The sequence below is a fragment of the Azolla caroliniana genome, unplaced genomic scaffold (assembly GCF_043228905.1).
Source record: "Azolla caroliniana isolate FFs.n. ecotype wild unplaced genomic scaffold, voAzoCaro1.0.p SCAF_2, whole genome shotgun sequence".
Lineage (NCBI taxonomy): Eukaryota > Viridiplantae > Streptophyta > Polypodiopsida > Salviniales > Salviniaceae > Azolla > Azolla caroliniana.
In genome coordinates, this window is record NW_028230437.1 from 13,886,665 (window position 1) to 13,958,753 (window position 72,089).

The window sequence follows — 72,089 nt, forward strand, 5'->3', positions numbered from 1 at the left end:
GCTTGAGACATAATGGCTAAGTCGGTCATGCCATAAGTTCGGGTCGGTCTTTTCAGCTACATTCAAGACCCCGTTTTGATTGATTGCCATCATTGGGCACAAGTTGTTGTACTTGTGCCTGCTTCCAATCTTCAAGTTTCCACGGTTGATCATCCATGTTGACTCATTGAGAGTCGTTCGGTACCCATCTTCGGCTAACATGCCGATGGACATCAGACTCCTTTTCAGATCAGGTATATGCCGGACTTGGTGCAAGTTGATCATGTTGTCATTTGGCAATCGGATGGGAACCTCTCCGGTCCCTACGATTCAACACTCCTGCCCGTTGCCTACTCGGACTGTGTCTCTAGCATCGATTGAATAGTTCAAAAACCATTTGTTGTTTGGGATCACGTGGAACGTTGCACCGGAGTCCAGTTGCCATGTGTGTGCATCTTGTGCACTGTAGAGGACTTATCTGATCATTGAATCCTCTAAGGAGAGAATTTCTCCTCATCAAGTGTCAGCAATGTTGATTTGGCTGCCGATTGGAGAGTGGTCCGAATCGGGCCGTCCTCGATTCTGCTATGGTGTCGACCGACTTGGTTCGACTATGGTGTCGATCGATTCTGTCGGCTTGTTCTCTTCATCGACTCAATCGGTCGACCGACTCAGTCGAGTGGCGGGCTTCTGCCGATTCTTCGATGGTGAGTCCCATCGATTTTCACCGAATGTCCTCAGTGAGGACTTGGCCGATCGTCTCATCCAAGTTTAGGATTGGTCGACTATTGGCGTACGTCGTGTGGAATACCTCCCAACTCACTGGCAAGCTCCATAGGAGGGCAAGAGCTTTGACTTCTTCTTCAAAGTTGATCCCTTGTGAGGAGAGTTCTGAGAACACTCGATTGAAGGTGTTGATGTGGGAGGTAGTCAAATCGGTTTCTCTCATCGTCATGTTGAATAGTTGTTTGATCAAAATCAGTTTTGAAGATGAGGACTTTTTCTCGTACACGTCTTGTAGCTTCTCCCACAATGAGAATGTTGTCGTCTCTTTTGCCATGCTGAAGTAGACATTTTCGGCCAGATGCATTTGGATGGTGGAGCATGCGATTTCGTGTGTAGATCTCCACTCTTCGGTTGTCATCGAGGCTGTCATCGACTCCTGTTCAGGATGTTGAAGCCATGTTCTTCTTTGTAAGTGAGATTTTACTGACCTGGTCTTTTTCCTTTCAGCTTTTTCTACTGCTTGTTGTTGCCGAATTGCAAGTCGCTCTGATACCAGTTGTTGATCGAATATGTGTGGAAACGTATGTGTGTGTATATGAGGACCTTTCGTATGTGTTCAGCAAACTACAAAGAATAGAGGCAAGAAGATATAACAGAAGATAGACACGATTTAAGCTTTAATGGAAGCTGTATTATTGCATTTGTTCTCTCTTTCTCTAAGATCGCTATACACGATGATCAAGAAGTTCTTCTTTTACAATGTTAGGCTATTGCTTATATACTAAGCCCTAACTCTTTTGGACGAGTTCACATTAGGATACAAATTGGAAGGAGTTGGCCTTTTATGCCAACAATTGGTATCCAACTCTTGCTCAATGTGTTTGGATGGAGATGAATTGGGTTCATACCATGATGACGATTCGTCAAAGAAAACATCCCAACTCACATCAATCTTTTGGGTAGTTGCTCGATTGAGTATCCCATGAGAATGCATTTTTCCAATTTCAAATCGAGCTTTTGCCTTTTCTCATCGGCAATCTACACGAATGTAATAAAAAACTTGAAGTTGAACTGAACCAAACCAAACCTTTGAGCCGTTAAGCCGTGGTTCAATTCAAACCGTTGTCAATTGTTATTCATCTCTATTGACTTTCATGTATAGTTTCTCCTTGTCTCTATAAGGCCTCCCTTTCAACTTTCTTTGTACTAGACCATCTATTGCTTTCCTTATGTTTTTTTTGTTTGACTAGAGATTTTGACACCCTTGGATGATAGTATTTCCAATAGAAACCAATTATTAATCTTATGATGCCTTTCATTTAATTTTCTTATAGCTTGCTTTAACATATTAATAATAGCTTCTCTAGTTTGTCTGACACGACATTTTTTTGAAGTTCAAGAAATTTCGTTTGTCATGAATCACAATACTTTCAACTATTTGATGGTTCCCATTCGAAATAGACAAAGCTTCTTGCCAAGATCTTACCAACTCCTTACCACATACAGAGTGTTGAACCTAATAGGAGTGCACTCAATTAGAAATTGTTACCATGATGCCTTAATATTAGTTCCTCTATGCACCAATGCTTTCGCAATAAAATGTTGCATTATAAATAACCATGGCTGCTTTTCTCAACACATCCCACAATAATAATAATAATAATAAATATTCATACTCAACATTGGTGAACGCCCTAGTTCATTGGGAGTAGTTGAAAATTGCCACATTGCTTGTATTGCCATCTTTGTTTTTGGAAGTTATTAGAGACATGTACTAAAGTAAGCATTAGATAAGGATAGATCTAGGTAGATAGAAAGAAAGGAGAGAGAGAAAGAAGGGTGCCGATCCACCCGACCACCCCCGAACGAAGGGATCGAGACAAACTTGAGCCTCGATCGGCGTCCCATACCACCATCGTAGCGTCAAGTCGTACCTGGTGCTGGCGCGCTTGCTACAAGAGTTGACCCACCACAAGACAGATCTCGACGTAGTCAACAAGATAGTCAAATGAGGGTAGCTAGGCCTCTTATTTATAGTGATACCCAAGGCCCCCGAACCAGTTCACACTTGGCCTAATGGGTTGTCTCAATCCCGAGGATTTAAAAGTAATCCTCCCCTTCTTTACACTCTCGTTTAACCCTCACACTTATCCACGTGTATAGAATACTACGGTAAATTCTCACCACGGGATATTATATGGTTATGCTCGTAACATACTCCCCCTCTTTAAAACATTGCACTCTTGTAATGGAAAGTTAGGGAAGTTAGTTCTGAAAGTATTCTCGCGTTCCCATGTGGCATCTTTTATTGATTTATCCATCCATTTTATTTTAAATTCTGGGATTTCTTTAGAACGTAATTTTTTTGTTTTAACATCGAGAATTCTTTCTGGTACATGTGGTTTAGAAGATACATCTTCAGAAGTAACCAGAGTTTCAGTTGTAACTGTATTGTCACCAAAACCTAGAAGTTCTTTTAGACAACTCACATGAAAAACTAGATTAATTCCAACACCATCGGGAAGAGCGAGACGATAGGCTGATGACCCAATGCGTTTGAGGACTGTAAAAGGTCCACAAAACCGTGGGGCTAACGTAGCGCACTTATCCGTAGACAATGTCTTAGAATTGTGAGGTACATGTAAAAATACCTTCTGTCCAGGGTTGAATACACGAGGTTGGCTATGATGGTCTGCATAAAAACACGCTCTATCTTGAGCTATTTTTATATTATCTCGTGCAATATGCAACATATCTTGCATATCCTGAAGAAAGTTTTGCGTACTTCGCAACTCATCATGATGTATATTAACATCAATCGGGGCTCATGGCTGAAAACCATACATCAACATAAAAGGATTATATCTCGTCGACGTATGCTTGGAGCTGTTATAAGAAAACTCCAAAATTGGGAGATAACGTTCCCATTTTGTCGGTTTTATACCAACATATGCTCGAAGCATGTCCTCAATAATTTGATTTACTCGTTCTGTTTGTCCATCGGATTCAGGATGATCCGTGGAGCTCATGCTCAACGTAGTTTCTAACTTCTTGAAGACTTGCGTCCAAAAGTCACTAGTAAACTTTGGATCTCAATCACTCACGATATCCATCGGCAACCCATAAAAACGAAATAACTCGTCCACGAATTGGTAAGCCAATTTAGGAGTTGTTACCGTGGTTTTAGTAGCAATAAATCTGGCCATTTTAGTTAGTCGATCAACCACAACCCAGATGGCATCATGGCCTTTTTGGGTGCAAGGAAGGCTAACAATAAAATCCATGGATATACTTTCCCACTTATTGTTGGGAATATCCAAGGGATGTAAAAGTCTTGCGGCTTTAAGTCGCTCGACTTTGTTAACCTGACATTGGTGACATTTAGTCACATAGTTATGTATGTCAGGGCGCATCTTAGGCCAATAAAATTGAGTGAAGATGAGAACGAGTGTACGATGTATTCCAGGGTGCCCTGCTGAGGGTGCATCATGGCATTCAAAAAGAATTCTCTTTTTGACCTCAGGTAAATCTGGAACACAAACCTTCCCATTATGGTAGAGCAGACCGTTAGCAATGTGGAAGTATTCCTTCGAGGATGTGGTGGTGTCTATTCTAGACTCAACTCTTGCCCAGTATTTTACAAAGTAATTGTCATCAGGATACTTTCCTCGAAGTTGATCATAAAGATCTGATGATATTTCAGTGAAGCTAAGCATGTTAACTTCACGGATGCGACTTAGTGCATCAGCGATAGTATTCATGGAACCTTTACGATATCATATGGAAAAATCAAAGTCCTAGATGAGATCAACCCATCGTGCCTTACGATCTTTCAGGGCTTGTTGGTCACAAAAATATTTCAAGGACTCGTGATCCGTAGTTACCACAAAGAGATTTCCATAAAGATAATGGCGCCATGTTTTGAGCGCATGTATAACTGCAAATAATTCCTTTTCTTGAACAGTATACCGACATTGAGCAGAATCAAGTTTCTTACTCTCGAATGCTATTGGTTTACCATCTTGATATAAGACAGCACCTATAGCATAATCGCTTGCATCGATTTCAACCTCAAAAGGTTTTGAAGGATCGGGTAAAAGAAGTGAAGGAGCCTTGCATACCAGGTCCTTGAGTTCCTTAAAGGCGAGGTCTAGTGTAGCATTCCACACAATAGGTTTTGTAGAATTACGCGTTTGACCTTTTAAAAGATCAGTAAACGGCGTCGTCAATTAGGAGTAATTACGAAGGGATTTTCGCAAAAACCCGACAAAACCAAGGAATGATCGAACTTCTCGAATATTTCGAAGAGTGGGCCAATTCAGGAGTTTCTCGATGCGAGAAGGATCAATTTCAACTCCTCGTTCGGTTATGAGATGTCCAAGATAAGTAATTGATTTCTTGAAGAACTCACATTTTGAGATCTTCGCATAAAACTGTTTGTCATGCAATGTTTGTAAAACAAAGCGGACATGTTTCGCATGTTCTTGTAATGTACAGCTATAAACTAAAATATCATCCAAGAAATAACGATGAATTTTCCAAGTTGTTCTCGGAAAATGTCATTCATTTCTTGTTGAAATGTAGCCAGAGCATTGGTCAAACCAAAAGGCATAACCAGAAACTCATAATGTCCATAGTGCGTACGAAATGCCGTTTTAGGAACATCGTCCTCACTTATACGAATTTGATGGTAGCTAGTACGGAGATCAAATTTCGTAAAATACCGAGTTCCCTGGAGATGGTCAATTAGATTGTCAACCCGGGGCAATGGATACAAATTCTTGATCGTCACTTTATTCAAGCGTCGGTAATTAATACACATACGCCATGTGCCCTCTTTCTTTTTAACCAAGAGAACTGATACACCCCATGGAGATTTACTATAACGTATATAACCCATTCGTAAATAGTCCTTGAGTTGCTTAGATACCTCATCCTCTTCGGATCGACTTAAGCGATAAGGAGGTATACTTATTGGTGCAACACCAGGTACAATATCTATACGATGGTCTATATTACGTTTAGGAGGTAAGCCATCTGGTAGTTCACTCGGAAAAACATCACGAAAATCATTTAAGATTTCATCAAGTTGTTGTTGTTCAAAATATGTTAATTGAACCGAGACATTATCGATATTGTAAACGTGAATGTCCGAATCAAGTACACAATAAAATAGAGTAGAACAAGACAACTCGGATATTGATGAACACGAGGAGACAATCGAGAGGGATTGTTTTTTTAGACATTGAATAAAATGAGTACAATCGTTCAGTACAAATGTAATTGAATGATGAACCCAATCAATAGATAAAGAAGAGCTTTTATTATAGAACCAGGGATAACCCAGTATTACATCGGTGGTACAAAGATTCATTACATGGAAGTCTACTTCCTCTATGTAAGTGTCAATAGAAATTCCTAATGAATGAATCGCCCCGTTGATGTACTGTACTCTTCCATCAGCCAAGTGCACCGTGTAGGTGTGATCACTTACAGTGGGTTGGATTCCCCATATCTGAACCAAACGATCATTCACAAAATTGTGTGAGCTTCCCGAATCAAATAAAAATTGTACGGGAGATCCATTGATATACCCGTTTGCACATAGTAAATCATTGGAACCCAATACATAGTGAGGGAAAGAACATTGACAATTACTTAAATGATGTGTATAGACCTGAAGGACATTAGGAATCTGACCTTTATGGTCTGTAGTTTTAGCTTTGTTGTCGTGCTCTTTCTGTTGGAGCTTTCGACATTGCTCTTTTGTATGACCCTTCTTTTTGCAGAATACGCAAAAAGGATGTTGTCGCTTACAGTCGCGATCCATGAATTCGTTGGGTGACTTGCGTTTCTCAGCGAATTGCGACTGCTTAGTCCCGGGCGCTTCGTTGGGTTTATTGTGGTCTTTCTTCGAAGTGCGTTGATAGCGAAGAACTATTTCAACGGCCTCTTCGAAGGATTTTGGATCCTTATCGTGCACTATCCAGTGATAGTCCGAATTGGGGATGCCACTGACAAAACAAGTTATTAACCAATTTTCCCCTTCTAGACTCGACTTTTGGATTTGGGTTCTAGCATGGTGGACATAATCTTCTAGCGAGGAAAATTTCCGACTAGAGAGGTTCATTAAAGCTTGTCCTGCTTCGGTTTGAGAGGGAGGTTGCAGAAATTGGCCCTTGAAAACTATGACAAAATCTGTCCAGGTGTCGGGCAATTTCCCCAACGTACGGAGCCCATGCCACCAGGCGGCGGCCTTACCCCCTAGTTCTCGGCCGACATATGCAATCTTCGTACTATCTGGCGTGGGATAGATCTCAAAATGAGACTCCCATCGGCCCAGCCACGTGTAGATTGCTTCTTCGGTTCTTTCCTTTTTGTCTCCCGTAAATGGATTAACGACAAAAGATGGTTCACCCTGTCACTCATCAGGTCTATTAGTGTCACGTTGTAGACTAATGACACGTGCCTTGAGGGCACTTTGAAATTGCCGAAGTTCGGTCATCTGTTGAGCGGTGAAACTAAGGTATTGGGTTATTTGCGAAAAATACATCTCAATGGACATTTGTCCAGGAGGATTCCCTTGAGTCCCTTCCGCTTGAGCGGATGACATCAGGTCGTTATTTTGAGCCATTAAATGAATATTTCTGGAAAAGAAATAGGATAAGGTCAGAGAGATAGTCATAACATCATGTCGTGATGTAATCATATCATGGGCAAACATTAATCGATATCATGATCTCACGTCAATACCCCTCTAGACGTATGAGATGAGGTTCAAGATCAAGTTACTATGGTAACACAAAGGTGTTTTAAAAACCATGGGGGTGACAAATAAATGTCTTTCCCTTATCTCTATATCGATTTTTTCATGGTGGCTCCCCGAGGCTCAACCATGTATGTTCGCATCATGAATAGTTTATACACGAAAAAAATGTTAACAATAAAATATGTTTCTGTGCCCACATATGTGGTTTCGGCTGACCTCAAGTCTAAACATGTGTTATAATCATATGTATCAACGATGTTGTATGGTCTTGGTCATATTTGAACTTGAGACCTCGAGAACATATACATTAAACACTTGAGCCAACCAAGTAGGTTGCTCTTCTTGAATGTTTAATGTTTCATGCGTATAAGATATATGCGAGGCATTTGCCCATATATGTTTTTTTAAAAGAAACATATATGTCAAGAGTCCTTATTTTGCCCTCATTTATTACAACTATGTTGGTACGTTACCTAACCTCAAGTCTCGTAATTACGATGGCATACGCCAAAGTGCAACCTTATGGTCAAGCCAAATGAGCCCTCTTTTCGTAGTAGGCCCACGTGGCCCATCACATGGTCATGTCATTACGAATGCCTCTCGTAAGAATGATCTCATGGTGGCATCATATCCATGTAATGAGGGAGGGATGTTAGATACGTGTGTCATAAGAGCGACCTCACATGAAGTGGGTCAAACCCTACGTACTCAACATCATTATGGCTATTGGTGTTTCTTTACGTAACGAAATATCGAAGTCACCAATGGGGATTTCAACAATAAAAAATTGTTGAAAAAAGGGATGGTGACAACACGATTCTCACAAAAATGTGAGGACGGCCACCAAGAACCTTTCCCTGAAAAGGAAAACATTCGATTTAAAATCACGTAATAACTTATATACACATATGTATATTATCACATATACACAATCAACTACGTATACACGTGACCACATATGCCTATATTAAAGAAATCGTTATATTTAATAGCCAAAAATGACATAATCGAGATGCGTAATCGAGGCATATACCTCTACGCACACGAGACATCCAATAATAAGGTTCAACCAAAAATGACGTAATCGAGATACGTAATCGAGGCATATACCTCTACGCACACGAGACATCCAATAATAAGGGTTTAACGTAATACACAATTGAGGTATTGACCTCTTATGCATACGAGACCAAATGCATATCATTTACAACAAAATTGAGGTGTTGACCTCATACGCAAACGTAACATATGTTCGTGAACGTAATACGTAATTGAGGTATTAACCTCGTACGCATACGACACTCATCACATATTATTTATATGTCAAATGAGGTATTGACCTCGTGCACATATGTAAGCGTTTTAGATAACCAATTAAATACCACTACAACATCATTTGATTAATGAAAATAATCTACATATTAACCATACACATGATTAGATGGGGGAAGAAAAAATTGACCAAAAATATCAAGAAAGATTACCGAAGTTCCTTGTTTATCCTTTTGCATGAAGGCCAACCGCACAACGATCGATCGCCATTCATCGAGAAGATAAGACCAACAAAAGCAACATTAGTACAAAGGCTCGGATACCAAATATTAGAGACATGTACTGAAGTAAGCATTAGATAAGGATAGATCTAGGTAGATAGAAAGAAAGGAGAGAGAGAAAGAAGGGTGCCGATCCACCCGACCACCCCCGAGCGAAGGGATCGAGACGAACTTGAGCCTCGATCGACGTCCCATACCACCATCGTAGCGTCAAGTCGTACCTGGTGCTGGCGCGCTCGCTACAAGAGTTGACCCACCACAAGACAGAGTCTCGACGTAGTCAACAAGATAGTCAAATGAGGGTAGCTAGGCCTCTTATTTATAGCGATACCCAAGGCCCCCAGGCAAGTTCACACTTGGCCTAATGGGTTGTCTCAATCCCGAGGATTTAAAAGTAATCCTCCCCTTCTTTACACTCTCGTTTAACCCTCACACTTATCCACATGTATAGAATACTACGGTAAATTCTCACTACGGGATATTATATGATCATGCTCGTAACAAAAGTAATAGTAAAAAAAATAGAAGTCTACGTTCCAAAGTGTGTAACAAAACTTTGATTGAGACATCTAATACATAGAATTGTCCTTCAAATCTCCCAATCTACTCCATTAATTGAGATTACTACATCAACTTCAAAGGATATCCCAAATGTTGGACGCTATTAATCACTAATCTTTGCCATACCAAACTTTGCAACTTGATTTCAATACAAGATACCAAATGAGACTTGCTCCCATTTATTTGTAACCTCATAGCCCGGTTTCGGTTCGGTTTCAGTTTGGGGGGTGAACAGTTTGGTTTGGTTCGATTTCAACTATTAAACACCGTGGTTAAAACAATTTAAATGGTTTAATGGTTTTTATTTTTTATTTTTTTATAATGTTTTTAAACAATCTTTTCCTTTTTAAGCCTAAATTTGATCAAATTTAGGAAAATCTTTAAATTTTTGAAAATTTTAAATTTTAAATAATGAAAAAAAAATTACAATTTTAAATTTTAAATTTGAATTTTAATCTAAGTTGAAAACCGAAACCAAACCACAAAACCACAATTTTACAATTTCGATTCAAACAGTTTCATAGTTCGGTTCAAGTTTCAAAAATTTTAAACGGTTCAGTTTTGACACTCTCAGACCCAACCCGATTGCTAGAAATGAAGCAAAAAGGGAAACCAATTGGACCACATTTTTATGGAAAATCAAGGACATTAATCTTCAAGTTCTATGCAGTCTAGAAAGCTATAACAAACATCACCACCTGATTTTGCTTGCATTAGCTAAAATATAGATATACTAAAATATTACTATACTTCACATGCAAACTGTTGCTTTAACACTGCTACATCTGTTGTATTTACATAGGGAAAACATACAGTTGCCTGGGCCATACAATTTGAACCTTTGAAACTATGCTAAAGTTGATGTTCTCAATTTACAACTGTTTGGTCTCAAAACACTTCTGAAGTAGACTTTACATTGGCATGCTTTGTGGAAATTCTGAAGAGGAAGAAACTGACTTCACCATAGTCTGTGAAAGGTATCACGAGAGGAATACTGATTGTCCAGATGTGAGATAGCTGCAAGTTTCTCTTAGAACGGAGTTTGGCAGAGAGGGCATGTAGACTTGTGTGAAGTGGAGAACCACTTGTACAAGCATGCTGCATGAAATTTGTGTTTGCATGTTTTACACGCTAACCGTGGTAGACTATGATTTGCTGTGTGAATGATGCTGTAACATATTGGACATTCTTCTACACCCTCAAACTCTCGATCAACATTTTGCTTCCATATCTGTATTGCCTCTGCAACTGCACCATTCTAGAAACAAAAACAAGACAAGAAGTATAAATTATTGGTAAAGACACAACCAGTCCGCAAGAAAAGCCTAGATTCTTCTCTCCTACTCTTGATGATCCAGTAGAAGCATCTCATTGACACAAGACATCAAGCTTTTAGTCATACATTAGCTGGTGGAATGAATCTCTATATTCGGTGCATCATTCAAGTCTATCCAATATTCATAGAGGTAAACATTTATACTGTCTAGGTAAATTCTGGAGAATCAAACACTTAAAACTACCTGATTCCTCAAAAATGCAGCCATTGAAAGCATCCACTTCCGGAGTCTCGTCTCACTGATCCCAAGCCGCCTTGTACAATCTATATCTACAGCTCGAAGGGGATAGCACTTTGGCAACCGTATTAGCATATCCATACCTGCTTCTTCCTTCTTATACACAACAGTCACTTCACCAATATTTTGGTTTGCCTTAATTGTCAAGGTTTCATCTCCCAAAGTAGATTTATAAACCTGTAATATTCCACATGTTAGAATGCTTGAAGTGATCTTTACTAAATCAGTTATTCCAGATGTTAGAATGCTTGAAGTGATCTTTACTAAACCAGTTATCTATATGTAGAAGGAGAAATGAAATGTCATATTAACTTCTTCAAAAGACTACATTACATCATGAATCTTATGAAACTAATCTTAATGCTTCTTTGGCATAATTGGATTGCTTTTCTTTTTGCGAAGCAAAATGGAATAGCCCAGCATATACAGACATTAAGAGGTCTACTTGGTAGTGATATAGTATTCATATAACGCATATCTAACTGGTAGTTGATCTACTGGAGAGTCCACGCCACTAGCACATGAGAATGAGTGTGAAAGATGTTGTCTAAAAATCTGACATGGTCTCACTACACTAAGGGACTGCAACAGAAAAAAAGGAACTCAGAAATATGAGCAGGAAAAGAAGATCACTGAAGAGAGTTAGGAATTGGGGTGAGGTGTCATTGCTGAGCCAAACTCCAATAAAGCTGTCGTGGCAGATGCAGGGGTTGAACCATTTCATGAATTCATCATCTCTTTGCAACATTGAGCTTCATTTCTATATTCCAGAGCAAAGTTGCATGTAGTAAGGATTGGCCATGTTATGGTCGGTATTTGAAGAGATTACATACCATTTACTAGTAATTTATTACCCGTTGGCATCATTGAAGGCAAATCTTATTCTGAGAGGAACACAACCTACAAAATTAGTTTACAGGTGGAACTCTCAAACTGGGGCGCTTGTGAGGAAAGGAAGGGACTTTCTCCACTTTAAAGTGCAGATAAATCAGAATCATGTGAAGCACAAATTTCAATGGAAAAAACCATGACGAGGGGAGTCATATGAAAATATGAAACGATTTAAACCTTCAACGGGCCCACGCAGGAACAACTCCAATGTATTACTTGATATCCCATTCACTAGGGGGGACATCCGACATGTTTCTTAAAGCATGCAATGCATTCATACACATTTCATGTTTTTCCACTCATGACAAACATTTTCGTTACAGAATGTTAAAACCCTTAATATATGAATATTTACCTGAGAGAACTCCTCATCCAATAATTGTGGACTACAATATTTTGTCGTAAACAGTTCTATCAAATTAGCACGAGACCGATCTCGCAATCCTGTAAACCATACTCTCACACATGCTGGTAAGACTTGTAGTACTAAACCATACAATCCAGAAGCAAGGACGGACATAGTTCCTTCATTTAAAGGCCACAGGCCCTCGACAGCAAACGAGACAGAGCCTACAGCACAAGCTCTTCTTGCAGCCTCCCCTAGCCTATCTATTTCACCTTGCCAAATGGTAGATTCTCTTCTCCGCAATGAGCCTATTTCTGACTTTAGTTGAATGTGCTGAAACACAAGATCAAGAAGAGTGAAAGTGATAGATGTATCTTGCAAGTATTGCACTAGTCTTTCTCCGCCAGATGATGACACTGATATGAATCGGAGATACTTGAGAAATATTGCCCAAGCCAGATAATATTTCACCTGAAGCATAATGTAATAGTATATCTTTCAATGAGACATGATGTAAAGACATTACACACATGACATAAATTCATAAATTTTAACTAACTTTTAATTTCAATTTCAATTTCTGTGTATTACACCCAAACGTAGAAGAGTGTGTGTGCATGTGTGTGTTTTGCTTACAGCATGGATACATCAATGAATGTACAAACATTACCCGAAGTGGTGATGTAAGTGAGCTGTTAACAATGGTTGTAGCGGGCGTCTCCAAAACTACAGCAAGCTCATGCCTTAACTTCGCGATTTGTTCAGATTTCCTCTCCTTCATCTCAACGTTTAATGCTTCATCATCTAGTTGCTGTTGTGACGGTGAGAAATCCTCAGAAGTGATCGCAGATTTTTGGAAATCGGAACTTGTTAACAAGCTATACACAGCATGTTGCAGTGCCCCTAATGGACACCACGAAAATAATAAAGCATAAAGAGCTCTCACAGAATCTTTCCCCACAGTCCAAACGTTCAAGTTAACTGCAGCTTCCCTCTTCTCTACATCAGACATGCTCAGAACTATCTCAGAAAGATTCTCCCAAAACTGAAAATGGGAAGCCCTTGACATTGCAATAACCTCACTCAATTGTTCTCCACCAGAAGAATCCTTTACGATAGATTCAGTCATCCCACTTGAAAATAAAATACGTAGAATATATTTGAGAGCTCTATCCTTGGCTTTTGCCCAATCATTTGATTCTAGATGCCTCACAGATATACATGAATCAGCTGAAGTTGGCAGTTCAAGTGCACGTACTAGAGAGAATATGAAAATGGCAGTCCAACTTAGATCACTTCTGCTACCAGGTCGTGTAACTTCTGTTTTCAACTTTCTATGAATATTAGAGATAAATGACTCCTTCTCTGGTTCATTTATTTCTTTCTGAAGAGAATCAGTCACAAGTTGCATAAAGTTTTCTGCTTCATAAAGTGCAGCCTCTAGCCATGTACGAATGTGACTAATCACAACAGCCCAATCATGAGGCTTAAATTCTTTCCAGCAATATGCCACAGTTGCAGCCAACAACTTAGCCAGGATTTCTTGATGTACATGCCTAACATCTTTCCTCCCTTCATATTCTTGATGTTGTTGTTTAGCTACATGAGCAACAAAACCTGCCACAGACCCATCCGAAGCTTCTTTGTGCAGTAAGTTCATTAATAACTTCCTCTCTTCTGACGAGATTACAGTGGCAGAGGCTGTCATGAGAGATACAGAACCTCCAGCAGAATGAAGTGGAAAGCACGCAACTATTGTCCATAAGGAATGCTGCAGATCTGCAAAAGATTTGGTTCTTCATCAGGATTACATCAATAGAGCTACTAAAAAGGAAATTGATTATAGGAAGAAGTATCAACCTCTAATAGATTCAGTGCATCCACCAAGAGGTGGGGAAGAAATTGCTGCATGCATCAGTTTGCAGGTAAACTCTTTGAAGGGGGTATAATTCACCACTGCTGATGACTTCTGCTGCTTACGCAAAACAGGAGCAACAATTGACAATATGAAAGGAAGAACATTTTTCTGGTTATATATCAGGGAATCTTCCAAGAAGCCTTTGTCAATTACAAGCATTTTGAAAAACTTTTGTGCATATTCAACTTTCCCACTCATCAGTATATCTCGTAGAATAGCTAGCAAAGCTCGTAAAAAGGGATCTTGAATGTCATTCATATCTCCATTCAATCCCATCCAAAACTTGTTGTTGAATTCCAATGTATACTTTCCTGTCATTGCTGACATGAATAATGAATCTATAACACCATTCAATATATTTTCTTTGAATGTGGAATCTGCGCAAGAAACCAGAAAAGGTATCACAGTATTAAGAGCCCCCCCACCAGGCCAACACCAGCTACACAAAAGCTCATTCAGCAACCAGATTTTATATTGTACTGACTCAGACGTGAATTGTTCAGCTTGAATGGATGGAGGAATAGGACAGACAACTAGTTGTTCCCAGCCGATAAGCGAACCCAATTTATCAACAAAGGCTACGATTCTGATGTGTTTAGGTTCCTGCACATCACAAATTTGACCAATATTTTGAAGATGATATTTCAATTACAGAAGAACCACATGTGATCCCCAGAACTATATATATAATTCTAAAAGAAATTTATATTGATGAAGAATGGATTTTGCAACAAGATTAATGCATTAAACACAATGAAGGAGACAATGTGAATAGCTATATTAACATCTTCTGAAAGTCCAGAATGTCCTAAAAGATCGACCAAGATTACATTGTGAAATTGTTTCTCAACATTGAAGATGACAAACCAAAACAGATATCGCTAAAAACAGGGTATGAAGGAATCTAGATACCAACAATGAAAGAAAGCAATATTAACATCTTTTAAGAGGCCAAACAAAAGATTACATCTTAACATGTTTTCTCGTCTTTGAGAACAACCAACCAAAACAAGTGTAACTAAATAAAAATAAAGAATTCTGTTGTCTAGACATAGATTATCAAGTCACGCATATTATAATTTTCCTTTTTCACCAATTTGCAGCATGAGTTGATCCAGAATGGAGAGATCTCTGAAGCAAGGGAAACACCTGCAATGGCAGAAGATGATGTTGGGGATAAAGGCCCCAAGGACTCTCCTGTTTTAGTATATCTTGACCTTTCCATGTGACATACTTTTACTATATCTTTGGTCCCAATTTGAAGGGTTAATAGGCATTTACATTTTTTTATAACTTTTGGTCATTGGCCATGTGCCAAAATAATAACCAGTCCCAAACCTCTCATAATAAGATAAGGACTTTTAGCGGCTAGGGTTCTTATGAAGGAACCATACTCAAGAGGTTATCTTGATTAGATTCCACCAACCACATTAAATGTGGCAGTCACTTGTATAGAAAAACCCCTTGGCCCATTGTGTTAAGTTGATGATCTTTAGTTGATTAATATAGTTTTCTCTTCTATTTATTTTATTTTGATTTGTTCTCAAAGACGAGAAAACACTCAAGCTGTAACCTCTTATTTGGTCTTATAGGCCACTTTGGCCTCTTAAAAGACGTTAATAAATCTTTCTTTCTTTCTTCTTTGTTCCCTAAACGAAGCTACCCAAGGTTAGCACTTCTGTCATCAAGACAAATGGCTGAAAATAGAGACATTCATTATTGGCATGCTGAAATGCAGCAATGGTTTGAGGCACATGGCATGATTATAAATGCACTACCCCCATTCCAATATAGCTTGGAGTCTCCCCATCTAAATATGACCAAAGTGGAAAAAAATAGATCCGAGTGTGTACATGTGTATAGGCCTATTTATAAAGGCCAAAAGTCACTAACCACTTTTTCGTTATTTTTGGGCCAAGTTCAGTGTGAACTTGGCCAACCCTAAATGGGTCATATAAAACATAAGTTAAAAACTTTTGGATCTCACTTCAAAGGTGAGCTCCTCCAACTACTGCTCTCTCTCTATCTTTTCTACCATAGCTCCACTATTGCATCTAAAGGGCCTATACTAGAGTGAATCTTGAGTATTCCTTAGCCCGATTGACATCATTCCTAACCCTTACAACTGGTATCAGAGCGAGGTTTAGGGTTTCTGAACTTCTGCACAGTTGCTGTACAGCAAAGAACAGGTGTTCAGACCTCTTTACTGTGAGCTATGGCGTCATCCTCCTCAAAAGTGAAGAATCTTTTTGCGATTCGACAATTTGAGGGAACAGGTTTCGACTTGTGGAAGGAAAGAATAAATGGAATTCTTTTTTTGAAGGATTGTGAGAGGGCGTTGGAGGCAGAAAACCAGAGAACATGTCAAAAGATGCATGGCAGATTTTAAACAAAAAGGCTGTCATATATATTAAGATGGTTGTTTTTAATGAGATCTTGGTAGATCTCAAAGGGTTGGTATCTGCTTTTAAAATATGGGCAAAGTTGAAGGCTACATATGAAAACAGTACACCTAATGTGAAAGCTTGTTGGCATGCAATTGGATGAGTCCAAGAGTGCAGCTGAACACTTGTCCTTGTTTACAGGTACCTTATCACAGCTGTAGGACTTTAGGAATGGCTCCTTTGATATTAATGTTCAAAGCCATTTTCCTGCTAATGACACTACCTGACTCATGGGAGACATTGGTAGTCTCATTGTCTAATAGCCCCAACTTAACCTTTGATGGTGTTAGGGGCTCCATACTCAATGAAGAGATCGGTAGAAAAGCAAGTGGAGAAGGTGGCAGCTCAGCCGACATGGTTAGAGGTAGGAAAATAAAGAGAAGTAACTATGCACATAGGAACAAAAGCAAAACCCAAGAGAAGGGAAATAGCAGCAAAGTTAAAAGCAATGACGTAACATGCTATCAGTGTGGCAGGAAAGGCCACAAGAAACCTAATTGCCGCTATTACAAAGCAGAACTTGAAAGAAAAAAGAATTCTAGAGATAAGAGAAAGGACAAGACTAATGCACATGACAGCCAAAAGGACGAAGAGAAGGCCAATTTGACCACTAATGTAGTCATAGAGAAGTTGTCAGATGTTGAGGACATTGTATGTGCTACTTTTTCAGCTAATGATACTTACGCATATGATGCCTCTCTAAATATTTATTCAGAGGACATGTGTATCACTAAGAATGATCTTATTGATGCTTTGCTGACTGTCAATGATGCATTGGCCCAAACATGGATAGTTGACTCTGGTGCTTCATTTCATGTGAGTCCTATCAAAGAGTGTTTTTCTACTTTTACTACAGGCAGCCGTGGCCATGTATACCTTGGAAACAGTCATGCATGTTCCATTGAGGGTATTGGCACTGTGCGTTTTTCTACAAATGGCACTAATGAGCTGGTTTTGCATAATGTGCACTATGTACCAGGGATCAAGAAGAGTTTGTTTTCTGTGGGGCAAATGGATATGCATGGTTATAGCATTCTCTTTGAGAGAGGATCATGGAAAATGACAAAAGGTTCAAGGCTGATTGTGAAAGGCACAAAGAAGGGAACTCTTTATTGCTTACATGGAAATGCTATATCGGGCAAATTTATTGCTTTGGCTGAAGTTCACTCCCATATGGAGTTGTGGTATAAGAGACTTGGCCATATGAGCCAAAAGGGTCTCACTAGGCTTTGTAATCTAAAGAAGCTTAATTTTTGTAATGAATGCCAATATGGAAAGCAAGTGAAGCGTTCCTTTTACTTTGGTGTGTCTTGTAAGTCTTGTGTACTTGATCTTGTTCATTCTTATGTGTGTAGCATCCCCACCAAATCTATGGGGGGTGCAATGTATTTTATCTCATTTGTTGATGATTTCTCTAGAAAAATTTGGGTTCAATTGCTTAAATCTAAGGATGAAGCCTTAGCTGCATTTAAGCATTTTTATGCATTTGTGACCACCCAAACAGACAAAAAACCGAGATGTTGTTTTCAATGAGGCAAGGCTACTTCAAAACAATTGTGCCTCAAAAGATGACCATAAAAGGGTTAGATTTCACCATGACCAGCCACCTGTTAGACCCAGTTTTGACCATCAGGATTCACCACAAAGGACTGAAAATATTGATCATCCAGTGGTTTTGGAGCCAGAAGATGTTGGACACCAAGATGAGGATCCTGAGAGGAATATGCAGCCAAATAATAATGCTGAAAATGGCGCTAAAAATATTGGACAGCAGCCTAACAATGATGATTTAGACATGCCACCTGATGTTGATCCATTACCTGACAATATGGATCATTGGGTGAGACATTCTACTCGTATAAGACGAAATATGAGTAGATTTGACCCCTCGTTGCACAACATAATGTTGACCGATGAGGGAGAACCTCTTACATATAAAGCAGCAAAGGCATGTGAGCACAGCAATAAGTGGGAGCTTGCTATGCAGGAAGAGATTAAGGCTTTGCATTCAAATAATACTTGGGACTTGATTGAACTGCCCAAAGGAGGAAAGCTACTCCTAACAAATGGGTATATAAAATCAAGACCGTTGATGACAAACCCAAGTATAAAGCAAGGCTGGTTGCAAAAGGATATGCTCAAACTAAGGGCATAGATTTTCAGGAAGTGTTTCCTCCTGTGGTAAAAATGACCACTTTGCGAGTGCTATTTGCTATAGTGGCTGCACTTGATTTGGAATTAGACCAAATGGATGTACATACAACTTTTTGCATGGTGACATTGACGAAGAGCTTTACATGAAACAGCCTGAGGGCTTTGTTATTCCTGGAAAGGAACATTTGGTATGTAAGCTCAATTGAAGCTTGTATGGGCTGAAACAAGCTTCTAGACAATGGTACAAAAAGTTTGACGCTTTTATGCTCAAACATGGGTACAAAAGAAGCCATGCTGATCACTGTTTGAATACTAAAAGAGATGAAAGTGGCAGCCCAATCATTCTTGTACTATATGTAGATGATATGTTCATTGCTGCCAAGGAAAGGAGCATTGTTGATGTCCTTAAAATGCAGCTGAAATCTGCATTTTCAATGAAAGACCTTGGGAAGCTGAACATGTACTTGGAGTAAGAATTAGGAGACAACAGGAGCAGCACATTGTATTTATCTCAAGAAAAATACATTGACAAGGTGCTGGACAGATTTTGTATGGCTGACGCAAAGCCTCTTGGAGTGTCATTACAGCCATATGATAAAGTCTCTAAGGAAGATTGTCCTAGGACACAAGAAGCAATCAATGACATGCATGGTGTACCTTATGCTTCAGCTTGTGGTTCACTTATGTATGGTAAGGTTGCTACTAAACCTGATATTGCCTATGCAGTGGGAGTTATAAGCCGATTCATGGCTAATCTGGGCAAGGCACATTGGAATGCAGTAAAGTCCATTATGAGGTTCTTAAAAGGGACTAAAAATAAATGCCTCTGTTATGGAAAAGACCCATTAGAGCTGAAGGGTTTCTGTGACTCTGACATGGCAGGTGATGTGGATACACAGAATCCACAAGTGGCTATGTATTCATACAGGTGGTGCTGTATGATGGTGTAGTAGGCTGCAAAAGGTTGTTGCTTTCTCCACTACCGAGGCAGAATATATCTCAGCCACTGAGGCTTCCAAGGAAGCAATATGGTTAGCACATCTATGCTGTGAGTTTGGTTTGCCTGAAAAGGCACTCATTCTTGGTTGTGATAGCCAGAGTGCCATCTGTTTGGCAAAGAATGCTATGTTTCATACACGCACAAAACATATTGATGTGCGATATCATTTCATTCGAGAAGTCCTCGAGGATGGCCTTACCACATTGATAAAGGTCCACACATCACAGAACCCTACGGATGTACTGACCAAGTGCTTACCCAAAGCACAACATCAGATATGTATACAAATGGTGGGAATCACGTGTGGGAGGTTGTTGGGGTAAAGGCCCTAAATGACCCCCTTATAGTGTGTACATGTGTATAGGCCTATTTATAAAGGCCAAAAGTCACTAACCACTTTTTATAAATGGTGGGAGTCACGTTTGGGAGGTTGTTGGGGTAAAGGCCCTAAATGACCCCCTTATAGTGTGTACATGTGTATAGGCCTATTTATAAAGGCCAAAAGTCACTAACCACTTTTTCGTTATTTTTGGGCCAAGTTCAATGTGCACTTGGCCAACCCTAAATGGGTCATATAAAACATAAGTTAAAAACTTTTGGATCTCACTTCAAAGGTGAGCTCCTCCAACTACTGCTCTCTCTCTATCTTTTCTACCATAGCTCCACTATTGCATCTAAAGGGCCTATACTAGGGTGAATCCTGAGTATTCCTTAGCCCGATTGACATCATTCCTAACTCTTACATTATAGTCCTTCAACAACTTTAGCCGTGTCTCTTGAGTTCTAGCAAGAAAGTCCTAGGCACCTGTTGGTCCTCATATTCCATTACCTTGCATAGCGGGCCAAAGCCTTCTTTAAAGAGGCAATGGTATCTCCCTCTTATTTCATAAAAGACACTACAATGACAAACATGGTGTTCTTCAGATTCCACTCCTTGATGACACAATTGGCAAATTCTTTCTTCTAGAGGTATTCGTCCTCCAACTGATGTGATGAAGTTCGCAGCTGCCCTATCACACTACGCAGCGCATAGGATAGATGTATGTCCATGTAAGGATAGAGAGTGGGGGATAGTGGGTATCGTTGTTTCGCTATAATTGTGCTAGCCACAACATCCAACAACCCATTGGAAGATCACACTTTTCCTCACACACATTCATACAATGCTTGATATTGCATGTGTCAATGATTCTGAATCAAAAGTGTAGGACAGACAAATGAAGTGAATATTACTGACTATATACAAATTGGAGAATGCAACGTAAAACAGTTTAAGAATCAAGTTTTGGGAGAGTTTTATGCTTCAGAAATGGCTAGGCCATAATTATAATTTGGTGGGGCAATATATGTAATTTTGGGATTAATCTTTATAGAGAAGATAAAGCATGCCTAAAAGAGGAATAGTGACGAGCATGAAAAATCAACAAGAAGAGAAAATAAAAAAAAGCAATGTTCAGAGTGGAGGACATTTTTAACTCTTCTTGCATTTTTTTGGAGGCGAGACTGTGTGGTAGGTTTTTTCTCATTAAACATTTTCCATGCTCTTTTACTTTCTTGTCCTCGGAACAACTGATACATGTTACAATAATTAAATTACTATTGTATATACATGTGATTAAATGATTTTACTTACATTGGCACATAAATATTACCTGAATTGTGGTGATGCTTCTTGGCAGTTTGGTAAATACAAGCCATGAACTTGCCGGTTCTAACAGCATATCCAGAAAGATGTTCTTTGCTTCACCGACAATGCAAAGTTCATCCATCATGTATAAAACCCACTCTCCACAAGTAGATGCCATTTGTGAAATGTCTGACGTCCCTTCAGAGACTTCATACCGTATACATTGAACCAACAAATTTTGAACATGCATTCGTATAGGAGGTTTAAAGTTTCTGAAATTCTTGAATAATAAAGAGATTTCAGTTATCATGGTTCGAATCTCATCACCACAAGCAGCAGCTTGAAGACAGGAATTATCTTGACATGATAAATTTTCATCATCAGTGTTTAAATTTACATCCATAAACTTCTCCAGATCAGCATCTGCAGTTTCACTTTCAGCCTCACTTTGCACCTCTTGCTCCTTACTTGAGAAAAACGAGTAAGCCCAAAGTATACAAAAGAATGAGGCAACAATCTTGGATGCTATCTCAAGATTGTCGATAAATTCCAGCGAGAAGATACTTCCACAAATCACTCGGGCAGAAATACATGCCAATGTTATAGATGTCTGATTGTCAGCATCAAGAAGCAATAACTCAACTTCTGGCTTCAGTATGCTGGATGCAGAATGCCGCACCCAATCATTCCCTGAGATCACAAATAACTTAAGCATCCTTTGCAAAAGAAACCTCAGGACATTTTCAGTTGTAGCTTTTGAAACCATTGGGTGTGAACGCTTCCTTTTGAAACCTCCAAGTACATTCCTGAAGAAAGTGAGAAAAACTGCAGATAAAAAACTATCCTTTTCAAGAACAAGGCACAAATCATAAATTGTATTCAATTAAAAACTCCTGAGCTACCGTCCTTATGAATGAATATAACATGTCCAAAAGTTGATGACATTCATAACACGCTTCTCTACTAGAATGAAATTGATACAGCACCTATTACTGCCCAAAGCTCACGTTAACTTCAAAGTGAAAGTGGAATACATCAAAGCATAGATCAAAGAAAATACAATTTTCTTACACAATCTCCATGAATCATTCGATGTTTCCACAATTATTTTTCAGTAACTTAAATTTACAATGACTCAAAAGTGTGCAATAACTATCCTATTATTTTATTTTCATACCACATGGATATTAGGACTATGATTTTGTTATGCACTAGACTGTACTATTACCTGGGATTTTGGGTCATGGTGTAATATCATTCACTATTCTTTTACTATTTAACAAGGGGGGTTATATATTAAGAAGATTGATAAGAGTATTATTCAAGCAAAGATGCATAACTTTGTATAGCATTATTCTTTATTGTGCTAAGGGTTGGGGAACGAGCATGGAAAGCATCCTTAAACAAGAGCAGTCAAGAATCTTAGCGTTTCCTGTAGCATACATCTAGATTGGCTAAGCATATGCATTTTGAACTTAGATAGACAGAAATGTCTGCCTGCTTTCAAAAGATTTCCAACATGGGCCAATCCAAGATGGGAGGAAATCATATTCTTCATGGGTGATAATGGGCTTGATCTATCAATCGCAAGGATTTCAGATCTACTGTACCCCCTTTCAGATGTTATGATTGAGAGCCTATTTGTGTGGCCCATGATTGACTTGTAGCATGGCAGATGTAATGGTACCAAAGAATCTTATGCCGGTTCTCTGCTGATGAGGTTTACAGCCAGTGTTTTCATTCAACAATATATCTCTCTGTATCTTGATTTCAAGTGAGAACTGCCCCAAGTATCATTCTTTATTCATATTTCATCCCCTTGCAGGGAAAATAAGGAAACGATGTGCCTTGCTGAAGAGAATGCAAGGAAATGTTTGCCGTGTATATATAGGTTGTGGGATGGATGACTACTATCAAAAGAAATGAAAAGAGATACTAATGTCTCTTAAGCGACAGAAATGGCTTACACAATCATTGGATATTCAAACTCTATTACCTTGCAGAGAATAAGAAAAAGATTTACATTACTGAAGAAAGAAAGAAAGAAAGATATATTAACGTTTTTTAAGAGGCCAAAATGACCAATAAGACCAAACAAGAGATTACATCTTAAGTGTTGTCTCGTCTTTGAGAACAACAAATCAAAATAAAATAAATATTACTCAGTAAATATAAAAATAAATAAGATAAAAAGAGACGAGGGAATCTGGTTTTTGGCACATGTGAGATTCTCAAGTTAGATGTATTGTAACTTTTGCCTTCGAAAGATCTCTAGCATAGGTGGATCCAGAATGGAAAGGTCTCCGAAGCAAGGGAAGCACCTGCGATGGCGGGAGATAATGGCTTTTATCTATCGATGACAAGGGTGTTGAGGTCGCGGTCCATGGGGCCGGGGCCGGGGCCTACGTGCATGACAAATTGCTATTGCCCGATCAATTGTAAACCCTTTGTTATGTCCTGGTTGGGAGCCCATTTGTGTATCCCATGATTGACTTGTAGCATTAGTAGGAGTGATAAGGCTAAAGAAAGTTGTGAAGAAAGAGAAAATAAGAAATTTTGTGGATGGACTGAGAACCACTATCCTACGAAAGAAGAAAACCATCTTAATGTCTCTTAGGAGACCAAAACGGCTTACATGATAAATGAGGCATTGCATCTGCAAATGTTTTCTCATTCTGGAGAACAAGCATATGCCGTGTAAAATGCAAAAGATGGGTGTAGAGAGTACGTACCTTTACAAATGCAAAGAGAAAGAAAGAAAAGGCCAAAATTACACATCAGAGCAAAGAACTTCTATGAACATATATAACTAGCATAATTTCATCTCATCTTAAATGTGATATATAGATTATAAACAAATTAAAACTAAAATTGGGTGTTCTATGCCCCTCATTGGAAATGAAAAGGGTTACAATTTCATGGCCAGGGTAACTTTAGTGCAAGTTCAATCTAATGTGTGTTATGTTGCGAGAGACTGTGGTGAAGCTCACTTCACGAGGTGAAATTGGTGGAATTTAGGCACCGATGACTAGGTTTCGCGATAAGCAGCTCATTCGAGAGAACAACATGCAAATCAGACATTCAAAGGCTAAAATGTGGCCACTCAAATACATGGGTCATATTGGTAAATTCAAAAAAAGATTGGTCTAAACAGGAAGGAAGAACATTTTCATAATTATGAATTAATATAGACCTATATATTTAAGGCCATATGTGCAATTTTAAGTAAGGTTCAAGAAACTTGAATATGGCCCTTTTTATAGTTATTAAAAGAAGTTTCCAGAAACTTCTCAAAACTTCTAGAGAAGCCTCGAAGCATCTCAACCACCCTAATGAGGGTAGTGAGTAGCCTATAAAAACCACTGAGGGTACGAGGGCAGAAATCAACGAACAAAAAACGAAAGAAGCAATCAATCGGAAATCAATGAACGAAGAACAAAGCAATCAATTGGAAATTAACGAACGAAGAATGAAGGAAGCAATCAATCACGGAATAAAGTGAAGAAGAACAAGAAGAAATAGTGATGATCAAAGAGAATAAGAGGGAGAAAAGAAAGAGCTGCCCACGACAAGGAAAAATGGAGGGTGACAAAGAGGCAAGAGAAAGAGGAATAGCCTATAACAAGAGCTTTGACTGTCAAGCGATGAGAGAGAGTTTGAATCTCTCTCTCGACACAAATATGAGAGGTATAGATTAAGTGATCTTACATTCTCGAAATGATTAAAGTGTTACCATTTAATTGGTGTAAATTGATATATTCCAGTCATAAAAGTCTTCAGTTTCACTTCATCCTCTTTGGCACTGCTTCCGCATAATCCCACACTCTTTTCCCCAACCATCTCATTTACTTCTACAGTCTCCCCTGAATAAAATCCTGGCGATTCAACAACACGACCATGACCTAGACGACAATGGACATATGAAGAAATGGTTATGTCCCTAAGTTGGCTCGTCTATTGTACCATGGAAGGTGAATCACATTGCTTCTCAATGATTTTCTCATGGTAGTGGCAAAATTCAAGTAAAAAGAAATCCAGGCATCTGTGTTCTTCGAAGGCCATGATTTTTTGTAAGGGTTCAACCCCTTCCTTAAAGAGGTAGTGACATATTCATCTGATTTTTCATTGATTAAGAGGCAATGACATATTCATGCCCCTTTATTTCAACCTCTAATGAATTTAGCTAGCAGAGGCAGTCATTTGGTTCCAGCCCTTCATGTGTCTATCACAGTTGGTATGATACTTATGGACCTGTCCCATTATGCTGCATTAAATATGTGAGAGGAGAGTAGGGAACGAGAGAAATTACATTTTAAACCTGTGTTACAACCCATTGATCCTTCATCACTGGAAAGGGTGTATACATTAGGGCACTTCAAGGCCTACCCTCTAAGAATAACCCTTACATGAGGTGGTAAGTGGAAAACGTGTATACATCAGGTCTCTTCAGGGCCTATCCTCTACAGAATAACACCTACATGAGATGGCAAAAGGAAATAATGCCAACATCATCAAAGTCATGTAACTTTAAACTCATAGTGTGATGCAAACCTCAAAAACAATAGAGATGAAGGATTGGACAGAGAAAGACTGCTTGACACTGCCAATGCTGCTCCATCTAGCTTTGACAGGTCCCATTTAATAGATGATGTCTTATTTTCACTGAAAACATCTTCTTCATTCAAATCATAGAATTTTAGTCGAAATTTCTCAGTAAGTGTTGCTAAAACGGCCAGCTTTCCATCATTTGTCCTCTCAACTGCATCCAATGCATCTTCCAATTTAGTTGCGTAAGAAAGCACCAAACTCCATATATCATGTAACTGTTCATCTTCAAAAAAGGACAGCAGAAGATCAATTTTGGCTGCATAAGATTTACTAGAAGCATCCAAGCACCAAGGAATCATCTCGTCTTTCAAAAATAAAGACATAGAGATAATATTCCAATTCTCTGCCTCGGACCCACTCTGTTTTTCACCAGATGATCCATAGCATTCATCAGTGTGAGAGAGCTTCTTTACAGGAAAAGCAAATGGCCCATATATAGAAACAATTTTCGCTAAAAGCTGTATAGCATCAATATACTCCTGCAACAGTTCATTTTACTTATAATCAGCCAATGAGTGAGTGCATAGCATATAAACATGATCCTCAATAAAAAAAATAGTTTGCACAATCCATACCATGGACTTCACCAATGGAAACAGCCTGTCGACTAAAGGCCTCACCGCATGAGTGATCAGCCACCGTTTTTTAACATCAATTGAGGATGATAATTTGCCAAGATGAGATAAAAACTCGGATATTCTCTTAATACACCCACGAACTTCACCATGTTTTTGCTGTCCAGCTTCAGTATTGACAGCATCCAAACAGGTAACCAGAAACGGCTCCCAGAATGCTTTCACGAGATCAATATTCTGATCATTAAGAGCTGCCAGGACCGCCGTTATACATGCTTTAAGATTCTCCAGAAATTCGTACGAAAATTTCTGACCCATAATTTCTTTAGCCGGAGTTGCATGAGCTTTCTTCACATGATTATTACCTTTGCCTTTGGTGGTTCCGGACTCTAATGTAAATTCACCAAGAACATAATTTTTCCATAGTATTCCTAACAGAACATTATGAACCATGAAGTACTGTAGGGTCTCTGATGAGATGCCTTCATTAACTGCATACCTACAAAAAGGACATCACATCAAAAACAGTTGAGTCTTATCACATATCCCTGTAATTTGACCAGCTCAAAGAATCCAGAGTTACAGTGCACCATTTGCAGCAAATTATAAGCATTTTGGGGTCTGGGGCTTGAGAGTGAAGGAGAAAAAGAGAGAGAGAGAGAGAGAGAGAGAGAGAGAGAGAGAGAGAGAGAGAGAACCTCTCCGAGTTCTTGATGGTCCAGCTAAAACATTCTTGTATAGTTTTTAAGAAAATAATTTCATCCTCCACCCCCATATTACCACCTTTATATCCAGCCCACAAACTCAGAAACAATTCGCTGAAGAATTCAGTGGCAGGCTTGACACTATTTGCAGAAATGAAGGAAAGAAGAGGTAGAATGCAGGGATATGATACTTTTGCAGATCCATGTGTCATGTGACGTAAGAATGCCCAAAACCTTGGCAGTACAAACTTATGAACACTTGTTGTGTCCCAAACCTCAGGATATTCTTTACTAACAAGAAGAATCATATCCCACAAGGCTATATAGCAGGAAGGATCTTTTTCTGAGAAAGATCCAAGGACAATACCAGCAACAGTTGTCAAGTCATTCTCTCTAAACACAGCAGGGAGGTTCTGGGCAAAAGCTCGAAGAGTTTGATAAGTGGCACAGCGAATCTGAGAACTCTTTGACTTTGCGTAATCCTGAAAATATTTATGGTTCACATAAATCCTTCTTGCAAGATGATCAACCTCTAATAATTTTTCAGCATTCTTTTTCTGTGCCATGGGTTCAGTATCGATTGAGGGAATTGAGCTTTTCTTAGCTAAAATGACATCAAGAAATGTAGACAATGCCAGGAGAGCAGAAGAAATAACCTGTGAAATCGAAAACAAAAAGCTCAAAATGGTTTAAATACTGCATTCAGCTTAGCAGAGCGCATAACCATATGTATGTTGAAGTAGAAGTTTCTTAATTGTCAAACGTACCTCATACAGTACACATCCTACGATAGAATAAACTGGAAACAGATTCTTCCTATAATAAACTGAGCTTACTTGTTCATAGATCTTAGTTGACTCTTCAATGGGTGTTGATTTATCTGATATGGTTTGTGGTGAAAACTTAAGCAAGGTGTCAATGTGCATGAGGACTTCATTGGCACAGAACATTAATGCATCCAGTCTTCTTGCTGGCTCCTGGAAAGCAATCTGCAAAACAAATGCAACAGTATATCAACACCAACTGTTTACAAGATTAGAAAAAATAAGAACAAACGGTTCAGTTGAACAATTTCCAGTTGGTTCTAATGATCATTGATTAGCATCTACTTCCAACTATGACATGAACTAAGTCTCCTATAGACGTGGTTTAGAGCTATCATGAAATTAGAGTCATATTATTATTAGAGAACAATGAAACGAACTCCTAAAATAAAGCTATATTACATGCAGATTCCTCATAGGGGGGTCTTTTCTAAAAACCTTACTTGGAAAGACTGTTGTGCAGCTGCAGAGACCTCCCTTACTGGATCAAATTGGGATACCCACCATGCACCCATCACAGAGCGCAAATGAGGAGCAAGCCCCCTACTGTAAAATCAGAAACAGAACTATCATGAACATTCAGAAAGAATACGATGATACTTATGATATTGGAGGGATTCACGATCAACTACCATTTTAGAAACGATTATCAAAAAGAAATTACAATATAGGAAATCGAAGTTCTATTATGCATGTAAAATAATCTCAAGCACATTGAGTTAATAAATTTGAAATACAAAAATCACGTCACTGTGATTTCAGAGAAAGAAGCTACAAATCAAGCTCAAATGTAACTTGAAAAGATGTTTTTATTATTTTTCTTTTTACATTTTTGGAAAAGTATGTTTCAGCTCCTAAGAGTCCATTTAGAATGAGATGCAAGTTTTGTTCAATTATCCTCATTTGAATAAATTGAATGACTTGAATCAGAATATCTTTTTTTAGATCCACATGTCTTTGGATTCAAGTTAATCCTTCAAAAACTTTGATAAAGCAAAAAAAATTAACCATAAGGAAATCATTAGTATAAATCTCAAAGACATAAAACTCTGAAACTTGAATAAGGTTCTTCAAATGTATACCGGCATAGATTATTGTCATTATCATTATTTCCCACAATATCAAGTACATTCTTTAGGAAAATTCTCTTCTGGGCTAGATTTTGATGCTAAAATATATAATTAGTAAATTAGAGTGTATATGGGAGTATAAAAATGTAGCTATGTGGAGCATAGATAGTAGTTTAACCTTCACCTCAATATAAATGACTCGAAATGCAAAATGTCATGCCAAGGAATGCATTATGTGATTGCTCACAGAACTTTGCCTCCTAGAATAAAGAACTATAGTAAAGGTTACAATACATACCTTTATAAGACCAGAATAGCCTGGACTAAGAAATTAAGTGTCTGAGTTTAAGCAAAAAAGATATAACTAGACGCATATAATTGTTAAACTACACTAAGTAGCCCCGAAAGATGCCATTAGGGACACTTTTAGTGACATACAAATAATTCAAATAAAGTGCAATCGCTGCTCCAAGCAGTGATGAAGACAGGCAGAGCCCCTTCTCATTCGGTTTTTTCTTAGACATGTGGATGTTTCGGATTTTGTGATGACCTACGGATGAGCATATCTTCCTAACACCAACCCATTATCACAAAGAACCACATCACCTTCCTCATTCCACTGGCCTTTCAGCATTGGATCACCCGTGATGGATACCTTAAGTGGGACACAATTCCAATCTAATTATCTGTTTGGTACCTGTTATTCATGGTTACATATATAAATGCTTGTTTTAGGAACCTAGAGTAGGAAACATTCTTACATATTGATGACTTTACATAAGAAGTGCAACCTTTGTTGGATCACATAGGCTATTTTGGTGAGCATATTCAAAAAGAAATAAAGAAAACACTCACAGTATAGAGGTAGCCAGAAAGTAGAAAGGAGCACCAATACGTAAGCTGGAAGTGATGACTACAATATTGAATAAGATGCAACAAGCAAAGTCGGTGCACTGTATGTACAAGTTTTTGGATGAGCTTAGAAAGGAAGCCCACAACAAGATGTTGGGAATCATGAAATAAGGATATGGGCATCAAATATTCCAACATGATCTCTTCTGTCTTTCATAGATAAGATATCTACTTGCATAGCGATATTACGTGGTTTAGAGGCATGCTTAACGAGGATAGCCAAACCAATATTACTATATCCTGGGGCCACTGTGTTGATCTCCAATTCTCCAAAGGGACTGCAGAGACTTCTCATTTGGTATGGACAAAGATTTTGTCGTAAACCTTGATAAAATGAAAGTGTTGGTGCTTTAAATCACTTGAGCATGGAAAATTGGGAGAGAACAAAAAGTAGCATACAAAATCCTTCACTAGATATCCTTCACATATCTAGGAGTAACACTGACACAGCCTTGGTTCTCCCTAGGGAAGCTACTTGTGCTTTACTAGCACATGGATATGGAACCATCAATGCCCTTAAATGATGATGTGCACATATACACACTTACACTTATCACAATCTACATTGTGGTTGTTCAGTACACTTCTGACATCAACCCTTCACAAATAACAATCACAACTATCTTTAGCCTCATCACTCCTACTAATGCTACAAGTCAATCATGGGATACACAAATGGGCTCCCAACCAGGACATAACAAAGGGGTTTCAACTGATCAGACAATAGCAATTTGTCGTGCACGTACGCCCCGGCCCCATGGACCATGACCTCAACACCCTTGTCATCGACAGATAGAGGCCATTATCTCCCGCCATCGCAGGTGCTTCCCTCACTTCGGAGACCTTTCCATTCTGGATCGATCTATGCTAGAGATCTTTCAAAGTCAAAAGTTACAATATATCTAACTTGAAAATCTCACATGTGCCAAAAACCAGATTCCCTCGTTTCTTTTTATCTTATTTACTTTTATATTTACAGAGTCTATTTTGATTTGTTGTTCTCAAGTACGAGACAATACTTAAGATGTAATTATTGTTGGCCTGTGGAAATGCAAGAATAGTTTCATTCAAGTTGCACTAGTGTAAATGCACTACCTCCATTTCAATATAAATAGGATTGTCCACACCCAAACATAAACAAAGTGGAAAAGAATAGAGAGATCCGAACTGATATTATCAAATTGGATAATGAGTATGAGCCCCACAACATCTCTTGGTAGGAAGATGGCCCACAATAAGACCTTTTTACACTTCACAAATGGACCTAACTTCAATGCACTTATACATAGCATACTTATACAAAGTTAAACATTTCAACTATGCATTCAAATGCTACAAAAACATGTACTTTATTAATGCCATTTTTGAAAACGACTAGGATGTAGTTGTTTTGACAATTTTCAAGCATAATAGAACAAAAAACCTCAAAATTATACCGACCATCAATAGTCAATAAAAGTTCATACCCAATTGACATTACAATTGCAGACATTGCATTGTGTGTACCCTCTCTAACTTGCTGGCTATTATCTTGAACTAGTTTCTTGTATTCAAAAATCTGATAGAAATGACAGAAGTACAACATTAATAGCTAGTGAGAGAGGAAGGTAGACGAAAAGATATAGAGCAAGATTTGCCATATGATATACAGAATAAAATATGAAATGATGAAGTGGCATGCAAGTAGCTACCCAGTTTGGAAGCATCTGAGATAGTTCAGTAGCTGATTGTTCCTTAAACATTGCAGTTAGGGCTTTGAGGGCTTTCACCTGTTCATCAAGGAGATATATGAAATGAGGTAGATCGTGAAACTAACCACATTATCTAGACACATAAAACTCCAAAGAAAGTATAATTAAAGTTCTTACCCTCGTGGTTGAATCCTTTTTAGACAACCTACGCAGATGTAATGCTGTTTCACCATAGACATCCTGCAATAAATTAAATGGCTATATAATGAGCTTTCAATGTCCATGCTAAACCTTGTCTTCATCAATGTATATTCCAATTAGTGTCAACTACTAATTCAATTACACAAGTATCTTCGTATCTTTAAATATAAACTTCATACCTACAGTCAGATTATTAACATATGAATTCTTCCTTCCACTTTCAATCTGACTTCTTTCAACAATTTCACATGCCTCTGCAAATTCATGTTTTGGTCAATACATTTTCATCACTTCAGAGATCTTTCTAAGGCAGGAGTTTCAGTCACGATGTTATAGGGTCAGGCAAAAGGAACATAATTATTTGTTATGTCCTGGTCGGGAGCCCATTTGTGTAGCCCTTGATTGATTTGTAGCATTAGTAGGAGTAATGGGGCTAAGAAAGTTATTGATGAGATATAGACCATAGATCGACGAAAAAGATAGACCGAGAATATACAAAACAGAAAACACCAAAATACACAGTACACACATTTTACGTGGAAACCCTAATCCAGGGGAAAACCACGGGGCAACAGATCTTCCACTATAGACAAAGATACAAAAAGACAAACAAATCTCTACACAGACAGAGTTATCACCACATAGGGCTTAGGCAGCAAGTTCACCTAACTATACCTCTCTCTTGTCTCTTCCTTACACTTTGTACATACAATCAGCTACTCACACTCAAACATATATTTTTTATAGTTTGCCCTAACATCCTCATATTTATAGGAGTATATTATTATTATAATATCTTAATAATAGCAGTTAATCGGCCGACTGGTCGACTCGTTTGTCTGACCCACAAGTCGATAGTCTAGTCAATTCGACTGCCGATTTCTTCCTTGACTGTTGGCTACTCTCATAGGAGGGATAGGAGGGACAAATTCCTAACAAATTCCCCCTTCACTCCTATGGGTAGAGTCGGCTAGTCCTGTCTTCTATCGACAAACTCTGAGTCTGTCCATAGGTTGTGATTTCGTAAGCATGTCGGATCCATTTTCATCAATATGGACCTTCACAAGGGTAAACTCTCCCTCATCCACCTTCTCTCATAACCAGTGATACCTTCTCCTTGCTTGGTCCAAGAGTGATACACGGCATTCTTGGCTAGATGCATGGCACTCTAACTATCACAATGGAGCAAGAATTCTCCTTGCTTCATTCCCAGTTCACTGAGAAAACTCCTCATCCATATCAGCTCCTTACCAGCCTCTACAGTAGCCATATATTCTACCTCTGTGGTCAACAAAGCCACAGACTTCTACAGTCTTCACTGCCGCAACACCGCTCCCCCTGCATAGGTCATCACATAACCTGATGTGGATCGGCTTGAGTCAACGTCCCCCGACATGTCTGAATCGGTAAAACCTTCAAGAATAGGTTTTCCAAAACCATACCCAAGGCACACCCTTGAGGTGACTTTCAAGTACCTAAGTATCCACTTTATTGCTGTCCAGTGTTCTCGACCCGGATTACTCATATATCGGCTCACCGTTCCGACTGCAAATGCTATGTCTGGTCTCGTACAGACTATAGCATACATTAAATTGTTGATGGCCGAGGCATATGATACTCTCCTCATCTTGGCCTTGTCCTTTTCGCTTTTCGGACATTGCCTAGCATTCAACTTGCCATTAGTCGGTAACGCAAACCCGACTGGTTTTGCTTCCGATATGTTGAATCTTTCCAAGATCTTTGTCACATACTTCTGTTGTGACAACCATAGCACGTTCTTAGTTCGGTCATGAACTATGTGCATCCCCAATATTTGCTTGACCGGTCCAAGATCTTTCATGGCAAACGACTTGCCTCGGGCTCTCTTCAAGCTCGCTATCTTCTTGGTGTCTTATCCGACCACTCACATGACGTCAACAGATAGCAAGAGAATGAAGAAGTCGCCTTCATCATACCTTTTGACAAACACACAATGATCAACTTGTGTTTTATGGAACCCATGTTCCAGCATGAAGAATTAGAGTGGAGCTTGTTTCAGAGCATACAAGCTTTTCCTTAGTCGACACACACAATGTCCTCACCACCTTCTTGTCGAGTAAGTCCTATAGCCTATAGCCTCCTCTGTCATGCCTTTCGGCTCCGGATCGTTGCGTGAGTCGGGTGGGAACCACTGAGGTTTTGGACTAGGAGAAAGAAGAATATGAGATAAGGTTAGTAATCAATAGGTAAAAAGAGAGGTAAGTTATGAATCTCGTGAATCCCACGAGTTTAGTATCTTTAATCAATATTTAGATAGTAAGACACAATTTAGATGACAATTCGTGAATCCCACGAATATATTATATTGGTCGATCCTTACAAAATAATCAACCACCAAATACATCTTTCTCTCTTCCTTATATAGTGATGGAAGAGGCTAAGCATAGCATCATGTTTTCCCTAAAGTGTTCATGCACGCTAAGTGTGCATGAGTTGCCTTCTCTCAACCATGCTTTCCATTTCCTAAATATAGTGTTCATGCACGCCAAGCATGCATGAGTAACTTTTCTTTTGTTTGCTTGTTTCTTCTAGATAAAGTTGTCACCCACTCTAAAAGTGCATGATCTGCCTTCTTGTAAAGTAGGCGTAAATATAAGTCATATATCACTTATGATAAGTTATTACAATAGTAAAGTTTGGGTTTATTTACATTGAGGTACAGGGCTCGAATCCTGCCCTATGCATGTAACAATCTTTTCTTCTATTTACAAATTTGTCTCTTCATCCAGTGAGAGACTCTTACTGGTCTTCTTTATCCGGCTCTTGCCGGTTCTGCTTGATCCGGTTCTTACCGGGTCTCCTTACCGGATCCTCCTCGCCGGTTCCTCCTTCATCCAATTCTCACCGGTTCTCCTTACCGGGTCCTCCTTACCGGTTCCTCCTTCATCCAATTCTCACCGGTTCTCCTAACGGGTCCTCCTTGTCCCATCTAGAGGAACCAAAATGCAATTTTCACGTAGTGTGCGAATTACACTATGACATCGCGTACTCTAGGAATATGCATTGTTCCGACTTCCTGTCGAGCTTCGACCTCTGATCCTTTGCTACATGCACATATGCTAAACATCCGAATACCTTCAAGTGTTGATAGGAGACATCTTTACCCATCCACACCCTTTGCTTCCAAGAACACAATGTCCCGACTCCTCACAACCTTCTTGTCAAGTAAATCCATAGCCTATAGCCGAATTCATCCTCCGAGTACCCTAGGAATATGCATGGTTTTGACTTGTTGTCGAGCTTCGACCTTCGATCCTTTGCTACATGCATATATGCCAGACATCCGAACACCTTCAAGTGTTGATAGGAGACATCTTTACCTGTCCACACCCTCTGTGGGACATCACCATTCAAGGGCACTGAGGGAGACCTGTTGATCAAATAAACAGTCGTGTACATTGCCTCAGCCCAATTCGATTTCGGCAGCTTTGCATGTGACAACATGCTCCTCACTCTTTCCATGATAGTTCGATTCATCCTCTCTACAAGCCCATTCAGCTCAAGGGTCTTAGGCACTGCATATTCGAGTCGAATACCTTCGGACTTGCAATACTCTTCGAACTGTACTCTGTACTCGCCACCATTGTCGGTTCAGACAGAACTTTCGACCGACTCTCTTTCAACTCTGGCCTGGAACTCTTTGAAGAACAACAGTACTTGATCCTTCGACTTTACTATGAAAGCCCACAACTTTCGATTGTAGTCGTCAATAAACATTACAAAGTACTATCCGCCACGATGTGATGGAGCATTCACGTAGCACGCGTCTGTGTGTACCAATTCCAGTGCAATTTCTCTTCTCTTTGGTGGTCTCGAGTGGAACGCAGCTCTATTTTGCTTTCTGACCAGGCAGTCGACACACTTCTCCAAGTGTATCCCTTTTACTTCCGGATGGAGCTTCTTGTTGGCCAGAATATGTATGCCTTTCTCGCCATGTGACAAAGCCTATTATGCCATATCTCTCCACTTGAGACGGCTGCCAATTTGCTTCATCCTTGCACAACTTGGCATGCATCACATATAGTGTGCCCTGTTTCTGTGCTCGGGCCACCATGAGATTTCCTTTACAAAACTTCCACATACCATTTTGAAAACTACCATCGTAGCCTTCATCGTCCAATCTTCTAGTCGATATCAGATTCAGCCTGATATCGGGCACATGTCGAACATCCCTTAGGATCAGTCTACAACCAATCGATGTTGTCACACATACACTTCCGATGCCAACTATCTTGCATGCTCCATTATCTCCAATCTTTACACAGCCATGGTCACTGGTTGTGTAAGATGAGAAACATTCTCTCGAAGGAGTTAAATGGAACGATGCACCGGAGTCAATCACCCAAGTGCACTCTTCATTTGCGACGTTTACATTCACTTGCTCGTAAATAAACAGAAGCTCTTCGTCACTTATAGCCATGGCTGAAGTGCCCTTCTCCTCAGAAATCTTTTTGGGTTCGACATCGTTTGAAGCACCTTTGTCTTTCTTAAAGTGTCGAAGAATCCTTCTAGAAGTGTCAGGTTTTCCACAGTAAAAGCATGTGAGCTTTCCTCTAGACTTGGACTTGGCATGAGACTTTTCTCTCCTTTGTGGGCTTCTTTGCTTGCTTCTTCCTCTGCCGGGATTTTGGGTCACATGTGCCTCCAACTGAGACAGGACACCCTTATCCTTCCTTCTTGTCTCCTCATTTAGGATACTTGTCTTTTACCACTTGCAGAGACAAGTTTTCTTCTTGACATGAGGTCCTAAGAGACACCACCAAGTACTCCCAGCTGTCCAACAGGGTACGTAGCAGTAGCAAGGCCTGCATAGCATCATCTAATGGAACTTTGCGGCTGCAAGTTGATTCATTAACCCCATGAAGGTTTTAATGTGTACCACAATGCTTTCTCAATCTCTGTACTTCAGTCTTACAAGCCTTCTCATCAGAGAAGTTTTGTTGAGGGCATTTTTCCTCTCGTACAACCCTGACAGTTTATGCCACATTTCGTAGGCATTTGTGTCATTAGCAACATGTTGTAGGACGCTCACATCTACACACTATCTGATGGTGGCCACTGCCTTCCTATTTAGAAGTTTCCACTCAGACTCCAATACCCTGCGGGTATTTCACTTCTGTCTATGGGTTCGTACAGATCTTTGACTATTCGAAGATCTTCCATCTTGGTCTTCCAGTCGGAGTAGTTGTGTGAGACTATCATTCCTGGGAAACTGCTCACATCTCCTTCCATTCTTGCATCTCATGCTCTAATACCAGTTTTATGAGATATGGACCGTAGATCGACGAGAAAGATAGACCGAGAATATACAAAACAGAAAACAGCAAAATACACAATACACATGTTTTACGTGGAAACCCTAAACAGGGGAAAACCACAGGGCAACAGATCTTCCACTGTAGACAGATACAAAAAAACTTACAAATCTCTGCACAGACAGAGTTATCACCACATAGGGCATTGGCAGCAAGTTCACCTAACTATACCTCTCTCTTGTCTCTTCCTTACACTCTGTACATACAATCAGCTACTTACACTCAGACATATATTTTTTATAGTTTGCCCTAACTTCCTCATATTTATAGGAGTATATTATTATTATGTAATCTTAATAATAGCAGTTAATCGGCCGACTGATCAACTCGTTTGTCTGACCCACAAGTCGATAGTCTAGTCGATTCGACTGCTGACTTCTTACTTGACTTCGATTGTCGACTACTCCCATAGGAGGGACAAATTCCTAACAATTATGATTGTTTGCATTGCTTTTGTCTCAAAAAGAGGCCAAGAGGTTCGTTCGGTTACTACCTGTGAATGTAATGGTGGACTAGGAGGAGTGACGAGAGAGAGAGAGAGAGAGAAAGAGAGAGAATGACTGAGGTGCAAAGAAAACACAAGAGGAGGAGGATATATACAGGCTTCCGGAGCCAATTAGTAATCTATTTTAAGGTAAGAAGATATATTGTTCTATTGGAATATGATTTTAGGGCATTTGAGCCAATTCACACTGACCCAAATATGTCGTAGAAGTTCTCAAAGGCCTTTGTAAATGTCCAACGGAGAATTCTTGGGCCTTACACACCATCTCAAAGTTGCTCTTACAGAAAATCTTTTTATTTGCCTAACCCAGAAATTCATTCCATAGATTCTTTGAGCCTAATACTTATGATGAAAATTCATATTGAAACTGATAATCGATCCCACAACAACAGCATAAGAAAATTACCAAACCTAATATGAATATATTATGAACTCAACTTTGAAGATACTAGACAAGGTCAACATTTATACTCACAAAACAAGTGTCTATTAAACCTATTCATTATAACCTTACATAAAAACTATGAGAGTTAACACTTACTCCTCGAGTATGGTCCCTTTCCTGAGTATCAGAAACCTCAATCCGTGAGCTGCCAATAAAGCCACCAAATCCAATTGACAGTGCATTGGATGGCTTCAACAGATATGCTGCAGAACTGAACAAGAATAACTCTTTTAGATTCAAAAACCACGTCCATAATCACGAAAAACATGCTGTCAGAATATAAGAGTCAATGAAATCCAGTAGGAAATCACGAATATGCAAATTTAAAAGCATGTTCAATAAAACAAAAATCTCACATATTTCCCGAACAACCATTTCACTCATGATAATAATGCATAAGAATTAAGAGATTATGTTGTGGGTGAAATGCTGTATAATAATTCCTTCGATTTCTCAGAGACAATCAAACACACCATCATTTTCCTACAAGTAAAAGCATGGCTGATATAGTCTCGTGGACCCTCAATTCATGTCAACAGTAGAGTTATATGGAGCATAAATAAAGTTATATTGCGTGATATGAATGACGATAAGTAAAACATGTGGTGATGATACCTGACCTCTCTCAGGGGCCCATCAACGTCATTCTCCACTCACTCAGATCAACAATGGAGACAATTATATGTAGCAGAATACATTGGGAGATACAAATATCGTTCATCTTAAACCCTAAGATCTCTTTCGGGAATCACATTCTTTCGTGCTAAAGATTGATGCGAAACAAAAACTATACACACCTACTGCTGGAGGGTCGATCCTTGCTTCTGTTGGGGTCTCCCTTCTGCTTTCCCATGGCAAGCTGTGGGTATTATTGAGTAATTTGTCTGTGTGTGTTGAGAAGAGAAACACTCAACTTAAGAGATACACGCCGCCCGCCTGCCTGCCTGCGGGAATATGGAAGAAGCATATTATGTACATATCATATATGTATGTTGTATATGTCTACATATTATATACATATATGTATATTATACATACTGTACATACATGTCTTATGCGCTCAACTATGTATGTATGTATATGTATTGTATGTATGTATAAGGGAAATATTGGATTAATTTATGTATACGCTTCTTTCTATACATACATTTATTTTCCTACTTCACGTTCTTTTCCCTCGTATACATACCTCACACAAATCAAGTCGAAGGCATAGATAGAGAGCACTAAGGAAGACCATGGTTGATGGGGGAGTACTAGGTGGTGCCAATAATGCAAAGGGAGTTCTTGCATTTGGGTCTAAATTTGTCCCTCACTACATCTTTTATAATTTAGAAGCATGGAAAGGTAGACAATGGATATATGTATCAAAGATGATTTCATTACTTTTTGAAGTTGACATCATGATGATATTAATGATGGCCAACATAAAGGATAGAAGAAGAAAAAACGGCCAAAGCAAAACAATTAGAAGAGATTCCAACAACTCAAAAGATCGTTGGTTGTCGATGTCGAACCAAGTTAAGGGATTGAAATTGGAAGACATAAGCATCCAATTGGGAAAGAACTACATATCATCGAAATAACAAAGCAACTTCCATTCCCATTTCTCATAGAGTTGGTTTTGGGGTACATAGATGTTTTTGTGAGTTTTTACGGAGACATCATCAAGGGGTTGGACCCCAACTTCTATTAGTGTAAGATCCATCTAAAGGAGGGTAGGCACCTATGCATCGTGAAGAAGTGTAATGAATCTAAACCACATTGGAAAGGTGAAAGAAGAAATTAAAAATCTTCTATAAGTATGATTCATTACCCTAATAAAGCAAGTGACTTAGATGAACATGAGAGTGTGCCAAGGAAGATTGGAAAAGGTAATCATATAGAACTACATTGACAATCGGGACCTCATGACCCTAATAAAGCAAGTGACTTAGATGAACATGAGAGTGAACCAAGGAAGATTGGAAAAGGTAATCATATAGAACTACATTGACAATCAGGACCTCATGACCCTAATAAAGCAAGTGACTTAGATGAACATGAGAGTGAGCCAAGGAAGATTGGAAAAGGTAATCATATAGAACTACATTGACAATCAGGACCTCATTACCCTAATAAAGCAAGTGACTTAGATGAACATGAGAGTGAGCCAAGGAAGATTGGAAAAGGTAATCATATAGAACTACATTGACAATCAAGACCAAATATTCGTACGGTGTTAGGAAGTTATGAGCATGCTTGTAAAATGTGAGGGGGACAATCAAAGACCTAAACCCGAGAAGATATGTTTAACGATTGAATTGATGTTTTTAGGGTAGGTGTATATATAATTCTATATGCAAGAGAAAGTGTGTGAATAATTGTATATATATGAGTGGATATATGATTAAGTATATATTCACGTGTATAAGCATGTTTAATTGTGTATATGTACTTGAATGTGGGTATATGGACATATATATAAATATGTACATATATGTGTAAGTATACTTATATGTATATAGATGTGTCTAATTACTTGTATAAGAATGTATAGGTTTATATAACGAATGTATGTTATGTTTGTATGTTTACATACATGTTTATGAGTTGGAGCTTGAAGATGTTTATGTGTCTTTATAAATATGTGAGGTTAGATGTATATGCTTGTGTATGTCTATTTTTATACAAACGTGAGTGAATATTGCAAATATGTGTGAAGTCAGTTTTTTGATCATAAGGAAAAACCATTGCAAATATGTTCAATGCTAAGATGACAAATAACAAAGAGCTATATGAAAGGTTAAAGTATTAATGGAGGAAGGAACTTGAAGGTGTGAAAAGAACAACGTGCGGAAGCTACAGAACGCAAAACGTAGGAAAACATGGGTTTAATGGAGAGCTTGGACATACACATAGTACGCGGGAGACACACAGAGAGAGTACACACTACTCTATTCAAGAAGTAATACTCAGTCTATACATAGAATGTGCTCAGTGAGCACTTTTATACAAGTCCATACGGGTTGACAGAAGTACTGGCATGTACTTCAATGCTCATAAATGAGCTCTACACTAACTCCCAAAATATATTCCTACGCGGAATATCTTTCCAACGGCCTCGCGGTTTACGCACCACTACGACTTCTCGTTGCGCACCGGTTTACGCACCGGTCCGGCCTAACCGATTGGTCCCAACCGATCCGGTTCTCGGCTTGCTCAACCGATCCGGCCAATGTTGAGCTTGTATCTCAACACTCCCCCTCAAGCTCAACTTGAGGCTCTTCTGGTTCTTCTGGATCACGGCTCTGGTTTCTTCTGGCTTCACGCCTTGCCCGCGCTCCTCGTCCTGTTCGATTCCAGGCACCTTGACCCTTCCGGTCGGCTTGTTTGCTCATTTGGCCCTTCTCAGCTCCCTTGCTGTCATGGTGTCGGCACGTCATTCGCTGCCCTTTTCTCCGCATGGCCTTCAGTTGATTTGGTGTATCCGAATCGAACACTTCTGATTCAATTCCGCTCTCATCTGAATTGGCTGTCTCCAATTCGTCTCCTGTCTTTAGGCCTTTGACTACATCAGACCACATCTTGGTCTTGGCCTTTACGCCCTTCTTGGCTATATCTCCCCCTAATTTGGCTATCCTCGGCTCTTCCCTATGGTTATGACCCTTGCTCTTTTCTTCGGCTTCTTCAGTCGACCCGAAATCGAATTCTTCATCCGATTCCGCGTCATGGTCACTTTTGTCGCGATGACCACCTCCGCTCCTTTCACGCTCTTGTTCCTGTTCGTCTTCCTTTCTCCCCCTCAAGTTCGGCGTGTTGAGGTGACGCAACCCAAGCTCACCCGAGAAATGTTGTAACTTGTCGAGACCAAGAGGCTTGGTGAAGATGTCAGCAACTTGCCGATCAGTCGGAACATGCACTAGTTCGACTTCACCTGAAAGGACCCGCTCGTAGACAAAATGGTAATGCACCTCAATGTGATTGGTCCGGGTGTGGAACATAGGGTTTTTCGCAAGGTGGATACTGCTGAGGTTGTCACAAAAGATCGTCGTCGGATCAGACACCTCTACATGCAAATCACATAATAGCCGTTTTAGCCAAATGACTTCGCACGTAGTGACAGTCACCCCTCAATACTCGGCCTCCGTGCTCGACAGTGCTATTGTCGGCTGCTTCTTATTGCTCCATGCAATCGCCGCACTTCCTAGAGAGAATGCGTATCCGGATGTGGATCTACGATCGTGGGCGTTTCCGGCCCAATCAGCATCCGTGTGGCTAACTAACTGTTCGGTTACACCTGCTCGATATAGCAACGCCATGTCTTTTGTGCCAATGACATATCGCAATATCCTTTGCGTGCACTGAAAGTGTTCGGCTGTAGGCCGTGACATGAATTGATTGATCAGTCCGACCGGGTAACTGAGGTCCGGCCGAGTAATCGTCAAATAGATGAGGCTTTCGACAATCTATCGGAACCGTGTCGGATCGCACGCTTTTCCCGAATCTAGGAAAAGCTTCACGTTCCTATCCAGAGGCATTGAGATGGGCTTACAGTCTGCCATCCCAAACTTGAAGAGCATATTCAACGCATAATGACGTTGGCTGATCAATACGCCTTCGGGGGTACGGTCACTTCGATCCTGAGGAAGTAATGAAGGTCCCCTAGGTCCTTCATGTCAAATGATGCCGCGAGCTGGAGCTTTACGCGGTCGATTTCACCTAGGTCGGCGCCGGTGATGACGAAGTCATCAACATAAAGTAAAATACTAACCAGCCTGAGGCGACCTTTCCGAATGAATAGTGAAGAGTTTGATTTGGACGTCGCAAATCCCATCTGACGCAATCGTTGTGTGATTTTCGCGTTCCAAGCACGCGGGGCTTGCTTTAGTTCATAAAGGGACTTCTTCAACTCGTAGACCGCCGAGGTGTTCATTCTGGAGTGAAATCCAGGGGGTTGTACCATGTACACCTGTTCCTCAAGCTCGCCTTGCAGGAACGCATTCTTGACATCCATCTGATGTAAATGCCACCCCTTCGCCGCTGCTACGGCTAGCAGAACACGCACAATAGTCATCTTCGTAGTCCACGCCGTGCTTCTGCGTGTAGCCTTTCACTACTAATCGGGCCTTGTATAAGTTGATCGAGCCGTCGGTGTTGTACTTGACCTTGTACACCCACATACATTCGATCGATTTCACACCCTTCGGTGCGTCAACCAGGTCCAGGTTTCATTCTCCGCCAATGCACGCATCTCTTCCTCCATTGCGGCATGCCAAATTGTGTCCTTCGTCGCTTCTGCGTAGCTCTCCGGCTCACACACTTCTGCGACGCCATTTTGCTCCGGCGTATACCTGCAACTGAATTCACGCTGAATTTCCATTGTTGTAGATAATTGTTGAATTGGTTGGAAAAGTACTCTTTTCCGCCATCCGACCGCAGGCACTTGATCTTTCTCCATGTTTCCCTTTCTACGAAGCTTTTGAGGTCCTGGAAACAGTCGAAAACTTCACTTTTCTTTTCAATGAGATAGATCCACGTGTGCCGCGTGTAGTCATCGATGAAGGAGACAAAATATCTACTCCGGCCAAGACTAACGTTCAGTGCCAGCCCCCATACATCCGAATGTATCAAGTCGAGCTTGTTCTGGCTCCGGTTACACTCATTTGGGAAAGGAAGTCGGTGTTGCTTCCCTAGCTGGCAAGCTTCACAAATTTGGGCCTTTCGGCCACTGAATTTGGGCAATCCAAACACAACTTGTTTCGATTGCAAGTCCTGAAGCCTTTGATAGTTGACGTGGCCTATCCGCTTGTGCCACAAGTCGATATCCGACGCGACTTTTTGTCCTTTTGCAAAAATTGCAGTGCCAACGTCATTGGTGTCGAGGATAAACATCCTCCCGTCTCTGCGCCCTTGCGCAATAACTTGGCCTTCCTCCTCGATGAAGCACCCAAGATGCGTGAACCAGACTTGCATCCCCTAGTCGACGATCTGCCCGACTGACACCACATTCATCGTGATTGTCGGGACGTGTAACACGTTCATGAGTTTCCCTTTTGGCCCGACATGGCTCAGGGGAACTTCACCGACATTCTTGATCGAATGCGAAGTGTCATCTCCTGTTGCAACTACTCCCGGTTCCATCGGTTTCTCAAGGTATGAGAACCACTCCTTATGGCTCATCATGTGGTTTGACGCGTCGGAGTCAACATACCACACCTCGTCCGATTTCGGGGTGGTCTTCTTCATCGAGTTCGCCTCATGTCTCGTCACGAAGGCTGTCCCCTTTTCGATTTTTTTGAATCCTTCGATGTAGTGCAATCGTTGCCGATTTCCTTTGTCGGTTTGTCTGGATCTGGATCCGGATCCGGTTTTCTCCGAATCAACGCGCTTCTTCCAGCACTCACTCTCCTTGTGGCCTTTTTTGCCATAGTACCAACATTCCACGATGGGTTTCCCTTGCCGGTTCTCGTCGCCTCAACTCCCCCTGTTTTCGGAGGGTCTGGAATTGCTGTCAACATCACTTCGATGCCTTCTTCCTTGATCCCGCCGGCCGCCTCCATTGCGCACCGACTCGTCCCGTCCGCCACGACCATGGGGTCTATCTTCCTCCATGTACAACATCTTGCTATTGGTGTGCGTACTCGTCGACGCACCCGCGTGGTTCTCCTCTATAAGGAGCATCGATTGTAGGTCGAAAAACGACGACGTATTCTCCCATGTGCACACAGTAGTTCGGAACGCTCCGAACTTCGATGCCAGTCCCCCGAGACAGATCTGCACCATCTCGCCTTCCTCGACATTCACATCAATGGAGGCTAAGGAGTCGCATATATCTTTGATCTTCGAGGTGTAATCAGCCACCTACAAATCACGTTGTTGCAAGTTGCTAAACTCCTGTCGGAGTTGGAGCTTTCTAGCTATGGTGCTTGCGGCGAAAATCTTTTTCAGATTTCCCCAAGCATCCTTCGGCGTTTTCGCATCCCGAATATAGCTCAGAAGTTGTTCGCCCACACAATACACGAAGTAGTAGAGAACTCTACTCGCCGTCTGTTCCCAAGCCAGGAAGTCTTCGTGTGTTGAATCAGGTGTTGTGTCATTTGCTCCATCGACATAGCTCCAATATCCATGCCCGAGCAGGTACTGTTGCATCTTGTACGACCAAGATGCGTAGTTGTTTCTGTCGAGCTTCTCGGTTGGAAGCGAGCTAGCCATGCCTCTATCCATTTTGTTTCCCTGTTCTTTACAAAGGTTAGGTTCTCTTCTCGAGCTAAGGTCGGCTGCAAAGGTTCTCAACCCTCGCACTCAGATACCATGGGAAAAGAACAACGTGCGGAAGCTACAGAACGCTGTCATGAAGTACGAAAGCTTCACATTAAAAGTCTACAATAAGATAAATACGTAATGAAAATAAAATAAACCTTTATAATGTTAATAACATACTATGATAATATTATACATTATATGTAGAGACAACAATATATATATCTATTATATTACATGGACAAGAGGGGACTTGGACTAATAAACCCTACCTTATGACACTCAAAGGTTACCATTTAGCCTATACTAATCATTTACAAAATAATATATGATTTGAAGTAGTATTTTATAGTCTAAACCATGTAATATAATAAATGCACAAAATTACATGGGCAAAAGAGGACTTGAACCAACATCCTCAACCTTATGGCGTTCAAACCTTACCATTTAGCCTATACTTATAATGTATATAAATATGTGTCTTGTTTTCATTTGAAGTAGTATTATATGGTTTAAACCATCAAACGTGCTACATGTGCACCATATAGCACACATGGAAGAGCTTCTCTGCATGTGCGCCACATGGCCCACATGCAGAACCATCTCTTCCCTATAAAAGGAGAAGGAAGTATAGACAAAAGAACCCAAGAAATAAGATTGAGAGGATTATATTGGATCTAGAGAAAGATATATTATAATAGAGAAAGGTATCTTTAAGAGAAGAGAAGAACTAGCTTGGTGGTTGTGGTCCTCAACTTGCAACGAAAGGGCGGTGGTTCGAGTCTTATACTTGTCGAGAGATTGAAGGGAAGACTATGGTTCTTACTATTAAGAAAGAGGAAGCTAGTTACCTTGCGAGACAAGAATTGAAGGTTCAACGACGCTTGCAACCATTTTGTAACTCTTTCATGAAAATGATTATAAATTTCATATATTTTCTCAAATATTATTTTATATCTTATCTTATCATATCTTATATTCCTTAAAAATCCTATCTTGTCATATCTTATTGATCTCTATTCACTCCATCTCTACTCTTTCGTCCATAATCCCAGTGATTCCTTCCTCACTTTCACGTTATCTTTTGTCTGTGCAACGCTACGCGTCTAGGCGAGCCACGTCACAACAATGCGGTGTCGTGCCTTTCGGCTCCGGATCGTTGCGTGAGTCGGGTGGGAACCGCCGAGGTTTTAGACTAGGAGAAAGAAGAATATGAGATGAGGCTAGTAATGAATAGATTATTAGAAAGAGAGATAGAAATTTCGTGAATCCCACGAGTGTATTGTATTCGATTAATCAATATTTAGATAAGAATATGTATTTAGATTGAAAGAAAGATATAAGAAAACTTGTGAATCCCACAAGTATAGATTATATTATTTTCGTGAATCCCACGATTATATTAATCGGTTGGTGTTTTCGGAAATATATCCAATTTCCAAATATTTCACACACCTATTACATTGTGCTCCCCAACCTTATGTAGTGATGGGAGAGACTAAGCATAACTACATGCTTTTTTTTTCTAATATGTTCATGCACACTAAATGTGCATGTGATGCTTTTCTAATCCTTGCTTTTATTTGCTAAATATAGTGCTCATGCACGCTAGATGTGCATGAGTCACTTTTTAGTTGCTTGCGTTTTTCTATAAAATATTCACGCACTCTAAAAATGCATGATTTACCTTTTAATAAAGGTAGGCGCAAATAAAGCACTTATAGTTATTAAATCTATTTGTAGAACACTAAAGATAAGGTAGCATAATGGTAAAGTTGAGGTTTGGCTACGTGGAGGTACAAGGTTCGAATCCTGCCCTATGTGTCGAAAGGGCACTCCCATCCCGTAGCTTCCCGGACGCCTTCCGCGGTGCTTCGGATCTCGTTGGAGTCGGTTTTCTCGGTGTTTTCTAGAACTTCCGGCCAAAAAGACGTCTTTTCTCTCGATGACTCCCCGACACATATTCCCGCGGTTGTCGCATAGTTGCTTCTTGCCGCCAATTCCTCCTCGAGCACCTTCTTCATGCCGCCTTTCCGGAAGTTCGGTCGGAGTGGCTTCCGAGAGTCCATCGAATGAATCCGGTTTCCCTCGTAGTAGATGAGATCCCGCCGTAGCGCCTCCTTATGCTCGTCGCAATCCCTCCGATCGTGTTCGGCGCTATCGCACCATATGCACCGTCGGTCCGTATACTTGGAGCTTGTGGGGCGGTCATCCGACTTCTTCACCATCGCGATCTTTAGATTCTCCATCTCCTTCAATAGTTGCTCCACCGTAGATGCATCAATCCCCTTCTCGGTTGTAGTCTCCCGAGCCCTCGGTTGATGGTCTTCCAATCCGGTTCTCGGTTTCAGAATCAGTTCCGAAACCCTCTTTTCCTCGTTGGCAAGCCATTGCCCCCTCTTCGTGTATCGCGCGACGATATCCCGCACGCTTTCCCATGTTTCGGTGAGGCCACTCTCCGTGATCGTGTCCTTCAAGAGCACTCCGAGATCTTTCCGGTCCCGGATGTCCACGGCTCGTAAGAACATGATCACCTTGTCCGGTACGAGGATAGCTTGATCTCTCGCGGACAACCTCCCGAACCGGCTTTCGAATGCCGAAAACACATCAACGACCTTCAATCCCTTGTTCGGCGTCTCCACCCAATCTTCGAATCCCCTTCGCGTCGCCTTGGAGGAATCCTCGATGGCGAACGTCCTCTTTAGCTCTTCTTCAAAGCCTCCCATGTCGGATTTTGTTGTCGTAGCCCATGGATGCTTGCTTGAAGCCCGTCGGTTGCCACCCGGTTGAAGGACGTCACTTGCAGTCCTTCCGATATTCTGCACCGTAGCATCTCCGCCTTGTAGTCCCGAAGATACCGCGACACGTCTTTCCCGTTGAATTGCCCGTTTCGTTGCACGAGCCGCTGCACTGATGCCGCTATCTCCGACATCGCGCGTTGTTCTTGTAGCATGTGCTCGAACATCATCATCATGTTGCTAGCCTCCGGTTGATTTTCCATCTCCTTGCCACCCAGTTTTCACGTCGGGTTCACCAACTATGTCGTGCCTTTCGGCTCCGGATCGTTGCGTAAGTCGGGTGGGAACCGCCGAGGTTTTGGACTAGGAGGAAGAAAAATACAAATAAGGCTAGTAAAGAATAGGTATAAAGAGTTATAAGATAAGAATCTTGTGAATCCCACGAGTTTAGTATATTTAGTCAATATTTAGGTAGTAAGAGAGAATTATTTTAGCAAATTCGTGAATCCCACGAATATTTTAGATTGATTGATCATTATAGAAAAAAAATCAACAACAACTACAATGTGCTCCCCATCCTTATATAGTGATGGGAGAGACTAAGCATAGCTACATGCTTTTTTTTAATATGTTCATGCACACTAAATGTGCATGTGATGCTTTTCTAATCCTTGCTTTTATTTGCTAAATATAGTGCTCATGCGCGCTAGATGTGCATGAGTCACTTTTTAGTTGCTTGCGTTTTTCTATAAAATATTCACGCACTCTAAAAATGCATGATTTACCTTTTAATAAATGTAGGCGCAAATAAAGCACTTATAGTTATTAAATCTATTTGTAGAACACTAAAGATAAGGTAGCATAATGGTAAAGTTGAGGTTTGGCTACGTGGAGGTACAGGGTTCTTGCCTTATGCACGTGATAAATATTTTGATATATTATTTATTTATTTATATGTATCTAAAATCGGATATATTATTTTATGGTTTTCACGTAGTGTGTGGAATACACTACGACAACGGAATGTAGGAAAACACAGGTTTAATGGAGAGCTTGGACATACACACAGTACGCGGGAGACACACAGAGAGAGTACACATTACTCTATTCAAGAAGTAATACTTAGTCTATACATAGAATGTGCTCAGTGAGCACTTTTATACAAGTCCATATGGACTGACAAAAGTACTGACACGTACTTCAATGCTCATAAATGAGCTCTACACTAACTCCCAAAATATATTCCTACACGGAATATCTTTCCAATGGCCTCGCGGTTTACGCACTGCTACGACTTCTCGTTGTGCACCGGTTTACGCACCGGTCCAGCCTAATCGATTGATCCCAACCGATCCGGTTCTCTGCTTGCTCAATTGATCCGGCCAATGTTGAGCTTGTATCTCAACAGAAGGGATATAAAGTTAGAAGCATTTTTCAAAAGTAGAAAAAAGCATAGGCAAAAAAAGCAAAAAGGCAAAAAAAAAACACAACATGAGTATGAAGATTTAGGTAGAGAAAAAAGCTCATAACTTCTTCATTTGATGTCCAAATTTCAAAAGAAAAGATCCATAACAACGCTAACAATAAGAGCTTTCCATAAAATTCATGTATGACAAATTTGGGATGACAGAGGAGAAATAATGATATAAAAAAACACCCCACATAAACTTGAGGATATTTAAAAAGAAAGGAAAGTAAAAAGGCAAGAATAACGGAACCAAAAACCAATAAATAGGAGGGTATTCTTAGCAATTTGAGGGGGAGGGAGGAAGAATAGAAGTTCTAAAAGAAGTGAGAAGAGTCTTGGTAGAAGGGGAAAAGAAGGGACGTCTTTTTTTGTTTAAAGTTATAGAAAGAAAAGAAGTTATAGTAAAGGGTTGTCATGGGGATACATGTTGGAAGGTCCAAGAAAAAGTATAGAATGTTGGAGACGGTTTATGTCATTGCCAATACAAGACCAAGCCAACATCCTCCATGGAATCAGGGGCGGATGGGCTATGAGATTTGAAATCATTAACGCTCACTAATTAGGGAAGCTGCTCATCAAAGGACGATAATGGAGAAATGGATAGGCTATAAGGAGGAGGGCTCTTTGATCCCAAGAGGTAGGGACACACCAGACAAGATCAAAGGCTCTGAATTACAGGACAACGAGACATCAACACAACATAAGGCAATTCAAGTACTAGCATATACTGGGCATAAATGGATTGTAGATCCTGATCCGAACAAAGGACAACCAGATTGACACATATGTACTCTTGAAAGCACATGGCTATGTAAGGCTAGTTGGGACCCTTTGCAATGGACATGGTGTGATCCTTACGGAAGGCAAGGAAGCAAACCTATCCCTTTCTTTCAATTCACAACTAGATTGGGTCACCATATTATAGCCGCTCAATCCGCCCAAGAGTCGGCTGCTGCAAAGGTCTGGCACACATATCATGTTCCTTACATAATTATCACCAAGTTTTGGCAGAAACTTTGGAAACAACAACATGCGAGGCAAATCACCACTTTCCAATGGCTATTAATACATAAGTCACTATCGGTTGGTGCATGGAAGTGTGGGAACCTCAGCTCTCCTAATTGTGTAGTGTGTCCAACTGTATTAGAATCCATACGACAGGCTCTATGGGACTGCCCAGAGTCCCATCGAATATGGCGGGGGATTGGCCGCTTATTACAATGATGCCAGGTGCAAGGCTCAGTCAAGTGGGGGAATGTATGTTGGTTATCATGGCAAGCCCCAATTGATAGTTATGAGCATCAGGAAGAGGGGATGACTTTGGTTATAAAAGTACAAGAGATTTTTTTCTCCACCATTGGCAATATCCACTCAACTCCTATTAGTGCCAAATCTCAAGTTGTGTTGGACTCGGTCAGCCCAATAACTCTTTGGATTCTATGGAACCAATGGTGTAGACGGGTCTTCTCCAACCAAAGCGCACAACCAATAATGTTAATGCAAGAGATATGGAGTGAAACTATAGCCACTCTAAAGAGCCAATATGATGGCCTCAAGGGCGACTCCGATAGAGTTGAAAGACAACGACTAGCCTTTATCCAACAATGGTCGTCCTCTCCCTTTCTTGAGGCAGTGGGCATCCACATAAGATGGATCTATCGTGTCCCTATAGGGATTTGTATATAATAATCTCATTTGTAAAATCTTTAAAACTAATGGAAGAAGTTTTTTTTTGGAAAAAAGAAAAAAGAAAAAAAGTTCTATGTAGTTGACTTTTTAGTTGGAGTTTAAGAAGCTTGTATTGTACCCTAAATTTATAATATAACATTCATTTCTCTTTCTTTTCTCTATCTCTCTTCATCATTTTTGCGTTGAAGGACATATTCTGTCTGTATCATTGGAAAAGTCTTGTTTTTAGTTGATATGACTTTTTAGTTTGCTTTGGCAAGTGATGGGGTCCAAGATGCAGGAGCATTCTTGATCGCCTTTGAACATCATGCAATATCGATATGGAAGATTGTAAAAGGAACGTATGGGGAAGCTTAATAGATAGTCGGTTCAACCAACCATGGTTGTTAGGTACGTTAGATACGGTACAAATACCATACATATATAACGTATTAATATAGGTATAGTACCTCCCAATTTAAAAATACGTTAAATACGTTTTTTAATTTGTTAAATACTTATAAGATACATAAAATACGCATAATACGTTAAATACTTCTAGAATTTGAAATTTATTTACCTTCCTAAAAAATATTTGTAATATTGTAATATTGTAATCGTGTATGCAATGTAACGAAGGATTCCATGGCTGGAGTTGCATCTTAAAAGTTTCCAAGCATTAAAGGGCAAACCGAGTAGGCCTATCACTTTAGTACAAAAATATGTACATGACTTCGTACATACTTGAGGTATGGCAATTTCCACACCAGTAAAGCTGGGAAACCATTTACAATCTACAGTTATAACTGCAAAATCACAACTGGTTCATAAACATTTTTAATAAAGAAAATGTATCAGAATCAAAGATGGCTCTACTATATGGCCACATGAATGAACTATCAAGAGCTCGTATGAGAGTTGGCCTCCTAACAACTCTCTAGCAATGGCAGAATATTTCCAAGATGTCAAGAAGCAAGATATACTTCCACTCACTAACAACATTTATTACTAACACATACAACACTATTTGTCCGAAAGCACTAGACAAGATCCACAGACAAATACTGTGTGGTGTTCAACCCTTTGGATCAAACCAAACGCACATGAAACATTAGTAGATCTAGGGTAGCATCCATTAAAAAATGGTGTCGTGTCAAAGCATGTCGCGTATAAGAGCTTGGCGTGTCCGGGTGGAACCGCTGGAGTTCTGAACCAGGAGAGTGGAAATAAGAAGATGAAAGAGAAGAGTGGGAAGTTGAGCCGGAAGTATCTCAATAGTCACGAGTGGTTTGCAGCCCTACCCGTGAAGACAAAAACCCTTATATTGTTCCACCTACGTAACCAAATTAAGTGTGCAACACAGACTGAAAAGCCCTCTGGAAGAGCTTTCCAACGAGCTATAGAACGTCGAAAACAGACGTCAGAATTGAGAGTTATCAAGAAAATACCATACAACACTACTCCTCCAACGCAGACGAAGAAGAAATGCCAAAATAGGAAATTCACTATTTCTTCGAGAGAAAAAAAACCCTTTACAAAATAGGACTCTTTGATTGTTTCCCCTCCCCTCCATGACAATAATCCTCCCCTCTTATACTAAATTGATGTCATTACATGTAGGCCATGTGGCACACACCTAGAGAAGCTTGTGCATGTGCGTGATATAAAGCATATGGGCCATGTGGCACACATGTAGAGAAACTTTGCATGTGCGTTATATGGTGCACATGAAATACATTACATGGTTTTCACTACACAACATTTGTTCCATAATAATGCAAATAATCCCTAAGAACAATAATACTAAAGAACTTTGAGTCTAGAATGTAAATAAACTCCAATGAATCGAATCAGGTGGATCTCCAAGGAGTGTTGGGTCACCGAACCAAGTCGAGATGTGTGGTTGTAGTTGAGGCAAGTGTGGAATCGTGGTGGCACCAATCGGTCGTATCCCTTTACGACATGCACCCCCTCCTAACCTGCACATCCTCCGGTATGTGCCGAGTGGAGAAAATTTAAGCAAAGTCTTCTTTCCTTTTATTTGAACATTTGATGCATGCAAATCATCTTCATTCAATTCCAGAATCGACATGAGAGACATCTTCTCCCCTTCAAACTTCTCGTTTACTTTCTCTTCTAGGTGAGAATCATGTGATGAAACTGTCGTTACCGCTTCTAATTGGATACTTGTAGTTGCCACATCATGGACCACCTCTTCTTCAACATCTTCTTCCCAATTCGAATTAGCTTCCACGGATTGTTCATCCTGCAAAATGTCAGGAACAAGAGAGGCTCTTTGTTTAAAGAGTTTAATTCGTTTACCAGCAATCGGAATTCGAAGAAGAGTTCCATCAAATTCTGACAAGATATATGTTCCATTTTGCCGGACTTCTATCACTCGATACAGCCCAAACCATCGATGAGAGAAATTTTTAATAGATTTGTGTTGATGCTCAAGGCTACTATTGAACACCAAAACCCAATCTCCTTTTTCAAATGGAATATTCCGAATTCGATGTCTCTTGTCAAGTCGATCCTTATTCTTCAATCAAACTTCTTGTTGTTTCTTGGCAGCTTCAGCTATATCCTCCGGCCTATTCTCTAATTGCTGAATCTGAATAGCCAACAAATCTTCACGTTCCATCTGATCTTCCCAAGGTAAAACTCCCCAAATGGGAATCATCCGTTCTGTAGGCATAATGGGCTTCTGACCAAAAAGTAGTTCCGATGGCATAAATCCCGTAACAGAGTTGTGAGTGCATCTATCAGCCCAGAGAGCATAAGGAAGCATGTCAGGCCACATAGAAATTCGGCCATCACATGCTTTGACCAAAGCTTTCACAATCGGACCATGGCCCCTTTCCACTTTACCATTTCCCTCCGGATTATATGCAGTAGTCAAAGTCAATCGGATCCTGAATCTTTGGAAGAACATTCAAGCCTCATCTGAATCAAGCTCCCCTCGATCTGTTACAATCTGCCCAACATTACCATATCTACAAATTACATCCTCTAATAAAAACTTTAGAACAGACGATGTAGACTTGTTTCAGAGAGGTCTTCCTTCCACTTGGTTGGACAAATCCTCTCGAGCAAGAACCAAGTATTTCATTTGATTTCGACCAGAGGGCATATGAACTATATCCACCATCCACTTATAATGCAACACAGGTCAATATGTCGGATGTAGCTCATCTCTCACCCTATAATCAGAATACATTTGACATTCAATGCATGATTCCACATACCTTTGGATATCCGCATACATTTGACTATCATGAAAATCGGAAATAATCTTATCTTTCTGAACCGGTAAATCGATAGCTCGATCTGGAGGATCCTTAACTTTCTTTGCAAGTCTCCAAAGATATCCATCCTTCAAGAGAAACCTATAAGCCTTCTTCCTGAATAGCTGAAAATCCTTTGGTGTCTAATCAGGGCTTCCTTCTTGTGCTTGTAGGAATTTCCCGATTTGCAGTAGCTCTCCTTCATATTCCTCCTCTCTAAATTCAGGCACCTGCAAACCAATCTCATTACAAAAGAATCCAGTATCAAAATCATCCTCTTCCTCCAAAGAAGACGACTCTATAATAGTGTTAGGAAACAGGTCCCTCCAGATGGGAAGTGAGAAGAACAGTGTTGATGAGCAACTCGGTCGAGGCCAATAGGCCTTGGCCGAATCCGGATGTGGAGTACCCAGCAACGGAAGACCCGGTGAGAACTGGATGTGGAGTACCCGGCAACGGAAGACCCGGTGAGAACCTGATGTGGAGTACCCGGCAACGGAAGACCCGGTGAGAACCGGATGTGGAGTACCCGGCAACAGAAGGCCCGGTGAGAACCTCTCATCGGATGGAAGGGACATATATGTAAATATGTTCCAGAGAGCCCACTGGGGCTATATTTGTAAATAGCCCGATTGTGAGCAAGAGGTCGTTGCCTCTATGCTCCCTGTTGTATTACTTTACAGAGTGATAGGTTGGAGTCTGTGGACTCGCGTGGTTTTTCCCTCTCAGGGTTTTCCACGTTAATATCCTGTGTATTCTCTTTCTGTTTTGTGTACTTACCTCCATTCCCATTTCGTCTGTGTTTTGATTGTCATCAAGTGATCTACGCTCCGGTTGTGGCCGGAGATTAATCCGCGTATTTCACGTCAAATAGTCCGTGCTCGGGACAACATATCATCCATAACATTGGTTTTCCTTGTAATGTACTGGATCTCTGGGTTAAATGTTTTAATATAGACAATCCATCTCAACATGGATATATCTGTAGAAGAGCATCCTAAAATCATTCCAAGGATTGACAGACAATCCGTCTCTATAACCACTTCCGATCCAATCAAATAATCCTTGTTTGTTTTAATCGCAGAAACTATGCCCCACAACTCTCTCTTGATTTGAGCATACCTTCTTTGTTGATCATGTAAAATCTTTGCTCCAAATCGAATAACATATCGATCTCCAGTTTCATCCTCTTGATTAATCACCCATCCAATTCCAGTCGGACTTGCATCTACAGTCACAAAGATAGGTCGACCTTGCTCATATATAGGTCGTCACAAGGTTGGTGCAGATGACAAAAATATCTTAATCTTCTTCATGGCCAATGTATGCTCCTCCTCCCATATAAACCTTTGTCCTTTCCGTAATAACTTATATAAGGGATCAACAATATGTGCAAAATGTGGAATCCAAATATGATAAAAAACACATGCACCTAAAAACCGTCTTACTTCTGATGTTGACTTGTTGATATCCTCCATTGCATTGATGCCGTCCACCTTGGCTGGATCAGGTTTCCGACCATAGGGGCCACACAAATGCCCCACAATCCGCACTTCAGATCTACCAAAACTTGATTTTTCTCCAGAAATTGTCAAATGTGCCTCCTCTAAATTCTTCAATATGTCTTCACAGTCTGCTATATGATCTGAGACGAATTTCCGACATCCATCCGACCCAACTTCTTCATCCTTCTCCTCTTCTAGACATCCTTTAATTGGAATGTCATCCAAGAAAGGCATTGTTCGATGAGGAATGTGATCCCTGAGCACCTTATTCACTGCGTTCATCATATGAGTGACAAAATTAGTTGCACCTTGTGGTAAAGTACACATTCGAACCAACCCAATAGGTGTACGCAATAGTAATATCCCTACTATCCAAAGCAAGCTGAAATTGATCATATCCGGAATACAAATCAGCCATGGAGTAGATAGCTCTACCTGCAAAAGATTCTACGAAGGAATCCACGACGGGACCAACTCCTGAATTCCGAATTGTTACTTTGTTAACTGGTTGGAGATCTTGAATGAACCTGAGAGATCCATTCTTTTTTGGTACTGTAAACCACCGGTTAGAATACGGAGCATTCGAAGGCTCCAAGATACCCATCCGCACCTTCTCTTTTAGCAACTCAATGAGTTTCGAAATATGAGCTCTTGGAACAGGAATTGGTTTCAAGTTCCAAGGCATATGAGGGACAGTAAAGATAATCATTGGCTCCACCAGTTGTGGGTCCACACAACCTATCTCTGAAGGTAAAAAAGCAAAAGCCTTACCATGTTGCGATAACATCTTTCGAAATTGGCTTTCTTCAGCTTGATTAAGGAAATCACCCCCTCCTATTTGAAGTTTCCCTTGCGAAGACTTCGTAAACACATGACCAATCATCCTCTGATCCCGTAACATTGGTTCTTCATTCACCCTTTTTAGCCGATCTATGCTATCAGCTGGCAATGGTTTCACTAAAGGTCGAACTTTCCAATCCATTGTCTTATATTTAGTATGGACGCGAGCAACCATATCCATCCGATTTTGAAATGTTGCAATTTCAACATACATATCCACTGAATTGGCCAGAATAAAAAATGACTGACCTTCATTTGAATACAAAGAATTTCCCAACTCTCCAGTGGTATCCACAAAGGAAAGTTCCTCCATAATTCCTGACACTTGATCATCTGGTTCCAGAATCCGATGTTTAAGAAGCATCACCCGAATGTCTTCCACATTTACCTGGCTTTTACGATTTAAATCATCAATAGAAGAAAATGAGATTGCTCCAGTATAAGAAACATAAACTTTATTATTTCCGGAACAATTATTCTCATACAGGGACTTTTGTTGTCCCAGACTATTATAGCCATGTTTTATAATAGTCCTATCTAAAAATCCTGATCAGAGGATACATGTAAACTATCCTTGTTTCTTTCATGATTAGGTCGAACTGTCTGAAATTGTACTGTCCTTCCACCATCCATATCTTTGATCCGAGCATAGGCCGATCCATCATCCAATACCTTGGTCTCCATGCAGACAACAACCATAAAGGGTTGCCCCAATATAACTGGATATGTGGCTGAATCCTGAATAAAGAAATGTTGAAGCACAGTAACACCACTTATTGACACCTCCACATCTGTCCTTCCACCATCCATCATCCAATACCTTGGTCTCCATGCGGACAACAACCATAAAGGGTTGCCCCAATATAACTAGATATGTGGCTGAATCCTGAATAAAGAAATGTTGAAGCACAATAACACCACTGATTGACACCTCCACATCTGGGCAAGCTCCAGATAATTCCTCTGATGATTGTGTTGCTGCTCGAATCCTCCAATGGTGATCAGAAGTCATCGACCACCTTCCTTGCTTGTAAACCTCCAAGGACATGAGGTTTATCTCCGAGCCACTATCAATCAGAGCCATGACTGCCTCCGATAAACCACCAAGTTGTACTTTCGTTTCTGTAGTTGCCCGAGCCCAATGATTCCGAGTAAAGTGGCTCCTCGGAATATTATCTTCATGCTTCAACACTTGTGTAGATCCTTCTTTCCATCCAGCCTCATTTGCAGTCATTATTGTATCAACTGGAATTTGCTTTCTTCGCATCTTCTCTAGTAAATCATCCTGAACTTCCTTTTTGGAGATTGCCAACAAGTCTCCTAATGGAACCGAGACATGTTGCTTTAGAACATAATTTTCAATGAAAGAGAAAGCATCTACCTCTTGTTCCAATTCAGTCCGCATCCGGAATGTTGGAGATGACTTCTTGGATACTTGTACAGGGTTTGGTTCAGCCTTTTGCATGTCCAAATTTTGCTTTTCGGATGGAGAATGAAAATCAACCCTCTTTAGAACTCGTTCACGATCCAACTCTTCCTCTCTTCTCCTCTTCTCCTCTACCATCACATCATAATTTGTGGGAAAAGTTGGATCACTCCAACCAGTCCTTTGACAACCATCTTCAATAAGAACAGTTTGAATAGTTGGATCTTGCTTGGGCAATTCAATTAGTCGAATAACAGCCGAAGTAGAATGGAAAATAGCTTGTGCATGTCGAAGCTCTTCTTCCTCCAAGAGCTTTTTCTTTCCTCCTCGCCCAAAATTTGATTTTAGTGGTTGACGAGTCACGGATGAGTGGCCGATCCTTGTAGAATATGAGGTTCTTCTGCATCGCCCCCTGATGCTCCGCACACTCCGATCTTCGATGCTCCAAACTATCACACTATAGGCATCGAAAATCCCTAGTCGGAAGAGTTCGTTGCACTTGTGGCTGATGTTGCACCTTCGACATAGAAGAAATCTTCCACTCCATGAATTGTTTCACTAGGTCATCTACGTCACTTGGTTGTGGTTTCTCCATAGATGCCTCAATCCATGTTCTTGTCTTCAAAGAGGAGGTCAGAGTAGTGTTTCCAAGTCCCTTCGAGCCCAACCATGTTCTTCTTTTCTCATATCGAAGGTAGATGGACCAAATTTGGCTCCAATCCTCCTCTAAACTTGTTTCAGTTTCACTTGATTCCATAAGTTTTCCTAGCTCTACCCTATCTGCATAGGGAACCGAGCGAAGGAAGAGAACCACCTTCTCTGGTTCAAGCAAAGTTTGCTCCCGAACTGAGAGTTGTTGGAACTTTGCTTCAAAATCAATAAGGGTCTCTAGAACTGACCCATGCTTCTTGTCCAACTCCACCCAAGCTTCAAATGCCTGCCGAGTCATCTTGGTGGAATCAACATGATTAAAAACATTGAGCAAATCACGACGGAATGCCTCCCATTCAACATCTTGCGTTTGAAGCTCCTCTATGATAGGAAGAACATCGGTAGCTACCACACGATGGAAGTTGGATTTCTTCAAATCAGTGGGAATATTGCGATGTAACATCTCCGCATCGAACACCTGCAAAAATTGGGTCACATCCTTTCTAGTGAATGGACCTAACTTCTCTAATACCCCATCCACATCTCCATCTAGGTTCGGACTCCTCTCCCTCCCTATGAGAACAACTTCTAGAATTGATTGAAGTTGTGCTGCATCCATGTTAGAAGAGGTAAAATCCCAAAGAACTCACTCTCCTTGCCGCCCGTTTTCACGTTGGGTTCACCACATGTCGTGTCAAAGCACGTCGCGTATAAGAGCTTGGCGTGTCCAGGCGGAACCACTGGAGTTCTGAACTAGGAGAGTGGAAATAAGAAGATGAAAGAGAAGAGTGGGATGTTGAGCCGGAAGTATCTCAATAGTCACGAGTGGTTTGCAGCCCTACCCGTGAAGACAAAAACCCTTATATTGTTCCACCTACGTAACTAAATTAAGTGTGCAAACACAGATTTTCAACGAGCTATAGAACGTCGAAAACAGACGTCAGAATTGAGAGTTATCAAGAAAATACCGTACAATGCTACTCCAACGCAGACGAAGAAGAAATGCCAAAATAGGAAATTCACTATTTCTTCGAGAGAAAAAAACCCTTTACAAAATAGGACTCTTTGATTGTTTCCCCTCCCCTCCATGACAATAATCCTCCCCTCTTATACTAAATTGATATCATTACATGTAGGCCACGTGGCACACACCTAGAGAAGCTTGTGCATGTGCGTGATATAAAGCATGTGGGCCATGTGGCACACATGTAGAGAAACTTTGCATGTGCGTTATATGGTGCACATGAAATACATTACATGGTTTTGACTACACAACATTTGTTCCATAATAATGCAAATAATCCCTAAGAACAATAATACTAAAGAACTTTGAGTCTAGAATGTAAATAAACTCCAATGAGTCGAATCAGGTGGATCTCCAAGGAGTGTTGGGTCACCGAACCAAGTCGAGATGTGTGGTTGTAGTTGAGGCAAGTGTGGAATCGTGGTGGCACCAATTGGTCGTATCCCTTTACGACAACGGTCAAGTGATGAACTTTACAAGGCAAGGTTATGTAGGGTTTTTACGGTTTTGTTATTGAACAAGAAAATCAACAAACTAAAATGTAGAATTGTCCAATCCCTGAGGTAAAATCCATAACACTACCAAGTTTTTAATCGAAACACATGCTATTTCAAGATAATAAAATTGCCCTTCACCTATTTTTTTATATAACAATAACAATCAATCAACACTAATAAAAAACCATGGTTCCCAACCATTGAATGCAAAATTATGAAATGATCAAAATACCATGATTTCCAAAAATAAATGAAGTAAAAAGACAGTAGATAATATCATCCACTACAGTTGCAACATCAAGAACTAATCATTATTATCCTACCTCCGCTCAATTTCTTAATATATAGTAGCAGCTCATTTCTTCTACACACTACATATAGGATCCATGCAAAACCCTTCTTTTGAAGGGAAGTCCTTCCAAACAAGTCCCTCTCAAATTTATTCCTCTTTATTGAGTCATGGTTTGATGATCAGTTATGAGAAACTTTTGACAAGAAAGTGTGAGATTTTGAATGGTGTGAACCATCTCTTAAGAAAAGACTTGCTTAAGAGGGCTTCAATACCTCCAACCATGTTGAATGACTGTTCAGGTAGGTCATCGAATTGCCTTCCAAAACACCATGCAAATATACATAAAATATTTAGTGTATAGCTACGTCATTTGTTCCTATGATGGATTTTATTTTTAGAACATGAAAGTGTTTACAAAGATGGTGCCAGATATAGTTGGACCCACAACATTAGGAAGTTCACACTCTCAAAACACCCACTATAAAGACAAGCATATTTACATCTGTAAATAAATGGAGTTGGTGGTGTAATGCAATGGAAGATGATTGAGTGTGTGTGTGTGTGTGTGTGTGTATGCATGTAAGGCAAAACCGAGAGAGAGAGAGAGAGAGAGCTTAAGATAGAGATAAAAGACTGTATTTTATATTAACCAAAATAATTCCAACAATAACTAAGTTACAAGGGGTTGGTTTAAATACCAACTAAACTAGGGCAAGTGCCCTTTCTACTATTTACAAAACTAGCCGGGTATGATCATGAGCTAGTGTGAAACCTATTATTATGGGAAGTTGAGTTCGACTCTCAACACACCCCTTCGAAAACAACTTCCATCTGTCAAAAAATTGTTTCGGTTTGGTCTTCAGAATTCGGCTTCCAGTGTTTGTAATCCTCAAACTGGATTGTTCGGCTTTTCGGCTTCGTGCTCGATTTGATTAACTACGTGTTGCATACTCACGTATCGTTCTGTGTTACATACATGTCATACTCCCCCTCAAGCTCGGCAATGTGGATGTCGTGAGACCAAGGTCTAATGTGAATTGCCCGAGCTTGTCGACCCCTAAGGCCTTCATAAAAATATCAACAATCTGGAGGTGCGTATTGATATGTTGTAGATCGATATCTCCGGACAGTACGCGCTCGCAAATGAAGGGGTATTTGATGTGTTTAGTCCGCGTGTGGAAAACGGGGTTCCAAGCGAGGTAGATGCTGCTCATGTTGTCGCAAAAGAGGCGAATTGGATCCGTAATGGGAACGCCCAGATCCCTCAGTATGCGCTTGACCCATACGGCTTCACATGCGGCGATTGCCGCACCCTTGTATTTGGCTTCCGTGCTTGATAGTGCGACTGTTGGCTACTTCTTACTGCTCCAGGAGATCGCTCCATTGCTGAGGGAGAAGATGAATCTAGATGTGGATCGTCTATCTGCTTTGTATCTTGCCCAGTCTGCGTCTGTGTATTCTTCGAGTCGAATGGTCGTATTTTACTTATACAAAATGCCGTAATCCATCATCGTACTGACATACCGGAGTATCCTCTTAGCGCAATCGAGATGAAAGTTTCGTGGATCCTGCATGAATTGACTAAGTAGGCCGATCGAATAATTGTGGCCGGGTCGCGTAATGGTGAGATAGATTAAGCTGCCGATCAGTTGACGATATTGAGTTGACTCGCACACAACTGTGTTGGAATCGGCATCCATTTTGAGATTACGATCGAGAGGGATGGACACAGGTTTGCATTCGGTCATTCCGAACTTGTAGAGCAAGTTGACAATGTAGTGCCGTTGAGAGCAAGCTGAGAACGTAATCCGACTGGTGTCCGAATTACTTCAATGCTAAGGAAGTAATGGAGCTCGTGCAAGTCTTTCATTTCGAATATGCCGGAGAGAAGTGATTTGACTTTGTTAATCTCGGCGAGATCCGTTCCTCTGATGACCAAATCATCCACATAAAGGATGATGACAATCGGGCTATCTGACTCGTTTCGGATGTATAGAGAAGTATCGGATTTTGACATTCGAAATCCAATCTGATGAAGATATTGCGTGAACTTCGAGTGCCATGCACGTAGAGAGGCTTCTTGAGTTGGCACACAATGTTTGGATGATTGTGCGATTCAAAACCAGGTGGTTGGATCATGTACACCTCCTCTTCCAATTTTCCTTGAAGAAAGGCGTTCTTGACATCCATCTGGTGGAGGTGCCACCCTTTTCCTGTCGCGATTCCAATTACGGTCCGCACAGTTGTCATCTTTGCCACCGGGGCAAAGGTCTCTTCGTAGTCTACGCCGTGCGTTTGTGCGTATCCTTTTGCAATGAGCCGTGCTTTAAAGTGATTTACGGAGCCGTTGGCATTGTATTTCACTTTGTAAATCCACTGCAGCAATCACTTTCTTGTTTGGAGGGTGAGGAACAAGATCCCAGGTCTTGTTTTTGCATAACGCTTCCATTTCCTCATTCATCGCATCGACCCATCGCGGATCCTTTATGGTTTTAGAAAGCATCTCCGGCTCCTGTTGTCGCGTTGCTACGCGCGTGCGTGGAGAAGGGCGGGACCACAGAGGTCTTGGACTAAGGAGTAGAGGAGAAGGAATCGGACATGGAATGGAAGCTTTGCTCAAGAAGAAGAAGAATGAACAAGAGATTAGATCGAACAAGAGGAAGATGGAGACAAGATTATCAACAAGATATATTAAAACGAAAGGAACGATTACAAAATGGTGGCCGCATAGGCCGCACCATCAAGATAAAGAAACCCTAACCCTAACCCTAATGCTCGACCTATGTGGTATACCTCGCACACTCAAAATAGGAAACCCCCACAATGGTGCCTTCCCTCTCCTTTTATAGCACAAGGAGGGAAGACCGTTTACAAAAATGAGACTAAAATATCCCCTTTCATTCAAAGGGGATATTTGCCTTGATTTGGGGAGGGTGAGATTGATGGCCCCTTAACTCCCACCTCCTCACAAACAACTAGGTACCTATGTACCGCATAGTATCTCTCTCTCTCTCTCTCGCGTGGATGTGCGCACAAGACCACGTCGCCTTTATACTTTAGGGATCTTATGGGGCATTTCTAGCACCATACCCCTTTACCCTATTATTATTACAAATACATTATGTACGTGTGCAACGTTGCACATCACTCTTTGGCTCTCGTTGCTCGGGTTTCCGCTCGTGGACGAAAATCTTCACGACATCCGCCCCCACCTAACTGCACATCCACCGGTATGTGCCAAAACATAGGGAAGAGAACACGAGATTTTCGGCCACGACGACCGGCCGAGTCCTTAGTGCCCTTGTGGGCCCGCCTGGTTTTGTCCTCCACTTCGAGCAAGACCACCCCGTCCACACGAACCACCGCCGCCTTCCGGTCCACCATCCTCACCGAATGGTCTCGAATCGTCGGCGCCATCCGATCCGCCACACTCGACGATGTTCGCCGAGTCGTTGCCTCCACCCGATCCGCCACGTCCACCGTGGGTTCTTGAACCACCGACTACATCCGACCCGCCGTATCCGATGCCCGTGCTTTCCTCCCTGTTCGGTCCTCCCGAACACCGTCGCCGACCCGGTTGTTCTTCCTTTGTCCGCCTCGTATATCCCCCGGATGCACTCTCGGTCGCATGCCGGATTCCGCCCTTTGCATGCCACACACCTCGGTGTGCCGATTCTCTCTGCTCCGCGCTCGCCTTCCGTAGGCTTTCCCCGTTGTTCGCCGTGCTCTCTCGCGGTAGAGCGTACTGTCATCCCGACCTCCGTGTCGGTGTCCCTCGAGGCTCTCGTTACCGCTTCACCTCGACTTGCGCCCTCTTGGCCCGCTTGGCCTTGCATGCCCTCCGGGAAGCCGCGCTTCCTCTTCCCGGCGCGTAGCCCATTGCTCTCCGCGCACCTTCTTCGATTCTCAAGACACGACTCTCCGCTCATGCCGATCGCGCTCGGCCCATGTCGTCGGTCTTGGTGTTTCGCCACGCCGTCCTTCGTCCCGCGCTTGCCTCTCGAAGGCTTGACCCGACCGTCATCGTCGGTCAATCGTTGTCGCCCATCCGCCGTATGCATGCTTGTGTCTTGGCCCTCCACCGGCCGTATTGCATGCGTCTCATGTCGCGCTTCTGCCGTAGACCCGACCTCCGCGTCGGTCTCCAACTCCTCGCCGCCACCCACCGTTTCTTCGTTCTCCTTTCGATCCGCGACCACCGATGCCTCACGGGTAGGTGTAGAGGGTTCCTCCCACTCTCGGTCCAGCACCGAGTCCTCGCCTCTGAAAGGCTCAATCGGTCCACCGTTTCCGGTCACTCGTTGACGCTCTCTCGGATGCATGCTCGTTCTTGGGCCCTTCACCGACTGTAATGCATGCTTCGTGTTACGCCCTTCATCCGCCGTAGACCCGACCTCCGCGTCGGCCACTTCTTCCTTTGTCACCGTAGCCCGTTCCGACCTGGGCTCGCCATCTTGGACCCGCTCGTCCATCATCTCATACCGGATACCCGCTCCGATAACTTTATCCGCTTCGGCCTCCGACTCCTCGCCGCCACCCGCCGTCTCTCCGGTCTCACGTTGATCCGCAACCACCGAAGTCTCTAGAATGGGTGTGGAAGGTCCCTCTCGCTCTCGGTCTTCTAGCAAGCCGTGATCACCGTGCCCACTAGGCCTCCTATCCTCACGGCCACCGCCCATCTCTCCGGTCTTATGTCCGCGCTCGGGCGCAACCGCCGAAGTCTCCGGCCCTGGTGTTGAGGGATCTCACTTCCGTCCGCTACAAACCTCCTCTTCGTCATTTCGGTTGCCCGCCTTGCCGCCGCCACCATCCGTCTCTCTAGGTCTCACACCAGCTCTCGGGCCGGTTGCCGGCGTCTCTAGGACCGGTGTGTGGAAGGTCACGGCACCGCCGCTCGTCTCCTCTTCTTCCTCGATTTCGCAAGCCTCGAGTATGCTTGCGAAATCCTCGTAAAATGTTTCGGGCAACCGCGTCCCGAAACTTTCGTCCACTCTCGAAGTGGCGTCCATTGCTCCGTAGATATCGGCCTCATCCATGGCCGTCCTCTTTCCACAAGTCGAGAGGGTCGCTCGCTCCGCACCCTCTCCCACATCGTCGCCGTGGTTGCCCGCATTGCCGCCGCCACCGTTCGTTACCCTAGGTCTCACACGGGCACTCGGGCCAGCCGTGGGGTCTCTTGAACCGGTGCGTGTAAGGTAGCAATGCCGCCGCTCGTCGATGCTATGCCCGTAGCCACCTCCATTCGGATATCGTCGTCCGTGGCTACCCTGCCTCCGTATATGTAAGCATCAATTATGCTTGCCGCCTCCTCTTCCACGGTCTCCTTATCGTTGTCTCGGTTGCCCGCCTTGCCGCCGCCACCGCCCGCCGCTCTAGGTCTCACGTCGGCAATCGGGTTGACTGCCGGTGCCTCTAGGGCCGGTGTGTGTAAGGTCGCGGCACCGCCGCTTGTCTCCTCCTCACTCGATGTTTCGGGCCTCCATGCCCGAACTCCCTCATGTCCGCTCGAAGCGGAGATCGCCGCCTCACCGTCCCCGACCTCGTCCTCGGTCAATCTTTCTCCGCATGTCGAGAGGGTGGCTCGTCCTGCACCCTCTCCCGTGGTACCGATGTACCATTCTCTTTCGGCCTCCTCATCCTCCGATCCGCTCGGCCCCGACTCCGGAATAAGCCCCTCTTCGGCTTCAATTTGTGCCTCTACGATCTCGTACGCTTCCCGCACCAAGGCTTCGATGTCGAGCTCCTCCGAACCGATTTGCGTTGAGCTCTCTTCCGGCGGTAGTGTGTAGTCGGTCGCCGCTCTCTCTTCTCCGCCGCTTGCGGGCCGCGTTGTGGCCGACCGCCTCTCATCGCATTGTATGCACGCCCATTCCACCTCGTTCCAATCTTCGGTGAGGCCGTACGCCCCTTCATCGTCTTCGAGGTAAGGAAAAATGGCCATTCTCCCCCTTTCGTTGACCGACTTCAAGAAAAGTGGGACCTTGTCAGCCCCCACCGATTCTTGATCCCCAACCGAAAGTTGGGAAAACTGGAGATCGAACTCCTAGAATGCCTTCATTGCGCTTCGAGGAGCCTTTGCCGACGACACCCATAGATCGAACTCGCGTCGATCGTACTTGTACGCCTCTTCCCGTCTTTCTCTCCTCGCGAAATCCCTTGCCATTCTCGTAATTACTTCCGCGATGTCTCCGGCTTCCATCTCGTTCCTCCCTTGCCGCCTCTTGACGTCGGGTTCACCAAATATGTCGCGTTGCTACGCGCGTGCGTGGAGAAGGGCGGGACCACGGGGGTCTTGGACTAAGGAGTAGAGGAGAAGGAATCGGACATGGAATGGAAGCTTTGCTCAAGAAGAAGAAGAATGAACAAGAGATTAGATCGAACAAGAGGAAGATGGAGACAAGATTATCAACAAGATATATTAAAACGAAAGGAACGATTACAAAACGGTGGCCGCGTAGGCCGCACCAAACGACTACTCGAAACCCTAACCGACGAAGATGAAGATCAAGATAAACAAACCCTAACCCTAACCCTAACGCTCGACCTATGTGGTATACCTCGCACACTCAAAATAGGAAACCCCCACAATGGTGCCTTCCCTCTCCTTTTATAGCACAAGGAGGGAAGACCGTTTACAAAAATGAGACTAAAATATCCCCTTTCATTCAAAGGGGATATTTGCCTTGATTTGGGGAGGGTGAGATTGATGGCCCCTTAACTCCCACCTCCTCACAAACAACTAGGTACCTATGTACCTCATAGTACCTCTCTCTCTCTCTCGCGTGGATGTGCGCACAAGACCACATCGCCTTTATACCTTAGGGATCTTATGGGGCATTTCTAGCACCATACCCCTTTACCCTATTATTATTACAAATACATTATGTACGTGTGCAACGTTGCACATCGCTTTTTGGCTCTTGTTGCTCGGGTTTCCGCTCGTGGACGAAAATCTTCATGATATCCGCCCCCACCTAACCGCACATCCACCGGCATGTCGAGGGAGTGAGTTGATGCGTTGTCGATTGGATCTTCATATTCAGACATCTTGGCCTTCCCTTTGTCGAGTTTTGGACTCGGTTGAAATGTGCTTTGGTCACTCAAGGGCTCCCGTGGTCCACTAAGCCGTGTCGTAATTGATCTTTCTTCAAACATGCGCATGAGCCAATCTTCGTCTTCTATCTCCATGTCAGCCGATTCCGGGTCGAGCGGAGTTAGAGTCGAAGTTGTTTCTGGTGCGTACCAGGATGCCGACTCGTCGAAGACTACGTCTCGACTTGGTCGAGCTTTTTGGGTAGATGGGTTGTAGCATTTGTACCCCTTCTGTTCGAGTGAGTATCCTACGAGGATACATTTCTCCGACTTCGGGTAGAGCTTTTGTCATGTATCGTCGGGAATATGTACGTAGGTGATAGAGCCGAAAATGTGGACATGTGATAAGTCCGGCTTCTTTCCAAAGAACTTCTCATGAGGAGTTACGTCGTGTACTCTTGAGGTTGTGCACCTATTCATGAGGTATACAACCGTGTTCACCGCTTCTGCCCAGTACAATTTCGGTAGGTTCTTCTTATTCATTATAGCCTGTGCGACTTCTACTATGTGCTGGTTTTTACGCTCAACTATGCCGTTCTACTGAGGTGTGTGATGGCATGAGAATTCTCATCGGATTCCTTCCTTTTGGAGATACTCTGTAAACTCATCCAAAAAGTATTCTTTGCCTCCATCTGACCCGTAGTTTTTTCCACTTCAGCCTTGAACCTCTGGATGTGTCCGAACACTTCGCTCGTTTGTCTCATCGGGTAGATCTAGGTGTGCCTGGAGAAGTCATCGATGAACGTGACAAAATCTCGGCATCTGCCAAGTGTGCTTATCTGGGTTGGTCCCCATACATCTGAATGTATGACATCCAGGATCCCTTTGCTAATATTCCGCTCTTTCGGGAATGGATGTTGGCGTTGCTTTCCGAACTGGCACGCTTCACATACTCCTGTAATCTCCTTCGCGGTAAAGTTTGGGAGTCTGATTACGACTTCTTTCGACTGCATGTTTTGAAGCTTCTGGAAATTGATGTGACCAATTCTCTTGTGCCACAAGTTTAGGTCGGTTTCGACTTTGACGCCCTTTGCAAACATGGCCGATTTTACCTCGTTTGATTCGAGGACAAACATACGGCCTTCACGACGGTTGTGAGCGATGACTTGATCTCCTCTTTCGATAAAGCACCCATCATTGTTGAATTGTACCTGCATTCCTTGTTCGACAATCTAGCCGACCGATACCAAGTTTTTCGTGAAGGTAGGGACATGCAATATGTTCTTGAGGTAGGTTAGTTTGTCATTGTTTCTGAATGGGACATTCCCGATATGCTATATTGGATGCGTCGTGTCATCTCCTGTGTCGACATATCCAGGTCATTCGGGTTTTTGTAATTCCCGAAACCAATCTTCATGAGACGTCATGTCGTTGGATGCTCCCGAGTCAACAAACCATATGTTATTTGAGGCAGAGGCGCTAATTGAAGCCAGTGTTGACATCGAGTGTGCTTCGTGCCTCATTACGAATATTCCGCCACGGTCGTCATAGTCGGAGTTCGTGGCGTACTTTGTAAACATTCCGCTATGATCGTCGTAGTCAGAATTTGATGCGTAATTCGTGAGTTGTCGGCTAGTTGAAGCCGAGTCTCGTACTTTTTTTCGGCACTCCTCTTCATAGTGGCCGTGTTTTCCATAATACTTGCATTCGATCGGGTTGTTATGATTGCTCGGTCCGGCGTGATGAATCCCCCTTCTGCTGAACTCTTTGGGACCGTTCCTGTCCGTTTGCCATTGGTGGGGGTTACACTCTTGAGTCTACAGACCATTACGACCTTGTTCGAATCAACCTCTATTTCCACGGCCGAAATTTCTTCTATCATCCGACTGGGAGTAGAGCATATGACCCTCTGGTGCATTGCTCCTTTGTCGGGCGTGATTTTCCTCAACCAACAATATTGATTGGAGATCGAAAAATGAAGGAGGGTTCTCCCTTGCAAGGATGGTTGATCTAATTGAGCCAAATCGGGGTGCTAAACTGTGGAGGCATATTTGCACCATCTCGTGATCGTCGATTACAACTTTAATCGATCCGAGGGCATCACACAACTCCTTGATCTTTTAGATATAGCCTGTGATCGACATGTCCCTCTATTGCATGTTGTTTAGCTCCTGTCGAAGTTGGAGCTTTCGTGCAACCGTGTTGGCCGCAAAATTCTTCTCGAGATTTCCCCAAGCTTCTTTCGATGTTTTCAAATCTCGAATATAGCCAAGTGGGATAGTCAGCGTGTGTTGGGTTGGGTTGAGTTTCGTGAGCTCCTTCAATGTAGCTTCAGTAACCTTGTCTGACAAGGTATTGATGCATCTTGTATTCCCAAGATGCGAAATTCATTATGTCAAGCTTCTCGGTAGGAAGAGCGCTTCCCATTTGAGTGTTCATTATGTCGATTTCTACTCTATTGATGAGCCGGTTCTGTTGATCGTCGGCGTGCACCACAACACAGTTGAATAGATTCGATTAAGCAACCACATGCTCTGATAGCATGTAAATAAATGGAGCTGGTGGTGTAATGCAGCGGAAGATGATTGAGTGTGTGTATGCGTGTATGCACATAAGGCAAAACACAGAGAGAGAGAGAGAGAGAGAGAGAGAGAGAGAGAGAGAGAGAGAGAGAGAGAGAGAGAGGTTAAGACAGAGATTCTTGAGAAACATCGGCCAGATTGGCTGAGCAAGCCGAGGACCGGATTGGTTGGGACCGATCAGTTAGGCTAGACCGGTGCGTAAAACGGATGCATAAACCGGTACACAAACCGGTGCGTAGACCGAAAGGCCGTTAGAAAGATATTCCTCGTAAAGAATAGTTTTGGGAGTAAGTGTCGAGGCTCATTTATGAGCGGTCAAGTACTGTTAGTACTTGTGTCAGCCCGATTGTCAGGGCTTGTATAAAAGTGCTCACTGAGCACATCCTATGTACAGATTGAGTATTATTTTTGAATCAAGTTCTAGTGTTTTACTCTCTCTCTCTGTCTCTCCCGTGCGTACTGTGCAAACCTAAGCTTTCCATTAAACCTGCGCATTTTCTTTGTGTTTGTTTTTCTATTGCTTCCGCACATTATCTTTTACATGGTATTAGAGTGTGAGGGTTGAGAACCTCTGCAGCCGACATAGCTTGAAAGAAAAACTAACCAAGAAGAACAACCAAAACTGATGGACAGAGGAATGGCTAGCTCGCTTCCAATAGAGAAGCTCGACAGAAACAACTACGCATCTTGGTCCTACAAGATGCACCAGTACCTGCTCGGACACGGTTACTGGAGCTATGTCGATGGAGCAAATGACACAACACCCGATTCGACACACAAAGACTTCCCGGTGTGGGAACAATCGGTCAACAGAGTGTTGTACTGTTTCGCGTCTTGTGTGGGCGAACAACTATTAAGCTACGTTCGAGATGCAAAAAAGCTGAAGGGTGTGTGGGAAAATCTGAAGAAGATCTTTTCCGTGAGCACCACAGCCAGGAAGTTTCAGCTCCGACAGGAGTTAAGCAACCTACGACAACGCGATTTGTCGGTGGCTGACTATACCTCGAAGATCAAGGACATATGCGACTCCTTAGCTTCCATCGATGTGAACATCGAGGAAAGCGAGATGGTCCAGGTCTGTCTCGGGGGTTTGGCGTTGAAGTTCGGGGCGTTCCGAACTGCTGTGTGTACCTAGGAGAATACACCGTCCTTTTTCGACTTATAGTCGATGCTCCTGGTAGAGGAGAACCACGCAGGTGCGTCAACGAGCACGCACACCGACAACAAGATGTTGCACACGGAGGGAGATAGGACCCGTGGACGTGAAGGACGAGGCGAGTCGGTACGCAATGGAGGCGGCCGACGGGATCAAGGAAGAAGGCACCGAAGTGATGCTGACAGCAATTCCGGACCCTCCGGAAACAGGGGGAGTCGAGGCTACGAGAATCAGCAAGGGAAATCCGCCG

At 41.7% G+C, this 72,089-nt stretch overlaps 1 protein-coding gene across 2 annotated transcripts; it reads right to left on the minus strand.

Moving 5' to 3' along the window:
- Window positions 1-10,285: 10,285 nt before the first annotated feature.
- On the minus strand, window positions 10,286-39,383 carry LOC147867392 (HEAT/U-box domain-containing protein). 2 transcript variants are annotated; one of them, XM_087315172.1, is made up of 16 exons: window positions 39,229-39,382; window positions 38,528-38,642; window positions 32,104-32,166; window positions 31,927-32,004; window positions 31,702-31,793; window positions 28,697-28,799; window positions 28,266-28,418; window positions 27,424-28,085; window positions 26,726-27,224; window positions 26,094-26,629; window positions 21,568-22,348; window positions 14,260-14,920; window positions 13,070-14,178; window positions 12,409-12,870; window positions 11,109-11,339; window positions 10,286-10,846 (listed from the first exon to the last, which is right to left on the minus strand). In XM_087315172.1, the coding sequence occupies exons 1-16, from the start codon at window positions 39,282-39,284 to the stop codon at window positions 10,619-10,621; spliced, it is 5,829 nt and encodes a 1,942-aa protein (XP_087171298.1). In that variant the 5' UTR covers window positions 39,285-39,382; the 3' UTR covers window positions 10,286-10,618. The 2 variants fall into 2 exon arrangements, with proteins under 2 accessions (XP_087171298.1, XP_087171299.1); XM_087315173.1 differs by having other exon boundaries at window positions 10,634-10,836; window positions 39,229-39,383.
- Between the last annotated feature and the right edge of the window lie 32,706 nt (window positions 39,384-72,089).

Bases quoted from the DNA above. Each gene is read 5' to 3' on its own strand.
- LOC147867392 (XM_087315172.1), bottom strand. From the start codon at position 39,284: ATGGGAAAGCAGAAGGGAGACCCCAACAGAAGCAAGGATCGACCCTCC. The intron at 22,349-26,093 runs GTTTGCATCACA...CACTTTCTTCAG, and splicing joins TCATCTCTATTGTTTTTGAG to GAATGTACTTGGAGGTTTCA. The intron at 10,847-11,108 runs GTAGTTTTAAGT...TTTTGTTTCTAG, and splicing joins CTGCATTTTTGAGGAATCAG to AATGGTGCAGTTGCAGAGGC.